This window comes from Pelodiscus sinensis, chromosome 6 (genome assembly GCF_052426305.1).
Source record: "Pelodiscus sinensis isolate ZL-2025 chromosome 6, ASM5242630v1, whole genome shotgun sequence".
NCBI classification, from domain to species: Eukaryota; Metazoa; Chordata; order Testudines; family Trionychidae; genus Pelodiscus; species Pelodiscus sinensis.
Genome location: NC_143057.1, coordinates 86,459,715 through 86,531,625, shown reverse-complemented (window position 1 = coordinate 86,531,625; position 71,911 = coordinate 86,459,715). Strand labels below are relative to the sequence as shown.

General features: G+C 42.7%; 2 protein-coding genes and 2 long non-coding RNA genes across 5 annotated transcripts; 2 read left to right on the top strand and 2 right to left on the bottom strand.

Annotated features, from left to right (window-relative positions):
- Nucleotides 1–6,566: 6,566 nt before the first annotated feature.
- Nucleotides 6,567–14,288, bottom strand: S100Z (S100 calcium binding protein Z). Of its 2 annotated transcripts, XM_006119125.5 has the most exons (4): nucleotides 14,207–14,288; nucleotides 13,363–13,443; nucleotides 9,812–9,971; nucleotides 6,567–7,817 (listed from the first exon to the last, which is right to left on the bottom strand). In XM_006119125.5, exons 3-4 carry the CDS (start codon nucleotides 9,950–9,952, stop codon nucleotides 7,650–7,652), a joined length of 309 nt encoding a protein of 102 aa, XP_006119187.1. In that variant the 5' UTR covers nucleotides 9,953–9,971; nucleotides 13,363–13,443; nucleotides 14,207–14,288; the 3' UTR covers nucleotides 6,567–7,649. The 2 variants fall into 2 exon arrangements, with proteins under 2 accessions (XP_006119187.1, XP_089635488.1); XM_089779362.1 differs by lacking the exons at nucleotides 13,363–13,443; nucleotides 14,207–14,288 and having other exon boundaries at nucleotides 9,812–9,994.
- Nucleotides 14,289–35,460: 21,172 nt separating this feature from the next.
- Nucleotides 35,461–41,645, bottom strand: F2RL1 (F2R like trypsin receptor 1). The gene is made up of 2 exons (XM_075932310.2): nucleotides 41,517–41,645; nucleotides 35,461–37,354 (listed from the first exon to the last, which is right to left on the bottom strand). Exons 1-2 carry the CDS (start codon nucleotides 41,575–41,577, stop codon nucleotides 36,255–36,257), a joined length of 1,161 nt encoding a protein of 386 aa, XP_075788425.1. The 5' UTR covers nucleotides 41,578–41,645; the 3' UTR covers nucleotides 35,461–36,254.
- LOC149524180 (uncharacterized) lies at nucleotides 41,567–71,654 on the top strand. The gene is made up of 3 exons (XR_016349925.1): nucleotides 41,567–41,729; nucleotides 70,388–70,548; nucleotides 71,248–71,654. It is a non-coding gene; the product is annotated as an uncharacterized LOC149524180 (long non-coding RNA).
- On the top strand, nucleotides 41,763–62,183 carry LOC142829929 (uncharacterized). Its single transcript, XR_012904856.2, has 2 exons — nucleotides 41,763–41,998; nucleotides 62,000–62,183. It is a non-coding gene; the product is annotated as an uncharacterized LOC142829929 (long non-coding RNA).
- Nucleotides 71,655–71,911: the final 257 nt, after the last annotated feature.

Below are 71,911 nucleotides of genomic sequence, written 5' to 3'. Positions count from 1 at the left end.
TATATGGATGGAAACCAGTGAAATCTGGCAAACCTGTGCTGGGCAACTGTAAACAAAATGTCTCATGGGCCACACGCAGAATGCCAATGGCCCGTGTGTGGCCCCCAAGGCGCAGGTTGCCCATCACTGCTGTAGATCCATTGCAAGGGCAGTCCACATCCTTCACCTCCCCTCTTCCCGCCCACACACATATGCCTTGCAATGCAGAACTACATGCACTGTGCTGTGCATGGGCCAGTTGGCACCTGCAAAGACAAAGCTTAGCAAGCAGGCTGCTCTGAATGAGAACTGGTCCCTTTGCCTTTGAAATAAATGCTTGGCTTTGAAACAAGAAAGCAGTGGACATTTTAAAATAGTGATCACAGCATGCACAATCCAAAGTGTGTAGTGTAAACATACCCTGAGTTTAACCTTTTAGTCACCAGTGACTACTATCCGTCCTTCTATCCATCACAACTACAAGTACTGAAGGGCTAGAGTCTGTTGCTATCACACTGTGTGGTACTCCCTGAACATTCTCATTGAAAGGCATGGTATCACTTGTGGAGTAAGATGCCCCTCAATATAGAATCATAGAATCATAGAATAATAGGACTGGAAGGGACCTCAAGAGGTCATCGAGTCCAGCCCCCCGCCCTCAAGGCAGGACCAAACTCCGTCTACACCATCCCTGACAGATGTCTATCTAACCTGTTCTTAAATATCTCCAGAGAGGGAGATTCCACCACCTCCCTTGGCAATTTATTCCAATATTTGACCACTCTGACAGTTAGGAATTTTTTCCTAATGTCCAATCTAAACCTCCCCTGCTGCACTTTAAGCCCATTACTCCTTGTCCTGTCCTCAGTAACCAAGAGGAACAAATTTTCTCCTTCCTCCTTGTGACACCCTTTTAGATATTTGAAAACCGCTATCATGTCCCCCCTTAATCTTCTTTTTTCCAAACTAAACAAGCCCAGTTCATGAAGCCTGGCTTCATAGGTCATGTTCTCTAAACCTTTAATCATTCTCGTTGCTCTTCTCTGTACCCTTTCCAATTTCTCCACATCTTTCTTGAAATGTGGCACCCAGAACTGGACACAGTACTCCAGCTGAGGCCTAACTAGTGCAGAGTAGAGCGGCAGAATGACTTCACGAGTTTTGCTTACAACACACCTGTTGATACAACCTAGAATCATATTTGCTTTTTTTGCAACAGCATCACACTGTTGACTCATATTCAACTTGTGGTCCACTATGACCCCTAGATCCCTTTCCGCCATGCTCCTTCCTAGACAGTCGCTTCCCATCTTGTATGTATGGAACTGATTGTTCCTTCCTAAGTGGAACACTTTGCATTTCTCTTTATTAAACCTCATCCTGTTTACCTCTGACCATTTCTCTAACTTGCTACGGTCATTTTGAATTATGTCCCTATCCTCCAAAGAAGTTGCAACCCCACCCAGTTTGGTATCATCTGCAAACTTAATAAGCGTACTCTCTATCCCAATATCTACATCATTGATGAAGATATTGAGCAGTACGGTTCCCAAAACAGACCCTTGCGGAACTCCACTTGTTATCCCTTTCCAGCAGGATTTAGCACCGTTAACAACAACTCTCTGACTACGGTTATCCAGCCAATTATGCACCCACCTTATCGTGGCCCTATCTAAGTTATATTTGCCTAGTTTATCAATAAGAATATCATGCAAGACCGTATCAAATGCCTTACTAAAGTCTAGGTATATGACATCCACCGCTTCTCCCTTATCCACAAGGCTCGTTATCCTATCAAAGAAAGCTATCAGATTAGTTTGGCATGACTTGTTCTTCACAAACCCATGCTGGCTATTCCCTATCACTTTATTACCTTCCAAGTGTTTGCATATGATTTCCTTAATTACCTGCTCCATTATCTTCCCTGGGACAGACGTTAAACTGACCGGTCTGTAGTTTCCTGAGTTGTTCTTATTCCCCTTTTTATAGATGGGCACAATATTTGCCCTTTTCCAGTCTTCTGGAATCTCCCCTGTCTGCCATGATTTTTCAAAAATCATAGCTAAAGGCTCAGATACCTCCTCTATCAGCTCCTTGAGTATCCTGGGATGCATTTCATCAGGACCTGGTGACTTGCTGACATCTAACTTTCCTAAGTGATTTTTAACTTGTTCTTTGTGTATCCTATCTTCTAAACTTACCCTCTCTCTGCTTGTATTCACTACGTTAGGCACACCTCCAGACTTCTCGGTGAAGACCGAAACAAAGAAGTCATTGAGCATCTCTGCCATTTCCAAGTTTCCTGTTACTGCTTCTCCCTCCTCACTAAGCAGTGGGCCTACCCTGTCCTTGGTCTTCCTCTTGCTTTTAATGTATTTATAAAAGGTCTTCTTGTTTCCCTTTATGCCTGTAGCTAGTTTGATCTCATTTTGTGCCTTTGCCTTTCTAATCTTGCCCCTGCATATGAAGAAAGGTATCAGAGGCTGGCCTGAAATAAAGTGCAGTAACATTTTTAAAGGCCTGATGGCATCTCTGTCACATTTCTTGATCATGAAAAAATTGATCAAATGAATCCTTAACACACTCTGTAATCAATACTCGCTATAGCATGTATTCCACTTGCATAATAAATTAATTTCACAGCATGGTATCTCTTATGTTGGGCATAAGCTGTCCCTGGAAAATGAATTCTGCAGAAGATGCATCTCTGCAATAGCAAAGCAATCCTGTGTATTATTTTCAACTATTTCTTTAATTACTTGCTGAAATGCAATTATTAAAAATTCTATCTATTGGAAATTGTAAATAGGAAAAATCTCCTGTTTTAAGGAGATTTTTAAAAGCTCATTACTTCTTTAAAAGCTCATCTCTTTAAAAGCTCATTACTTCTTCCTGCAATAACTCCAGGCTTTGTGCCTATACCTTTCAAACCCTGAGCTGCTCTTATTTATGGCTGAAAGCTGTAGAATGATGGTTATTCCAGATGACCTTGAACACTAATACATCCTGAGCCATTTGATACTTCCAAGCTGCAACAGAATAAAGGAGGTGATGGATTTAGTGGGTAAATCACTGCCTGAAGGGACTGCTCCATTTCAAAGTAGTCATCCTTACACTGATGTCATCAAGCATCTTAGCAAGACCTCTGGCTGAATATAGTATTTGAGGATGTTAAAAGATTATTTACACAGATTTGTAGCACATCAGGGTGCATTAATCCCAGTTATTTCCCTAAATGGTACTTAAGATGTCATTGGAACTGAAATAAAGGCAATTGCCACTGACTGGAGAGGTTTCTTGACAATGCAATTTGTCTTCTAAGCATCTGTTTTGTATCTGTCATACAAAAAGAACCTCATCATAGCTCGAAAGGAGCTTGTTTGACATTGCTGTATTTTTATTGGCCTCAAATTTAACTATAACAATATTAGACCAATTGATTTTCTGATACACTCAGAAAAAAGTTTAGTTTATGTTAGAGTGAAGTTTAGTTTATGTTAGAGTGAAGAGAGTTCAGAAAAACACATGTAGCACGTTCACTGTTCAATTAAAAAATAAAAGATCTATTGGTTCTTGAACTTAGGACAAATTTAATTAACTTCAATAGATAAATCTTCAATTTTACACATGCTCTCTCTCACTGGGCTTACTAATAGAAGACATAGTGCTCTCACATCCAAAGCAAAGAAGTAATGATTTTAACCTTCCATTTTAAGAGAAACAGTGAACATGTGCAGCTGTCAACCCAAATTCTCCCCTGGATATAGGTTGCTATGTCAAACGTCACAGCACAGAGTGACCCTAAGACTGATGCAGCTGGTTACAGAAGGATCCCTCTGGTGTAGGGGACTCATCCAGTATAATAGCCGGCAAAATGACTACCATGCCATTTCTCATCATGCAGCTTGCATGGGAGTTGTGGCCAAAGACAGGGAGCATGGCTGAAGCTTTCCTGCTTTCTGGTACTCCCCAGCTGCTCTAATGGGCCTTTGGTGGGGATTAATAGCTGATAACAATGTACACCTGAGGACTGGGCCAGAACTCAGCTGGCCCAAAGTATGGGGTGGAAAAGGTAACTTAAAACCCTCCTGAGGTGTGTTATGCCATTTTGTTTTCTGGTGTTGAACATGCTTTGGGCTCTTTTTTATCTTGTTTGGGCTTAAAACTAAACTCAGAAAAGGGCTCCTGTAAAAGTTGATAGAACTTGACAGTTGTCTTTGTAGTAATGATCCTGTAGTGATTTACAGAGTTTGTACAATGTTTGTTGTCTCTAATCTAGAATAAATATGATTCGAGTCTTTCTCTGATTCACTTGCTGTTCTTGTACAAGACGGTCCCATTCACAAGAAGTTCATGCTACACTGATCCCCTTGTAAATTCTAATTATTAGATTATTTCATCGAACAGTTCCAGCATGACTGCCATCTTCCATTAGCGGTAGGTTCACATTGTGGCTAAATGTGACGTGGCATAATTCTCATCAGAGCCCAGTTTGCTTAATTTTCAATATCTAATTAGAGAATGGCAGTGAGTTTAGAACTTGCCCAGGTTTGAGGATTTCTTTCAAAGACCTCCTAGTTAAAACTAGTCCCTAATTGGGACCATCCCACCCCTAGTTTATGGCTACTATTACTTGACCCAGGAAATAATGAAGATCAGTGTGACCTGATCTAAAGATTCACTGAACGAAGTGTGGGAGGAACCAGTAATGTTCTGGAGAATCCAGAGATGACCATAGCAGAGAAACCTTATATGAGCCTAAAAGCCCCTCTGTAACAACTGGCAAGGAGGTTACAAGAATATTCTAGGACTGTCAAGTGATTAATTGCATGTGACTCCCCTTTGAAATGCCATGGTGGAGTTTCAACGGGGCAGCCCTGCATGGAGCCCAGGATCAGCTGACCCCGGGCTCCGGGCTCCATGCAACGCTGAGCCTTGGAAGCGCTGCAGTGGCGTTTCCAAGGGGCAGCGCATTAGGAGCCTGGGATCAGCTGAGGACTTCAGCTGATCCCCAGTTCCGCTCTTGCAAAATCCCTTTGAAGCGCCATAACAGCACTTCAAAGGGGCTTTGCAATGTGAAGCCTCTTTGAAGTGCCATTTTGGTGCTTTAAAGGGGCAGCGCATAAGGAGCCTGGGATCAGCTGGAGTCCTCAGCTAATCACCGGCTCCGTGTTGCAAAGCCCTTTCAAAGTGCCGCTTTGGCGCTTCAAAGGGGCTTTGCAACAGCAGAGTCGGGGATCGGTTGGGGACTCCAGCTGATCCCAGGCTCCTAATTCACTGCCTCTTTAAAGCGCTGGAGCGGCACTTCAAAGGGACAGCAGAGCATTAACGCCTGCGATTAACGCATTAAAAAAATTAAAGCGTTAATCCTGTCCTGCATTAATCGCAGGTGATAATGCAGGTCAAATGACAGCCCTAGAATATACTGTTCCTAGTACATATGTTTCAGTTCATCCTAGAACACTGTATGAGATTTTAAATGAAAGCCAGGATCACACTGATCATTAATAGCATAGTGACATAGGACTCCTCTAGTTTAGAGAGATTAGCCTACTTAACTCTTCAGAGTGTGTTATGATATTGTTTTATACATAACCTCTTGTTTCCATAACCCTTACTCACTATCCCTTGAATCTTTGATAATCGTTGTTCATTATTCACTATCTATCTATCTATCTATCTATCTATCTATCTATCTATCTATCTATCTATCTATCTATCTATCTATCTATCTATCTATCTATCAGTGCTGTGATATGATACTAGGAGCTGAACCTGAGTTAAATCATACAAACTGGCATGTACATTCTTTCTGTAAGAGAACCAGGCCTACTATTTCTGTGAGTGAATTTCAGCAGATAAAAGGCTGGACACTACAGGAGTATGCTTTAACAGGGTTCAGGGCCTTGGGTGTGCCTGTTATTACCCTCCAAGGCAAAGAAAGGGCTGACATAGCCCAGAGGAGAGTGCTTGAGTTGAGGATATGCAAGTCTCCTATTTGCTGGAGGCAAGGGAGTAACAAGCTGAGCCTCAGTATCCGAAGCACTGCCACACCTTGATTTTCCAAATAATGCTTCCCTGCTGTCATTTTGGTCTCTTAGAAAGTGAAATTGATGTGTAAATCGAGGTGCATGAGATAATGTGAGACATAACATTTTAAACATTGTTAGATACTTTTTTTTCCATTCACCCACAGCTAATCCTCTGCGAATGGTACATAAATGTCAGTCATAGCATCACTAAACACACAGCAAAGAGGAACAGCACATTTGGCATCTGCTACCACTGGATAGCTCTGGCACTGCATGACACAACATCTGTCAGTGACAGATTTCTTCTTCAGCTGCCCCAGACATGGCTGATGATGCTCTCCTAAATTACAGAATGCTTCTTTGATGAGAGCTTGGGTAACTGTAATGCTATATTGTGTAACAAAAATAATATTAATATTATATTCACTATATTCACTATTGAATGATGTTTGAGGTATGGGGAGGTAGAGATAAGTCAGTCACTCCATTATTAGGTCATTCCCTGCCAGACAGTATCCCCCCCCAAATTCAAAGAGCAAATCGTGCAGTTCCAAGCTAAATGCCTTTTATTGTAGACTGACAAACAATGAACAAGCACACGTAAAGTTTCTGTGAGAGGAAAAACAGAGTCTCTGCCACCTGGCAAGATCCTCTTGCCACAACTCCTTCAATAGGCTTGCAAAGACTCCTCCCATCTAATGAGGCAACACAAAGAAAAGAGAATCCTATCACGGTGTCACATCTACCCTGAAGGTCTACTTCTTCCACACATCCTATAAGCAATCAGCTGACAAAGTGCTCTACTCATTTATTCAAATCATGTATCCTCTGAATGGATTCTTTTATGCTGAGGGAAGGCGTTGACTACAGTGGCATGAATTCAATAGAAATTAAGCTGGGAGAGGTTGAGAAGCTAATGGAAGCCATGCATTCTGTGCACATAGATGGGAGAAAGGCAAGATTGCAGCCTATCAGTGCAAGTGAAGGGAGGGCTTGAGAAATGAAAACAGAAAAAAAGTGGCCAAAACTGAGCAGAACTGGTCAAAAAATCACCCTATTTTGCCTGTCAAAAATTGGATTTTTCAACAAACACTTCAAAATTATATTAAAAACTCAGTTCAAAACTAAATGAAGTTTTCATTGCATTTCATTTCAAATGTTCCCATTCAAAAATTATGTCAAATGAAATTCCCACACCCTCTAAAAAATATCATTTTTAAAAAATAATCCATATTTCATCAGGAACATTTTTGTTTGAAAAATGTTAATGGCTCTAAAAGTCAGAAAAGCAGCACTCTAGAGGTAGGAGAGGGGAGAAGGCAAATGAAAAAAAGGTGAGTGAGGGTGAAAACTTTGAAACTCTGCCACTTGAACTGTCAGCTGGAACTCTTGCATCAGGGAGATAAGTGCATGATGGGAAAGCAAAAAATAAATATTGGAAGATACTTAGGGCTAGATTCTCAAATGATGAAAATCAATATGGGCCCACTGAAGTCAGCTACATCCTACTGCTCTACACCAGCTAAAGCCCTAGTCTTTAGGATTTAACCACATTAACACAGCATAAATTGTAGTCACAAAATGCTGATGAGTGCTAATTAAGCATGGTTCAATTACATTTGTGTCTGAATGATTCATTTACTTATTTCCAATTTCCTTTTGCTTTAGTTGTTCCTCAAAGAAGTCATTACATGCTACAGTCAAAGCCGCAACCAGAACAACAAATTCATTAAAATCCACTTCATTGTCTTTATTGGTATCCAGATCTTTCATGATTTTATCAACTAGCTGGGGATCCTTTTGGCACTAGAGAGAAAAAAAGAAAATTAATTAAAAAAAGCCATATAGGTTGACCTGCAGTTTGATGTTTCTTAATGTAGTTAGGCTTGGCAAAATTCCTTTATTTTTTGTTTGACTAATTTCCGTTTATTTTAAAGCATTTTGAATTTGTATCTATTTACAGTTTCACAATTGTGCAGAATTAAGGTTTTTAACCATTTTGTTCTTTGTTTATCAATACAAATTTTTACAGGTGTGGGAAACTATGGAGAGGGTCAGATAAAAATTATTGAATGATAGCAAATGCTGAAAGCTTTATAACAGTTAAAACACAAATTATCAACATCACATGTCAAAATATATCAGGGAAATATCCTGAAATCAAACTCTTGTAAGTTCTCAAACAGCATTTTTCTTACTTAGCTTATTATCAATGGAAAAATAATTTTTCTTTGTTTTGTTGTGGTGAAACTGATGATTGTTAACATTTATTGGTGAAAATATAATCCTTTCAAGTCTCAATATAGTCTGCCTGAACATTATTTTCTCACAAGTTCAAAATGTTTTTCGTTTTTTTGAAGAGACATATGTTGCTGCTTTAGATCCACAAGCCTTACAAGAATTTCTTTTTCATATGTACTGTATCTTTAACTAGTCCAAATGTCTCAGGTTTGTACTTAGTTTAACAAGAAATGACTTAACAATGATGGACATCTTCAATGTATTGTTCTGTTATATCATAGTACAATCCAGTAATGTGCTAAAAGTTTAAGTAATATCAGTTATTTCAATCTGTTGTAAAAATGAAAAATAAAAGAGCTGTGTGAAATTTGCAATTAAGTGACAATATATCAATATTGACAGTGTTAAAAGCATAAGACCAGATTTTCAAAAAGGCTTGGCAACAAATATGCATTTAAATGAAGCAACCAGACTTGGGGAGCTATGAGTAAAAATCTGGTCCATGATGTCTATATTAAAATATCAACTACTATATATCAATGTTGGTTGGGGATTTTTGTTCTTTTGTAAAAAAAATGCTATTTATAATTTCAAGCAGTTATTTATATAGGGCCAGACACTGTCTTCTTTTGTCATAGTTGGTAGAACCTCACTTAACAGGTATGTATCCTACTCAGCATGAGTAAGGGCAGCATAATCTTCCCATAATAATAAATCAATAGGCAGGATTAAAAAAGAAAACCCATTCCAAGACATTTTACAAATTGATTCAAAATAATTCTGCTATTGATATTAAAGACCACAAAATTGTTAGGGTACCTAAAACACAGGAAATCAATTATGCATCAGATTCCATAAGAATTTCAGTTTGAATAATTTCAGAAAATAATATATGTGCATAAATACATTCAAATCAGCGTTGACTCTGAGAACTCTTCTCAGCCATATTTCTGTTCAGTACAGATAGGGAGCTATCTATAGCTAGAACACATGGATTGCTAATAAACCTATGCACAAATGTGTACCTCATAACTGTAAGCCTCAAGAAGCCCTCAAACAGCATGAAACATTCTCAGTGCTGATCACAATCAATCTGTATATGTTTGAGACTGCATGCTCATTTCCATTCACTACACTTAAAACTTTCTCTTCCTGAGCTCTTTATACCTGTATTGTATCCCACTTTTGCTGAGGGTCGGTCTACACTCAGTTTCAACTAAATTGAGTTAACTAAATCATTTTTCTCTATTTCTAGACTGCATTTTATCACTGATGTTCAAACACTCTGCCAAATAAATCAGTGAAATACATGGTTTTCATCATTTGTGACTGGTGGTTCAAAGCAAAGGTACATGTTTTAACATACTTGACAAAGAAGACATTTGATATTAGCACTTTCTCTTTGGCTCCACAAACACAGTTTCATTTGATTGTATAATTCAGATGCGGTCACAGCATGGACTTCATTGTATGAGGAAACGCTATTCCAGAATCGTTCAACAGCTATTTATTTTACCCACTAAATCTTAAAATAAAACAATGCAGAAACTGTCTCTTACTGAAAGGAAGTCAGTGAGTTCACTGGTAAGGAGCAGTTTCAGTTCTCCTTTATTCAGTTTGTATTTGTCCCCTTCTTTGCCTGAGTAATGGTGAAAAATCTTGATCAAGATGTCCATAGCATTCTCCAGCTGTGTAGGCATATTGTGGTGTGAAACAGCTCTAGGACAGAGAACAAAGATCATTGGTACTGCACATGAATTATATAGAACCCAAGCACATGAGGAGATAGAAAGCTGTCTGGAGCAGCTGTAAAACAGAACCTGTCATAAATACTGAAAAAGTGTATTCATTTACTCCATGCAGTCAAATGGTGGTTTACATCACTAGACTATGGTACAATTAAAGTAAAACATTGTACTGCAGATTAGCTCTGGAAAATAAATGTGAAGGGTTACATGAAAGCTTTACTGGTCAAGACCAACAGGAAACCATTTGTACAGCAAGTTGAAGCCACAGGTATAAAGAAAGCATATTATACCAGTACATAATTTCCTACCTGTTCAGCCAAAACAGTATTGTCAACTAGTAGTACTAGATAAGTCATACACACATTTATACTGAAGGCTTGTTCCCTAGCACACCAATTTCCCTGAGGCTCAGAGAGAAATCATTAACTATAGCAGATTCAAATGCTGAAGCATTAGCTTTCACTTGATTGGGTCCTATTGTTTTAGGGATTTTTTTAAGTCACCTGGAATGAAGTCATCTCAAGGGGCCTTCACAGAGCATTCAGTAGGGAGAAGAGCAATCCCTTCATTAAAAACAGGAAAGTGTGGAAATACAATTAGTTGCTAGGAAGCTGAGGACTGGGAAAATGACTAAAAATAGAGTTTAGTGAAATGGAAACATTACTTTGCATAAACCAAGGGTGAACTATTACAAAGTGGTAATAAGATAAACATGTCAGGAAAATCACTAGCAATATCATACAATAAAAAGTGAGAATTAACAATTTTACAAACTAGGTGAAATGTTACCAAGAAAATATACACTTGACACACTCTAGCCAATGGTCACCTAATTTCTAAAACACATAGACTCATAGACTCATAGACTTTAAGGTCAGAAGGGACCATTATGATCATCTAGTCTGACCCCCTGCACAGTGCAGGCCACAAAATCTCACTCACCCCTCCTAGAATAATCCTCTCACCTATTTCTCAGATATTGAAGCCTTCAAATACTTTGAAGACCCCAAGATGCAGAGAATCCTCTAGCTGTGATCTGTACCCCATGCTACAGAGGAAGGCGAAAAACCTCCAGGGCCTCTGCCAATCTACCCTGGAGGAAAATTCCTTCCCGACCCCAAATATGGCGATCAGCTAAACCCTGAGCATGTGGGCAAGACTCATCAGCCAGACACCCAGAAAGTTCTCTATAGTAACTCCTATCATCCCTCCATTGACCTATTACCCACTGATAATGAATGGTCAATTAGTTACCAAGATCATGTTATCTCATCAAACCATCCCCTTCATAAACCTATCTAGTTTAATCTTGAAACCAGATAGATCTTTTGCCCCCACTACTTCCCTTGGAAGGCCGTTCCAAAACTTCACTCCTCTAATGGTTAGAAACCTTTGTCTAATCTCAAGTCTAAACTTCCTACTAGCCAGCTTATATCCATTTGTTCTTGTGTCCACATTGGTATTAAACTTAAATAATTCCTCTCCCTCCCTGGTATTTATCCCTCTAATATATTTAAAAAGTGCAATCATGTCTCCCCTCAGCCTTCTTTTGGTTAAAGTAAACAAGCCAAGCTCCTTGAGTCTCCTTTCATAGGACAGGTTTTCCATTCCTCGGATCATCCTAGTGGCCCTTCTTTGTACCTGTTCCAGTTTGAATTCATCCTTCTTAAACATGGGAGACCAGAACTGCACACAGTATTCCAAATGGGGTCTCACCAATGCCTTGTATAATGGCACTAATACCTCCTTATCCCTACTGGAAATACCTCGCCTAATACATCCCAAGATCATATTAGCCTTTTTCACGGCCATGTCACAATGGCGGCTCATAGTCATTCTATAATCAACCAGGACTCCGAGGTCCTTCTCCTCCTCCGTTACTTCCAACTGATGTGTCTCTAGCTTATAACTAAAATTCTTGTTATTAATCCCTAAATGCATAACCTTACACTTCTCACTATTAAATTTCATCCTATTGCTATCACTCCAATTTACAAGATCATCCAGATCTTCCTGTATGATATCCCGATCCTTTTCTGGACACACATCTGTCTACTAAACGGATTGAATGCTTTATCAATATCTAGACACAGAGATATAAGCATGCTTTTCTGAAATGATCATAAAGAAAAAGATGTATCTCTGATTTCCATCGCTATTTATTTTACTCTGTTTAATACTTTTTTCACTATGAGCTTATCACACTCAAAAAAATCACTGAAAACAACAGAAGAGTTGTAAATGGTGCATGCAAAATATATATTCTCTTATTGTTTGACCTTTTGAAAATGGGCCCACGTGCAGGCCTGGAGATTAGAAAACAGTCATCTCAAAATAATTCCTTTCAAACCAAACCAAACCAAACCAAACTATAATCTAATCTAATCTGTGTGCATTTCTAAAACAGCAAACCTTAATGTTTAGGCACTTGGGGCAGATTTGTAAAGCTATTTAGGCACAGCAAGGTGCAAATACGTACCTAGTAAGATTTCTAAAATTGCCTAGGACCCATATACTCAAATGTATTTAGGTGCCTCACTCTTACTGAAATCCCTCTAGACACACAGCTGAATCTTTAGGAATCTAAATCTTTGTGAATCAGGCCTTTGCTTAAAAAAGTCCTCGTCATGAGCTCAGCAGAAAACCAGATAGATGTGTCCTGCATCTGCTCTGCAGGTCCCTAAAAAGAAAAGTAAAATTAAGAGTCAAGGGCCCTCCAGGGAGAATCTCTTGCTATCAGCCCTTAGAGTTTGAGAACATGTTTTATCTCCCAATATTCACCTTCACCCTAATACCCAGTGAATATTCTCTCCCTGTGCTAATCCTTTTCCTTTCTTGCTCACCATACCTATCAATGAAGCCAAACACACTGATGAGCTCCAAATGGTACCAATGCATCAGTTTATTTACTTGGGAACTTGCCATGAATGCATCATCACTGAGCTCCTCTCTCTGGTCTGGCTACCTGAAGACTTCAGAGCCTCTGTCTTTCACAGGACTAGCACTGGCTGCCTGAGAATTGCCTTATCCTCTGTGATCAGGACATCCCATGACAGCTACTTTCTACTGGATCCATGACATTGCGATTCTAGGAGGCACTTAGTGTGTTGGGCTCTCACCCCGTACTATACCCACCCATGGAATGCAACAAGCGCTCCCCTTCTTGGCATCATCCATTTGCTCTCCCTTTGGCGGTGGATAACACCCAGAAGGTTCTACTGAGAGGCAGTCTAATACTCTAGTGACATAGCCTTTAGTCCTGCCTTGAGGGCAGGGGACAGGATTCGATGATCTCTCGAGGTCTCTCCCAGTTCTAGTATTCTATGATTCTATGATACATCTGGAGCATTCCATTTACTTACCACTGTTGAGATGGTGCATAACAAGTATCATCACAAGCAGCTGGGCCATTCAGGGTTGTATCTTCTTGTGATCACTAATACCTACATAATTGCTCAGAAATTTTTATTAATCAGATTAATTAAAACATCTGAATAAGATGATTAAATAAACAGCAGCAAAGACCCTCTAGCCTGCATCCTCAAATCAACAGTACTGAAAACTGTGGAATATCCACAATCATATATACAATTCAGCATACATCTCTCTAAACCACATCTAGCTACCAAGTAGTGTAAATACAATTAGCTATGCAGAGAAAGCAATGGGTATAACTTTCAGATGAGAGATATAAACTTTCAGTGCCCTCTTCCTCAGGACACAAGAAAGTTGTATCTTTATTGCATAAGCACAATAATTTATACAATGATATAATCTGCATAGCCCCTTCCAGTACTCTGACTACTTCACTTTAGCTAATTGTCTAAGAAATGCTATTCTGTGGGGCTGGCTAATATTTGTGTCACAAGAAATTGTCATGATTTCACTTGGCTCTTCTGTTAGAGGAACCCAGGAACACTCTCTTTCTACATGACTTCAAAGAACATGGAGAATGCTCGGCAGATTAGTATCAGGCCCTACTACAGCAGCCACTCTCGACCTTTTCAGGCTACTGTTCCCTGCTCAGGAGCGTGATTTGTCTTCTGCACACCCAAGTTTCACCTCACTTAAAAATTACCTGCTTACAAAATCAGACATCAAAATACAGAAATGTCACGGCACACTATTACTGAAACATTGCTGACTTTCTCATGTTTATCATATAATTATAAAATATATCAATGGGAATATAAATATTGTACTTACATTTCAGTGGATTGTATACAGAGCAGAATAAACAAGTCATTGAAATTGTACTTTGTACTGACTTTGCTAGTGCTTTTTATGCAGCCTGTTGTAAAAGTAGGCAAGAAGCTAGGAATGAGTTGATATAACCCCTGGATGACCTCTGTGTACTTGCAGGGGTATGTGTACCCCTGATTGAAAACCAGTACCATACAAAAATAGGTGGTTACCCCAAATTAATAGAAATCATTGGATTACTTTTACCTTCCTTTCAAGCTGTGTTACCTGCTCTGTTTTAATATAGGCTGTACTGCAGTGGTCCCCAACCTTTCGTGGCTGCCGGGCGCCGGGGGTGGAGCCACTCACACGGGGATAGGGGCCGCCCACATGCCCTGAGCCCAGGGCTGGCACTGCGCATGTGCCGTGCGCTGGGGGCAGGGGCTGCCCACGCGCTCCGAGCCTGGGGCCGGCGCCACACGTGCCGCACGCCGGGGGTGGGGCCAGACCAGATGTTTCGGCAGGCACACATAAATGCCCCGGCGGGCACCGCCTTGGGGACCACTGCTGTACTGTATCTTGCTAATTCATGACAGCCCACTGAAATCATTGGAAAGGTTCCCAGTGGGAGCAGGCCTTACAAAAATTCCCTTCATAGTTGATGACCAGATTTTATTTAAAATAAAATAAAACTGGCCTATAAATCAGAAACAGAACTAAACATGGCCTGATCTCCTGGCTTAGCTATATACTCCAGCATTTAAGCTGTTTCCCCTTTATGTTCTGGGTGCTTTCCCATAATGTGCTGGCTAGCACAGTGGAGCTGTGGTAGTGGGAGGAGCATTGTGCCCCAAATATAGGCCAGAAGTGGCTTATGGTACTTCCCCCTAGATGAGGGGTTGTTAGAGCCACTGAGAGCCTCTTTCACTTGCTTTCCAAAAACCTCAGTTTGCCTCTGAAATATATGTCTGTACTGACACCTGCATTCCTGACTACACATTGCAATAGACACTTCATCACTGGCTTGGTTACTTTCCAGGAACCAGACCCTGTAAGCGTACACCCTGCTTTGTTCATGTATAACCTGAGCTCGACATTCCAGGTTTGTTGTGTCCATTGTCCTTAGCACCTGCCTATCTTAGCTAGACTGACTCCAGCCTATTCCTTTTTATGCCCTTATTTGCAATTTATTTTCCCATTCACCATGCCAGCTAAGACGTGGGAGCTGACTTGGGTCAAGTTACTCATGTCAAATTAGGCCTACAGGGAGACGTGGGGAGTTGTGATGCTCAAATCACAGTTTCTTGCCAGGCCTGCTCCTGGGGCAGCACACTCACGTGCTGCCATTTCCCAGAGGAGATGGTAAACTAGCAGCCTAAGCCACAGTTAAATATTACTTCATGTGAGTCAAAGAGGTAGAACTGGCCCTTTATTAGCATCTGGTTTGCAGCATTTGCTCTAAACCACATTGGCAATGTCTCCTGGCAAATAGTTGAAAAGGACAAGGCATTCCAGCCCTACCTCCCTCACTCGGCTCCTACCTCCACCCTTATTTGCTTTTTCTGTTTTCAGTGACCAGCCTCATCAAGCTCCAAGTTGCATGCATGGCTGATCAGTTCTGGAGCCCACCTGCTGCAAGGGTGCAATTTGCATAGCTTATTTCAAGGTAATTTTGAAATAGCTTGTTTCATATTTTGGCGCTGTCTACACAGCACCAAATTTCTAAATAAAGAGCTATTCCGAAACGTCCCTTAACCCTCATGGAATGAGGTTTACTGGGACATCAGAATAGCGAGCCAGTTATATTTCGAAATAACTGGCGGGCTCAAAAATAGCTATTTTTGGATACTTCTGGCCGCAGTGTACGTATAATCTGAGGTTCTGAGGCTGGGATGCAGTATAAAATAAAGAGGGTTTTATTTTGAATAAATGTTTACTGGGTGAGGTCTAATCAGCATTTTAACATCACTAGTACTAGGGAAAAAGGAGTTTACGCCAGAACCATGACATATATCTAATCCTTTTCAGGTTTTAACATCCAGATAAAAATCCCATCCTGTGTCACTGTGGGGGTACAGATCCCATGTTAAGTGAAAAGCTATTGTTTCTTGCACAGAACAATCTTATATTTTCAGTCAAAGAGCAGTTATCTAGATTGTGCTTTGTAGTTCTGTGGTACTTGCCTTTTCTATCCATCTCCCTCTGGGGAGAGCTTTTTAGTCACATCTCTCATGTCTGGTTTCTTCTTCTTCTCACCCAGGATCGTCCCAAGTCTATGTGCCCTTCTCACCTCTCTTTCCCATTTTTTCCTGTCCTCCTTCATTTTGATGTGTTCTCTCCATTTCAGTATCCAGTTTTCAGTTCTCTCACTGTATTTATTCTCCCTTCTCTGTTTGTTCTGTTTTCAGGTTTCAGTCCCATTTTTACAGTAGTGCATCACAGGGGACAGAATTGAAATTATGGGGCCTATAGCTCCTAAATCAAAGAGTTCTGACTCTAAATAGCCCCTTTAAATGGGTTGGCTTTTTGAGCCTCACCCAAACTGAAGGTATTGTTGTGCTAATACTCTCATCTTATGCTGTTTAGATTTCCTTTTGGACAATACAGTGTAATCTCTGCTCCTGCTCTCCCAGCATACAAATAGATTGCATGGATCCAGTCCTAGCTAAGAACTTTCAGGTCACATAGCTCTCCCTCTTCCCAGAATTCTCTTTGCCACTGCTCCTAGTGCCATCCTCTGTGCCAGAGATCTTCTATCTGAGCCACTCCTTGCTTTGCTTCCCCGGAAGTCAGAGTTCAGTTTCTCTCTCCAAGACCCAATCAATAACTGCCACAGTTACCACTTCACAGCAGTGAGATCAAGTTGCCATAAGCAACAAACTATTTTCCTGGTGATTTTAAAGAAAGATGGAGATTTTTTTTTAAAGAAAAGCTTGACAAATATTACAGAAAGCATCATTAAGCTGGCCTTAAGTTTTAAGTGCCAAAGAGGTACTTGCAGCCAAACCTCCTTTTGCTCACTCAGGCATGTAAGTAGCCACATTCGTCCAACTCACTTTTTTACACCAACACAGCATGTCTGCACTAGGGATCTGCACCAGCTAATGCAAAAGACCTAGGGTAGGGAAGGCCTTGGCATGTAGCTGGCTGTTTCTACATGACAGTAGGAATCCAGTTACATAGCTCCAGGGTATCTCTTTTTCCTCTGTAATTGGAGACCCTCCAGTGGATGCTACTAGGCTTTGGCTATTCAAGTTGCAATTAGCACTTGGCATTACATAACCTTCCAAACCAGGCCAAGAGGGTAATTTCCTTTGCGGGAAAGCCACTCATTAGTAAGACAAACCCATCCTTTCAGCATACTAATTCAGATGGACTTATTCATCCTACCTCAAACTCACATGAATTTTAAAAAAGGGTGCGGGGGGGGGGGGGGAGGGAGGAAGGGCAGAAACATGTCTCCTAATCTACATGAATGCTCCATCTCTTCATCTCATCCAAGGCTTTCATATATAGGGTCAGAATATGCCATTAAGACACAACTCAGCTTTGAGGGTGTTTGTGAACTGTAGAAGGCATCACACACTCCAGGCCTCCCCTCTCTCTACTATATAGATAGAGCGCATGCTCATCATTCCACCCCTGAGGATGGTGATGTATGAAGTTCATGCCATGGCTGGCCACTTTTACTAGCAGGTGCATGGGAGTGAATGAGGGGCTTTTCTGCGCTCCAAATGCTTTGTGAGTACAACTATACTGCTATAATTATACTAGCAAGGCCCCCTAATGGAAATGCAGCATAAACTGAGGTGGATTTCTACCTGTTCCATCAGACCACATCCCCAAATGACACAGAAGCACTCTTCAGACACCTTGGCATGGCACAGTCTGGCCCAGAGCCATTAATCCTTAATAAATAAATGACATGCTCTATGGTCCAATGTTGCAAAGTGCAGAGTGTCTCCCAAACCCCACTGATTCCACCAGGAGCCACAGGACACTCATTGTCTCACAGATGGCACTCAGTCCCTTGCAGGCTTAGGCCCCTTCAGTGGTGCCATGTACACAAAGCAAGACTTTTTGCATGATTCTGACTAAGATTTTGGCCAAGACATAGGTTTAGGCAGCTGACTAAACTCAAAAGAACTGGGTTCAAACCCTGGATCTTCCACAGAATTCTACTGTGACCATGGCCAAGTCAGTTAATCTATCTGTGCCTCAGTTCTCCATGTGTAAAATGGTGATAATTCTTCTTTTCTCCCACCCTGTCCTTGTCTTATCTATTTAGACTGTAAGCTCTCTGGGGCAGGAACTAGTTATGTGTTTGAACAGGGGTCAGGTGTCAGGTTTCCTGTTGGGGCCTCTAGGAACCACCATAATATAAATAAATTAAATTAAATTAAATTAAATTAAATTAAATTAAATTAATGGTTTGTGGGAAAGATAAGCTCCACGGGATCAGACCGTGTTCAGAGACAGCCCCTTACCATTAAATGGGGAGCCAGTGTAAATCATAAAGCACCATTAGCATATGGTAATGGTTAGCTGAGGCAAGGTGGCCATTTTGAATTAGGTGTATTTTGGGAGCACTTGCCTTTAGTCTCTGGTTCTGTGAGTTGAAAAGATCCAGGCTAGAGGTGACAGACAAATGGACCCAACAACTACCTGTGAGAAGGAATAAATATTGCCCAACAGGTGCATGGGAGTGATGGTGTTGAGATTGGCTTCAATCCATATTTCCACATAATGCCAACATTATATTGCTATATAAAAATAATGTGAAACTCTGCTTGTACTTAATTAGTGCATGTACAATTGTGGGGACTCATTTCTTTTGATACATGGCTGCCCCTTAGTGTCCTGCTGAAGAACTGCTATTGTTCATCTCTGGACAGATCTCAAGTTACAGCTTCCAGAATTAGCCCTGCTCAGGGGGAGCTGAAAGGCTTTAAAGCTTCTGTCAGATTTGCTCAAGGTAACACAGATGTCCCTTGTTTTGTCCTGTCCATGGGCTTCCCTAGTCTAAAAGCTTTGTAGTGGTCAGCAAGCAAAACAACAAATACTATGGATAAAAATGAGTGAGAGAGGCAATATGTATTGCCCACAAATTACTAAGGCTTGATTCAGCATAGCATTTTATGCACATGCTTAATGATACATACTTTAAATCAGTAGGTTTAAACACTTGCTTTGCTGAATCCAGGCCGATAGTGAAACTCACATACATAGCCCTAGGCTATGAAAACATAACGTTCTGAAGAACTTACCCCAAACTTACTGACTGAGGGTGGGGAAAACAGAGAGCAAACTCATTTTACAGCGGCACCACAGCATCTAGGGAACCAATGCAGGGAGAAAAGGCAAAGGACAGCACTAAGAAGAAATTATTTTAATTATATTATATCATTATCTTTTAATTGTGGAATCACCTTCAGTGCCAGTGTGCTTCTTTTAAATTCTGTTGCTCAGAGCTGATCTAGACAGCTTATCCCTTATTTCAAGCGGGATAAGGGATCTTTCGGAAAAGGCTTTATTTTCTGAAAGATCAGCGTCTAGACTGGCGCTTTTCTCCGGCAAAGCTCTGTGCTGAAAAAAAAGTGGCAGCCATTTTTATGCTAATGAAGCACGGGAGATTTAAATCCCCGCTTCATTAGCAATTGCGATGCGTCTAATTTACATCCCTTTTCCGAAAAAGGGATGTAGTCTAGACGTAGCCTATGATTGTTAAAATGCCAGTACTTTCCTCCTGAGGGGATTCTGTGCCTCTGTATGTGCAAAGAATTCATTTGCCCTGCAGAGTTCTTTGTTTTCCTGGAGAAAAATGACTTTTGAAGGGAAAGCAAAGGGAAGCCTCAAGAGTATTCATGTGCCCCTCCTCAGCAGCACAGAAATGTCAATTTGGGTGTCCAGACCAGCTGGGAGACAGGAAAACCACTACAGGGCTGGCAACACTATGGCTAACTTGTACCTGGTTCCACTCCTCTTCCATGAAAGGAACAGCTGGGACCAGGTCATACCCGTCCCTAGAAAACTCCCCCAGCTTCAGGAAGCTCCATACCACACCCACCCTCCACCCTACTTCCTACTTCAATCACTCCTAAGTGGCCATGGTAGTGTCAATCTACCCAAAAACCCAAAAAGTGGTCTGGTAACTTAACTCTTTCACTCCAGGCAATGTCAGGAATAAATCAATGGGAACACAGAGCTTCTGGCTGCTGACAGATTGATACAAATAAATGTGCTCCTATCTAACATGAGTATTTATTAGATTTAAGCACCCTGAGACGTAAGCAATAGGTTTAGAATATCACAAATAATGACCTAAAATCAGAGATAGTATAGAGTAATTTGCAGCAGGTCAAGATCATCTCATCTGAGGAAGTTGGTTTTGCCCACAAAAACTCATGTTTTATGCATTTTTTGTTAGTCTCTAAGGTGCCACAGAACTACTCATTTTTTAAAAGTTGTTTTAAAAGTTACAGACTAATACAGCTACCCCTCTGAGACTTCTTAGCAGCAGCTCAGGGATGGCTGGTTTCTTCCTTACCAAGAGTAGAGTGCCAGAGGAAAAGTCTCAGGATAGCTTTAGAGAAATTCTCCAAAGCACACTAGTGTTTTAAAAAGTAATTAAAAAAATGTATGGGGCATCACTTCTCCTAACTTCAATAAACTACTTATCAACAAAACATTCCTAGCAATCTTAGTGATAATACACTTGTTTAAAAGGACATGCAATACCAGCTATTAACAGAAGATGGAGTTCATAGAGCATCTAATCTCACTATCAGCCCTTTTAAATTGTTTTCCAAAACATCAAATACAATATGATTTCACAGTTTACATTCTATCCACAAAAGTTATCACTGGAAAATATTGACTTCATGATAATATAAAATACTGGTAATAGCATTGATCCATTTGCCATGCCATGTAACTGATATCATTGGAATCAGAAGCCTGGAACTGTAAGCTGGAGAAGATGTCAGGAGTTGGGCGAGGTCTGAGCGGCATTGCTCATCTCTAGGTAACAAGCCCTGAGGGCTGCCAAGAAGGTCAGGATGTAGTGGCACTGAAGGCTGAAAGCAGAAGGCATGCTGGCATTTATTCTCTGGCCCCTCCCTCTCACACTGACTGAGGGCTTGTCTCCATGTACAGTATTGGGCAATCCACATAGTGGAGATTGATCTCACGAGATTTGATTTAGTGGGTCGATTTAGTAAGGACCTGCTAAATCAATCACTGATGGTGCCCACATTAACTCTGGTACTCTATTGGATGGCAAGGAGTAAAGAAAATTGAAGGAAGAGTTTTTCCCATAGACCTCTCTGCAGTGGGGACACCACAGAAATTCAACCAAAGGCACATTGACTCCAGGTATGCTATTTATGTAGATGGAGTTGTATATCTTAGGTCAACTTTCTCCCCTTTCTCTACTTGTCTGTGCTGAGAGGCAGCAACAGCCTGTGGACTTCCTTTGACAGACCCTTTTTATAGAGCAATTGTTCTTGTATTGATAGGAATTCAGTTGCCATGACTATTTCTGATTGTAAAGGCTGAGGTGCTAGCATGGCTTGGTCTCATCTACATATCAAAACTTAACATTGCTATGGCAAGGGATTACTGTGTTATAAACAAACAGGTTTATCTACAAGACAGCTTCTACCATTCTAGGGGCTTTAATTTCAAATTGCAGCTCTGGTCAGGAGTTTAATGCAGAAGAAAATCACAGCTCCTCCATATGCAAAGCGCAGAGATGGAAAAGCAGAGAAGATCCTCCCATCACCACTCGCACACAAAGCAGAGATAAACATAAAAAAGAGGAAATGCCATCAAAAAAGCATACAAAAGGGGGGGGGGATGAAAACTGGGAGGAAAAGAGAAGGAAGAAAGAAAAAAGAGGTATCTAAAAAGGAAGAGAAGCGTAAAAAGAACACAAAACATGGCTTACATCTGACCAAAAAAAAGTCCTCAGTTTTTCAGCTCTTATCTCTAAGAAGATTTGGTCTGTAGGTTTGAGGGAAAGACTGTATATCATATGCTTCATTCAGTGGGAAAGTTGTTAGGTGAGTGTTTCAATAACCTGGGATCTGTCTACTGCAGGTTTTTACACTATATCCATCACTGTATTTTCTGAACACTTAAAAAAAACCCCACAAACTCAAAACAGCTCAGGTGCTAACTACCAGGAATCTCCCTACTGCACTGTGGGCAATTGCAGTTATGCACCACTGAGTCAGTCTATATGTAGTATATGTCTTTAGCAGATCTCTCCCTAAGCAGCATCTTCTTCTTCTTCTGCTGCTGCTGCTATTAAAATTAATAGAAATACTGGCAGGATTTTTCTTCTTGACTCCACTATCACCACGTTCATAAATTGGAAGGCCTAAAAGTGAAAGGTGCCAAGACTAGATTAAAAAACCTCTTCTCTCCTTTGCATGCATTGCAATGCTTGAACGTGGGGATCTGAGGTCTCTGGGTTCCAATCCCAGTACCTTTTCTTAACAAATGATGATGGAACACCAAATATTTGAGTGATTATGGGGACAGAAAGAATATGGGTACTCAGGATTTATATGCTTCTGGTTTCCTGAACAAGAGAACTTTATTTGAGTCACTTTCAATCACTTAACTTCTGTGAATAAAATTTATTTCAGCTAACTATGATAAAGTGAGACTAACTATCTTTGAAATGTTTGAAGTTGAAACAATAAGTAATTTGTGATGTAGCAATGGTTTTGAAAAGTATAATATGTGGGGGGAATATATATGTCATGATACAATACTTTAAAAAAATCCAAAAACAAAATTTACCAGGTTGAGAGAAATGAAGCATGAGAAATTTCAGTCTCCAAGGAAGTTTTGAGGAAATTACAAAGGAATGAAAATAATCGCTTTTTCAACGTGTATTTACAGGTGTCACAAGAATGAGCAATGAGTATATTGATGCAATCAGCTGCATTGGCTCTAATAAAATGCAGATGCCAGCTGTTTTTTCCTGGTAACTTTAGGGAGAGGACAAAACTGATAAGGTGCAGGATTTAATTACCTGAAAAAAACAAACACACCAAAGATTTACTATCCAAGTAAGACAGGTATTATCACTGGGTGCATTACATACAATGATGTGTAAAGTACATGCAAGTTCAGTGCAACCTTTGGAACCCTGGCAAGATGCCAATGCAGCTCTTTATGTCACATAGTTAGACACTGCTCCTGTTCTCTTTGCATTGTTTGCACTGTCCTTGTAGCCATGTTGGCCTCCGGATATTAGAGAGACAAAGTGGGTGAGGTCATATCTTTTGTTGGACCAACTTCGGATGATCAACCCTTTGAGCTTAAAAGTTAGTGTATTTCACCAACATAAGTGGTTCCAATAAAACAGTGGTTCAGGGCCAAAGAGTTTCATGGCTAAAGCCTGGCGTCCTGAGCACCAGCATCCCCTGCAACATCATCCCCATGGTGGAGCTGAAAGTGGAGCTTCAGGAACAAAGCCCAGGACCAAAGCCCCCAAACCTCAATGCCCCTGAACAGCTGAAGTTCAAGCCCTGGCTCCAGAGGAGCCAACAACCATGCTGGGCCCCTGAGCAATATGGGTGTGCGGGAGGGGTAGGGCCATTGGCACTAGGGGTGGGACTGGGGCAGCCAGCCCCAGCACCACCCAGAGTATGCCACGCTGCCCTTCCAGCCCTTAGAGCCGCCCAGAGCACACCGCAAGGCTTTCTGGTGGCGATTTAAAGGGCTCTGGGTGCTGTCATTGCCACAATAGTGGCAGCAGTGGCTGGAGCCCAGGGCGCTTTAGAATTGCTGGGCCTTGGAGCAGTTCCCTCCTTGTTCCTCCTCCCTCCCCCCCATTGGCAGGCCTGCTCAGTGTCCCCCTCAGATCTAAAGCCCTGAGCTCTGGAACCCACTGAAGGCTAGAGCCACAAGTCTGAAGTCTGAAGTCCAGGTGTCCCCAAAAGAGCAGAAGCCCTGAGACACCCTCCTCCACCTAGAGTAGCATGCCCCAAGGGGCAGAAACCATGCATCCCACTCCCCCGCAACATCTAGCATGCAGGGATAAAGTCCTAAGCATCCCCATGTGCTGCTTTCCAGTGGCTGAAGCCAGGAGTCTTGGGTCCACTCCACCTCCCCCAGACCTCTGGGGATTTTATAGCATGTTGGAGGGAAGAAGGAAGGCTCAGAGATAAAAAGGTTGAGATCCCTGCAGCTATAGTTTACCTCACCCATCTTCTCTCTCTCTCTCTCTCTCCAAGTGAGTTATAAGATCAAGAACACATATTCCTGCGCATCCAGAAATATAATCTATGCTATCATGTGCCGAAAGTGTCCGTCTGCTATGTACATTGGACAAACATCTCAGACACTTCGCCAAAGGATTAATGCCCACAAAACAGATATCAGACAAGATCACAAAGAGAAAACAGTTTCTTGCCACTTTAACCAGAAAGGACACTCTCTCAATGACTTAGCCACCTGCATTCTGCTACAAAGACCTTTTACATCTGCACTTGAAAGGGAATCCTCTGAACTGTCATTCATGTTAAAATTCGACACTTGCCAACAAGGACTTAACAAGACTTTGAACTTTCTCACCCATTACCAAGACAGTTTCCCCAATTATCACCTGTAATACCATTAACTCACAAACATCCCACTCTCCCTACCTTTAATATCAGCAATTCACAGACACTTACCTTCCTTCCTCCCCCTTCCCACCCCCCCGCATCCCCCTTCTGTTCTGCAATGTGATTTGTCCTTTTCATATTTGTTCATTTTTTTAAATTGTATCCTTTGGTATATATGGTTGTGACTACTTTCTTCCACTATTTGATCTGAGGAAGTGGGTCTGGCCCACGAAAGCTCATCATCTAATAAACCATCTTGTTAGTCTTTAAAGTGCTACATTGTCCTGCATTTTGCTTCTCTCTCTCCTGTGTGTTGCTCATTAGAGGAAAGAAGAAATGAGCAGCTGAGTGTTTCAGGGAAATATTGTATGTCTTACATTTTGCTAACCACACATCAAACTATATTCTCTTTCCCTATTTTTGAAAAATTCATAATTAAAAAACAAACCAACCTGTAGTTCCTCTATATGCCACTGTTTACAAACAGCTAATGGCCAGTAAAACTACAGTGATGCAAGTACAACAGACTTCAAGTGCTTACATTCCTTACCATCTAAGGCTGCAAGTTTCCCCCTCTCCCAACTGAGTACTGCCTGCCCATCATTTGGGGAATGAAAGCTATTGCTCCTGTACTGTAAAATCTGCTTGCCTCTCTCTCTCTCTCTCTCTCTCTCTCTCTCTCTCTCTCTCACACACACGCACAAACACACACACACACAAAGAGAGAGAGATAAACAGAAAGGAAAAAACCTCCATAATATTTCAGCAATATTAAGAATCTAGTAATTCTCCCCCCAACTTTCCTATAAAAGAGACTTAAAGGGTTCCTTAAACCAAACTCTCAGGCAGTTTTTATTACTAGTTCATGATGTATAAAGGACCAAAAAGAAAAAAAAATAGTTGCTTTGTCCTTCCAAAGCCTAAAGATGTTTAAAAGATTATGTATCAGCTATCCATGAATTCCTGTACTCAGGCTTTGTCTTCACTACACAATTTTGCAAGCAGAACTCTATCAGCTAAGAGCGTGAAAAAAAATCACCTTGCCTCACCAGCATAGCAAAACCCCACTGTGGGAAAAAGAGGTTCTGTCATCAGAGCTAACTTCATTGGGGGAAGTGATATAGTTATGCTGCTGAACTGGTTGGTTTATGCACCATCTCCACTAGGAAGTGCTGCAAATATAGCTATATTGGTACAGCTCTGCTGGAAAAAACATTTTAGTGTCAAGTAACAGTAATATATACGCCTCACATTAAAATCATTTTCAGGCATGAAGATGTTTACACAACATACTACTAAATTTGCTAAACTGCCAGTTTCCTCTCAAGCAGTCTCACACAGCTTTAGCTTTTCCAACTTTATTTTCTTAGTCTTCACATTCCCCCAATAAAGCTACTCAGACAACCTTTCTGATAATTTGCAGCTACAACTGTTCGGCAATTATGATTATTAAAGAACAAGAGTAACAGCAATGGTAGAGAAGAATTTAAAAATTAAAAAAGGGAAGAAGGACAATCCAGGGACCTACAGACCAGTCAGTCTTACCTCAGTCCCTGGAAAAAATCATGGAGGGGATCCTCAAGGAATCTATCAGGAATTGTCAACATGGATTCACCCATGGGCAAGTCATGCCTGACCAATCTGATTAGTTTCTGTGATGAGGTAACTGGCTCTGCGGATATGGGAAAGTCGGTGGATGTGATATACCTTGACTTTGATACGGTGTTCCACAATATTCTTGCCAGCAAGTTAAGGAAGTATCAATTGGATAAATGGACTGTAAGATGGATAGAAAGCTAGCTAGAATGTCGGGCCGAACGGGTAATGATTAACAGCTCGATGTCAGGCTGCTGGTCAGTTTCTAGTGGTGTACCCCAAGGATCGGTTCTAGGGCTGATTTTGTTCAACTTCTTTATTAATGACCATGATGAGGAGATGGATTGCACTCTCAGCAAGTTTGTGATGCCAGGACACTAAGCTAGGCGGAGAGGTATATACGTTGGAGGGCAGGGATAGGGTCCAGAGTGACCTAGACAGATTAGAGGCTTGGGCCAAAAGAAATCTGATGAGGTTCAACAAGGACAAGTGTAGAGTCCTGCACTTGGGACTGAAGAATCCCAAGCATTGTTACAGGCTGGAGACTGAATGGATAAGCAGAAAAGGACCTGGGGATTACAATGGATGAGAAGCTGGATATGGGTCAACAGTGTGCCCTTGTAGCCAAGAAGACGAATGGAATATTAGGAGGAGCAGTACCAGCAGATCTAGAGAAGTGATTATTCCCCTTTATTCAGCTCTGGGGAGGCCACATCTGGAGTGTTGCATCCAGTTCTGGGGTCCCCACTATAGAAAGGATGTGGACACATTGGAGAGGGTCCAGCAGAGGACAACCAAAATAATTGGAGGCTGGAGCACATGCCCTATGAGGAGAGGCTGAGGGATTTGGGCTTATTTAGTCTGCAGAAGAGAAGAGGGATTTGACAGCAGCCTTCGACTTCCTGAAGGGAGGTTCCAAAGAGAATGGAGAGAGGCTGTTCTCATTAGTGACGGATGGCAGAACAAGAAGCAATGGTCTCAAGTTACAGTGGGGGAGGTCTAGGTTGGATATTAGGAAAAACTATACCACTAGGAGGGTGGTGAAGTACTGGTATGGGTTACCTAGGGAGGTGGTGGAATCTCCATCCCTAGAGGTTTTTAAGTCTCGGCTTGACAAAGCCCTGGCTGGGTTGATTTAGTTGGGATTGGTCCTGCTTGACTTGATGACCTCCTGAGGTCTCTTTCAGCCCTGTGATTCTATTATTCTATTTTTCTAATTGGTGAGCATTATGATCGTGAAGTAAATTTGTACAACAATCTACAGCTATACCAATCAAATAGATACACTAGAAGAGACTAGCTCTTCCCTGCCCCCATGTATCCTGTTAATTTCCACATTCAAGCCAACTCCCAAAGGTGAGATTCCACCAACAAATTTTCTGCTGATGGAAGCTGGCATAAATACAGGGTTAAAACTACGGCAAAGTTATAAATTGACTGCTTGTAAGGGAGAGAAAGCAACTTCACACATGTCATTTGATAGGATTTATTCTGGCTCATCTCTTCTTAATTCCTGGTTTGACTCCCATTTCCTTTCTTGCTCTCCCCTCACTTGGCCACAACTATAAGGCTTTCTGACACAGAAGGATTTTGCATGAGGAAAATTTTAATTACAATTGAAAAGAGATTAATTAAATGGGCACCAGCCTACAGAGCAGGTGATTATTTCAAGTCATTCATGGATTTGTGCTAGTCAGGAATTTAACAAAACTTTTCTTGGAAAATGTGGATTTGTCAAAGCAGAAGCTTTTCACATAAATGTGTCTAGTTTCAATTAAACATTTTATCAAAAAGGCATTTATGGGTACGTCTACATGGGGCCTAAAAACCCTCAGCACTAAGTTTCAGAACTCAGATCAACTGACTCAAGCTGAGGGAGTAAAAATTGCAGTCTGGACATTGGGGGTAGGCTGGAGCCCAAGTTCTGGAGCCCATCCCCATCACAGAATCTCAGCACTCACACTCCTGCCCATGCATCAATGTTTATACTACAAATTTATAATGCTGCAGCTTCAGCCTTGCAAACCTGAGCCAGCTGCTGCCATGCCATGAGTCTTCTCTCACAACATAAGAATGTCCATACTTGGTGAGACCAAAATTCCATCTATCCCAGAATACTGCCTTCCAACCATGGCCAATGCCAGGTGCCCCAGAAGGTACAAACAGGTAATCATCAATTGATCCATCCTGTCCTCCATTCCCAGTTTCTGGTAAACTGAGGCTAGGAACAACACCCATGTCCATCCTAGTTAATAGCCATTAATGGACCTATCTTCCATTAATTAATCTAGATCTAGTTTGAAACCTGTTGTAGTCTTGGCCTTCACAACATCCTCCTGCAAAGAGTTCCGCATGTTGTCTGTGCATAGTGTGAAGAAATATTTTCTTTTGTTTGTTTTAAACCTGCTGTGCATACATTCATTTGGGGACTTGTGTTACAAGGAGTAAATAGCACTTTATTTACTTTCTCCACACCAGTCACGATTTTATAGACATCTATCATATCTCCTCTTAGTTGTCTCTTTTTCAAGTTCAGAAGTTCTCATTTTATTAATCTTGCCTCATACAAAGTTGCTCCATTCCTTAATTATTTTTGTTGACCATTTCTAAATCTTTTCTAATTCTAATACAGCTTTTCTGATTTGGGGCAACCTATAATTTGCCTCTCTATAATATTTGCCTCTCCCTGGTATACCCACAAGTGTAAGTAGTATTAAAGATGTGGGAGTATCGTGAATTTAAAGAGAGGAAAAGGATATTTTCTGTCTTATCTATCACTTTCTTAATGATTCCTAACATTCTGATTGCTTTTTGACTGCTGCTGCACAGTGTGTGGATATTTTCAGCGAATTATCCATTGTGATGCCAAGATATCTTTCTTGAGTGGTACAGCTAACTAAACCTCAAAATTTATATGTATAATTGGGATTATGTTTTCTAATGTGCAACACTTTGCATTATCAATACTGAATTTCGTCTGTTGTTTTGTTGCCGAATCACCCAGTTTTGTGAGACTCCTTTGACGCTTTTTCCCGTTTGCTTTGGGCTTAACTATCCTGCATAGTTCAGTATCATCTGCAGATTTTGCCATCTCACTGTTTACTCTTTTTCTAGATCATTTATTAATATGTTGAATAATACCAATCCCAGTACACACATGTGGGTGTCACTGTTTACCTCTCCATTTTGAAAACTATTTATTCCAGCCCTTTGTTTTCCATCTTTTGGAGGAACTTCCTGCTTTTCCCATGACTGCTTACTTTGCTTAAGAGCCTTTGATGAAGGACTTTGTCAAAGACTTTCTGAAAAATCTAAGTACACTGTGTCCATTGGGTCCCCCTGGTCCACATGCTTGTTTGACAGACACCCTCAAAATAATTCTAGTGGATTGATGAGGCTTGTTTTTGGTGACAAAATGTGCTAGTGTGGACAAGCCCTTAAACTCAGCATTGCCCTCAAATCTCCCTTCTATCCACACAGAAAAACCTCTACACCCAGGGCTTTAGATCAGAGCCTTGATCTGAAGGTGCAGCTAAGAGTGTAGGCTTGAACTCAGGTTATGTTTTAGCCAGGACTGGCAAGATCCCTACTTCAGCTTGCATGCTTACTGTAAGCAAAGCCTCAGTTGCAATTATGGGCCATGGTTATCTTAGGCTGGAGGAGGCTGTGACTCCCCAGATAGCCAGGTCTGGCCCCTTCTCTGCTCTGCCCCCAGGCCCTCTCCTACAGTTCCTAACAGTGACACTCTACCTTGGCCCAGGTGGCTGATGTTGGGTTTGTGTTGCCTACCTAGCACTCAGACTATGCTGCCTGGTGCTCTGGGACTGAGGGTGCAGCTGTGGTGCTGCCCAGAGCCAGGCTGGGGCTAGGGGTTGCGATGGGGGTGCTCTTAGCTTCTGTGGAAGAGGACAGTGGAAGAGGGAGGGATGGAGCCTATGGCACCAGGGGAGGAACCAGGGGGCTAGCCTCCCCCAGTGGCAGAGTCACTGGCCACCTATGGTTGCTTTGACTCTAGCTGGGCTGCAGCTTTTTATTTACCCTCTCCCTTCTTCCACACTGTACAGATTTGTCTACACTTAAATGCTACAGCTCTGCTTTGTAGCACTTCAGTGTAGCCACTGTCCACAGTGAAGGAAGGGATTCTCCCAACTGCATAGTAATCCACCTCACCAAAAGGCAATAATAAGGTCAAGGGTAGAATTCTTCCATCAACCTAATGCTTGTACTGGGGGTTATATTGGCTTAACTTTATTGGTCAGGGCTGTGTTTTTTCCCCATACCTGAGCGACATAGGTGAATGAGCTTAACTTTTTAGCATAGACCAGTCCAAAGTCACCTCCACTGGCTCAGCATTGTTCCCCCACATTTGCCTGCTACAATTTTTCTGTGCTTCAACAGCACTTTACTGAAGATGCAGTCCAAGAGTTTCCCCTGACCTGCTGCCAATTGGTCAGAAGCTGACATTAGTCTTCTGGTAAAGCTATGATATCAACAATACCCATAATGCGGGGAAACATACCCAAAACATTTTTGTGTTTAGTGGACAGGATGAGTTATTGTTTTACAGACTGAGTTCCTTAGAGAACATTCTCATGAAAAGTATTTCTTACACATGCTGTTGTTTTCTTCTTTAGCTCAGTCTGCATTAGAAATGAGTAATTGCACTTGGAAGTTATTTACAGTAAATATCGGTCTCATGACCTTTCCAGACAGCAGCTTTATACTACATGAAAGAGCATTGTGACTGAGGGACCACTTACTGCCATTTGTAGAGGGCAGACACTGCACAGATTCCTCAATAAACTACACAATAATTCACTAAGGGCAGCATGAGGGATCTCTGCTGAGACTCACTAGCCCACTGGTCATCCTAATTATTGTGAAATAGATATTAAGGAGCTATACTGAAATAATGCTCTTAGAGTCTTGGAGTTAAGGCAGGTGACATCCCTCAGAAGTGTTCTTGTTAGGCAGGAAGTAAATGAATTCCACCTCACTGTCTGGCCATTTGTGTATTGTATGCCTGAATTTGCCTACTGAGCAAATTGAGAGCTTTTAACATCTACAACAGGAAGCAACAAACAGCAGGGGGAGGAGAAGAATGTCTATTTCTAATAAACACAAAGGATTGGTCTGGCATATCTTCGGATGTGAAGAGCCACATTGGATCATTCATTTTAAGAGGCAAACTTACAGCATGTATGTCTCATGAAAGAAGGGTCACCGCCTTTCTGGCTGTACAGTACTGCATTGATTTTGGATGAGCTATACTGGGCAATGCATGAAAGTACTTAGTAATTAAGTCTAGCATGTTTGTTAAGATTTGATCTGTAACCATTTGCTCCCAATACTTCTATCTGGATGCATTTGATTAAATCAGGGGTAAGTAACCTCCAGCACAGGGGTTGCATTCGGCCCCCAACTTGCCTGGATCCAGCCCCTTAAGATTCAGAGACCGATCCCTCCCCCAGCACTGGGTGTCCCACACTGGCACTCAAGTCTCTCCACAGGATTGGAGTGCACAAAATCTACTAAACTGTCCCCCTCCCAGGGCTCTGGTATATGAGGGAACTATGAGGAGTGTCTTTCTCACTCAGGGGCCATGTCAATGAGGGTGGTGGTTTTTTTGCTTCTCACTTGTGTGCAGCCTCTAACTCCGTGGTCACCAACCAGTAGATTGTGATCTACCGGTAGATCTCGAAGGCTCTAAGAGTAGCTATTGAGCCCTCTCTGAACTGCACGCCTGCGCAGTACATTTACATTAGATTTCCTCATTTGAGGAGCAGCTACTCACCGAGCAACAGGACAGGTGAGTAGCTGCGAGAAATGGTGGGAATTTTTTTTTAAAGTAGCAGTATAAGGATTGGGGATAGCAAGTGATGGAGAGGAGAATAGAGAGGGCGGGGCTTCAAGGAAGGGGCAGGGCGGTAGATCTTGGCTTGGTCTGTCATTTAAAAAATGATCTTGGGTGTAAAAAGGTTGGAGACCACTGCCTAACTCATTTTCCCATACCTCTCATTTTTTGAGGAGTACAGGATCTTTTGAAACAGGGCATTTCTCTCGAAAATGCCCCGCCTAAACTGCCTTTTTTTCAAAAAGCCCCGTTTTCGGGGCCATTATGAAAATGAAGTGCAAGATATTTAAATCCCAGCTTCATTTGCACTTTTGATAAACTAATTTACATCCCACTGCTGACAGAGGGGTGTAGTTTAGATGAAGCCAGAGAGTTAAATAGAGAAGTGACCTGAGGTAAAACTGATTGCTAAGGCAGCATTTCTCAAAGACGTCTGTTGTGAGTCCATGAGGTCACCAGGGGGCTTGTCTTGTGGCAACAGCCTCCTGGACTGTCATTGTAGGAGATGGCAAAGCAGCAGTCCTTCCCCCTCTGTGCTCCTGGATGCACCACCTTGTTGGTTGCTGGGGCTACCAGGAGGATTTGGAAATATAGGACACAGCACTTTAGGTATACACAGCCAGTGAGCTCCCCACCTTCCTAGGGTCAGGCTTTGGCCCATGTCTGTCTCTGGCCATCCCTCCAACCATCATTTCCCCCGGGTCTGCTGCCACTCTCACTCCACGGTCAGGGCTTATGTGCCTATCACTCACCTATGAAGAAACCACAGAGACTCTGAGGCCTAGAGGGAAGCGCTTGTGTTGCCCATGGCCAGTGGTGCTGGGGAGGTGATCTTCAAAAGGGGCAGACAATACTTCCTCACTGTAAAAGCAGTGGTAGGGAGGTATCTCAACCCCAGCTATCCCCCTCCCCAAGAAGCATCATAAGTCCACTACAGAATTCATCAGCATGACCCAATTTAATAAACCAAATGGAACAATGGGATATTCTACACAAAATCTATCCCACCACACAGCACCATTGGGGATTCTGTTAAGGGATCTGGCACAAAGTAGATTCACACAGGACATGCTCTACACCTATGCTACATTAGTTTAGGCTAGCTCTGCAGGAAAGACACACTCAGAAGGATAATAATGCAGAGAGCAAGATAAACCAGAGCTCTAAAATGGGGGAGGAGGGTGGTTTGAGTTAGGTACCTCAAAAATCGAGGTTGATAGAATCTTGCAAAAAAGTGGTTTTTTCCCTACAAATGGCCCTGTCTACATCGGGCTTTTTAGCAGCAAAACTTCTGCAAAAATAATCAGAAGATATGCAAACAAGAGCAAGATTTGTATCCTCTTCTGCAAAAAAAAACAAACAAACAAACAAACAAAAAAAAAAACCAGGGCAGTGTAGCCATAGCCTCAGACTAGTTGACTTTTCAAAAATGAAGTTTGCACATATTGTAAAACAGAGGTACTCAAATGGTGGAGCATGTCCCTGTAGCAGGAGACCAAGAAAACTGGGGGCAACATGGCAGGTGCAGCCCCCACAGAGGGCAGGGCAGGAACAATCACCCAGCCTCAGCTCCCTGCACTTAACTACAGCCCAGCTACTGCTCCATACCAGCACCTAGCCCCAGTATCCATCACCACCTATCCCTTCTAGAGATACAGCCCCACTCTATCCCTGGGGGGCAGGGGAACATAGACAGGAGTAAATGGGAGGGACTGAGCTTGAAATGTTTGAGACAACTGTTGCAGCCAGTCACTGACCCATATGGCTACGAGTTAGTTTGCTAAGACCTCATCCTATCATGAGAAACAAAGGTGTTTCTATGGTTCTCCTTTTATCTGTATCCAGTAGTTATCTAGTATAAACCGTCAGGCATCTTATAATAATATGGAGATACAGAGTCCAGTCCCCTGCCCTCACAGCAGGACCAAGTACCATTCCTGACAGATTTGCCCCAGATCCTTAAGTGGCCCCCCTCAAGGATTGAACTCACACCCTTGGTTTAGCAGGCCAAATCTCAAACCACTGAGCTATCCCTCCCTCTGATTAGCCAGAACCTAGCAGAATGGAATTCTGGTCCACTGGTATATTGCAGAAACATTTAAGAACCCTTAAAAGGCAGTAGTACATAGATCTTTTCAGGCACTTCAGGACAAAGGTTTAAATTTAAAATAATCCAAACTCCAGGCACAATGCACAGACTAGTCACTAGACACACTAACCAGCTTTCAGAGTGAATTTGATGCTATGTAAGATCCATAATGGATGAGTCTAACCAAAACCCTCAACCATGTTAGCTCACTAACCGTATTTATATAAAAGGTGAGATTAGGTATGCTTGTGTACACCAAGTTGTTTGCCTGCTGTTTTGAGTTATTACTTTAACTGGAAGATTTACCCAGCATATTGTGGGTCCTTCATTCAATTTTGGTTTTTTGGAAAATATAATAAAATTTACATGCTTCATTTAAATCCTTGTTCTAGGGTGGGGTTGGGGATGAGGGATTCAGTATACTGTCTGCCCTGGGGAAAGAGGACTTCCCTAGTCCTCTGTCATTGCAGCAACTTGGGGTTAGGTAAGAAGCATGTCTCCATGGCTGCTGCAGCTCCAGTGGGCACAGCCTGGGGAAGAGGTGCATGTCACCCAGCTGTGGCAAGTTCAGTTATATCTGGCTCCTGGGCCTTTCTAGCAAGAGTGAGGAATGCAGCAAACTGTGCACTTTCCCCTCACTCCCTGACAAAAAAGGGGAACAGCCAGCAATGTTCCTGTATGAATCATGTGTCTGCCCCTCCTTCTCTCCTTAAAGGGTGTCTGGCATAGGCATAAAGGAGCATCCCAAGCCAGTCCTTTTCACCTGCATGGTGATTCTGTCTCTCTTCTGTATAGTTTTATGAGAAGCAATCCCACTCCAGACATCCCATTTTTCTGGTACAACCAAACCCTTACCTTGCTTTAAGTTACACGCGGAAGCTGTTTGCCAAATTTGGTGTTCTTAGCTATTACTGTTTAAGAGGAGTTCCTGAACAGACAGAAACTCTCTTATATAGTAATAAATGGAAGGTATGTGTTTAGGTGAGAGGAACAGCCCTATCAATAAATGTTTGCAGTAATGAATTATGGCATTGGCTAAATTCACTGCATTTTTACATCCTACTGCAGTACTCTATGTTTGTACTTAGGAATAAAAGCCTTTAACTTAAAATCTGGTAATGCAAATCAGATCACTGACATATGAAAGTATTTAATAAGAACACAAGTGACTTCCAAACCGTATGTTATAAAAAAAGACTTAATTTACATTATATATATATTAATACAAATGAAGTAGTGTGTAAAAGTGAAACAGCTATAGGACATAATTCTACAAATACAGTATACTATTTCTACCAAAGAACAGGCTAATTTATTTCAGTGCGAGCTGATAACAGTCAGTTTCCTATCTCATCAGTATAATCTTTGCAGGTTTCCCAGTTTCATTATTGTAACAGGAAAGTCTGACAGACAAGATGAATCTACTCCACATAAGAAACTGACCTCTTGAGGCTTCTTTGCCCTCGTTAACTTCATAAATATTAAAGTATTTACTAAGGGCAAGACCCTAAAGAAACAAGATAAACTGTTTATAGTATATAAAAATAGTACATAATAAAATCCAAGGAATAAAAATAAAGCATCCTTCATTAACTTAGAGTTAAACACAGGGGTGATTAAGTTGAAGGCACAATTACATTACTGTAATGCTTTACAGTAGTTTTCAGCCATTTAGAGATCTTAAAAAAAGTGTATCTGAAACTCAGGATGCATCTGGTTTTTCCATGCCATTCAATATTCCCAAGTGGAATTCATAGAGTTCAATTGCCAGTTTTGAAATTAAAGTTCCAGTGTGAATCCAACAGACAGTTCCTTCATATGGGCTTATTTTTACAAGAGATTCATGCTGTGCACAGTAGGCTCACTGCTATATTAAGAAATGTTCATTTTTCTGGTACAAGTGAAAATTTAGTAAGTTGTGTTAGTTGTGTTTGAACTGGAAAAATAAGAGTTAGATTTCTTAGGGTGTCTACTTGATGAATGAGAGACTTGCATCCTCTTCACAGTTCGTACACTTCGGCAAAGGAGAGCATTTTTAAGGTTGTTTCTAAAATCTTTTGAAACAAAGTAATAGATGAAAGGATCAATGCCACTGTTCAGAGTGCAAAGACACAACGCTATTATATACAAGGCATATACATTACTTTGGCCATAGCTCCTGATCAGTGCATAGTGCACTACAAGTAGAATATTACTAGGTGTAAAACAGATAAGATATATGGATAGTACTGTAATAATGAGCTTGTTTGCTCTTTTCCGTTTCTTTCCCACATTTACTTCTAAATTGGAAGCATTCAGAGTCTTAAACATTAGTACATAGGCAACAACAGTGAGAACAGCTGGAAATAAGAAGACTCCAATTGCTAGAGAAAGGAAATAATTAAACATGTCATGAGCCAATACATTCTGGGGCAACACATCATGACAAGTAGTGATATTAAGATTTGAAATATATGCTGTTTGATCAACAAGATACAATGGAATGGTACTCAGCAAAATCAGAATCCATATTGCAACTGAAACTGCTATTGCTATTTCAGATTTCTTTCTTGTATGTACTATGGGGTTCACTATGACCCAGTACCTTTGCACACTGAGACAAGTAATAAAAAGTATGGAGCAGTACATATTTCCATAAAAAAATCCAACAAGTACTTTACAAAGTCCTTCACCATAGATCCAGTTGTTGCCATTTATATGATATGAAATCTTGAGAGGGAACCAGATGACAAACAGAAGATCTGCTAGTGCCAGGTTAGCCATATAAATCACAGCTGGATGTTTCTTTTTTGTTCTGAAGAAAAAGACCCATAAAGCCATGGCATTGCTTGGTAAACCAATCAGAAACACTGCGATATAGACTATAGGAAGGAAAACTGTAGTCAGTTTTCCAGTAAGGATTTGTGCGGCAAAGTCGTTCACATCATAGGACTTTCCAGAAGCATTGTTATTTTCAGCCTTTTGGCCAATAAAACTTCTTCCTTTTGTACGGTTGGGTCTACTTTCCACTAAAGAAGAAAGAGAGATTAGTACAATTAAACAGTGAGTTCAATCCATTCTACACTGTGAAGAAGGACATTAACAGAAAATAAAGTTAGCAACAATGCTTGAATCCAGTCATCTTGTCCTTAACCTCCCTTTCATTTTAGCTTATTAACCTACAACAATGTAATTCCTTTAAGGAGGATAGGTGCTTCAATTGCCATTAGCCAGTATGGGCAGCAATGGCTGCCCTTGTTTGTCAGAAGCTTGGAATGGATCGCTTGATTATCTGTTCTGTTCATTCCCACTGGGGCACCTGGCATTGGCCACTATCTTTGGTCCAACCCAGAATGGCCATTCTTATGTTTATCATTATTAGGGCTGTCAATTGATGTGCATTAACACCTGCAATTAACGCAGGAAAGGATTAACACATTAATTTTTGTGCTTCAAGGGAGCAGCGCATTAGGAGCCTGAGATCCACTGGAGTCCCCAACTGATCCCTGGCGCCGCATTATGCTGCCCCTTTGAAGCGCTGCTGCGATGCTTCAAAGGGGCAGCGCTGCACTGAGCCTGGGGTCAGCTGAGGACTCCAGCTGATCCCGAGCTTCCGCAGCACTGCCCTTTTGAAATGCCACCACAGCATTTCAAAGGGGCAGTGCACGTGATTCCATTTTTTAATCACGCAATTAATTTTTTTAATTGCTATTATAGCCCTATTATACATAAACATGATGGAAGTAAGCATTAAAATTGTTTAATTTTTTTGGTGAAGGGAAATTGATTTACTAATACCTAACCCTGTCAAGTCTACTTGAATAAGCATCAAAATCAGAGTAAACAAAGCTTGAGCAAATTGGATGTAAACTGAGGCTTGTCTACACAGGGAAAATTGTTGATATAGTTGTTTTTAGTTTTCCTCATGTATACAAACCTGGCCCCTAATAGCACTCAGTCTTCCAACAAGAAAGGAAAGAAAACATGAATATTATTTGTAATATTGCTGGAAGCTAATCAAGCAATAATAGCCTGAGAAAGGGGAAATCTAAGGTCAAGTTCCTACTCCACCACAAACTTCTTGTGAGGGTGCAGGCAATACTACTTCTCTCTATGCCTCAATACCCTATCTGTAAATACTTCCCAAGAGTGTTGTGAGAAACTACAATGAAGGGGACCATAAAAATACTTAAGTTAGAACAAACACAACTGTGAATACACCACTGCAAGTCTAAATTTACACAAGTGCAGCTTAATCCTGCAGTCTGGGAATCTGATATGGATGGTCCAGTATTTAGGGAGACTACATATGAAAGTAAACCTGCAAGCCCTGCAGCATGTCTCCCTGGTAACTCCACCACTATATTTCCTTCAATTATACAAAGGTTCAGTATTCCCTGTAAGATGAGCACTTGAGTGAACACCCAAGTAACATGTGAATCTCTCCTATCTGAGTAGTAGAGCATCCACAGCCAGTAAGCAGCATGTGTTTCTACAAGTGGTACACACCCATACATCTCAATACTAGTATAGCATAACTGAATCCATACTAAGGCATTTGCTAGTATAACTATGTCAGTTAGCATATGTCTACACTGAACGACTACCCTGCATCTACACAAGCTGTCCGTTATTTCAAAATAATGGGCGCACTATTTCTGAATCCCAGTAAACATCATTGCACGAGGGATAAAGAATGGCTTGAAATAGCACATTATTTCAAAATTTTTATACAGTTATCTGAATAAAACTGCTTGTAGCAGTGTATTCACAGAAACCAGGTTGTTTTGATTAGTATTGCTTTAACTATTGCTACTGTTTACTTTTAACTGTTACACAAGTAACAAATTACTTGACAGTGTACATTTAAGAGTCAGTTAATAGTACCATATTTCAGCAATTTTCAATAAACAGTGCATTGTTGTTAAGTCTATCAGGAACCAGCTGTATGCACTATAAAATTCCAATTATTATTGTACATTTCCAGAGCTTTAAAAATTGCTGCCATAACAGAAGTGAGAACAAAAGTTCGTGTTTCTCATATCAGTTTCTACATTAAACAATCCCATACCATGTTTTCCAAACCAGCCTATGAATATCTATTTTAGAAGTGTGCACTCAATGCTAGTACATATCAGTACTAAGATGCAATTGCTATCCATGAATGTGGTAAACATTCACCAGAAAGTGAATGAGAACAGCATTTTTATACATCTTTTAAAATGTGCTTTTAGTAATTTACATTTTTATGCATGCAAGTTAATCAAACCTTCCTGGTTTTTTTTACATTCTACAGTCATTTTATGCGGACACACAGAACCCAAACATTAACTATCCAACTCAGGCTGGCTTAGTTGTATATCCTTCAGATACCATTCAGCATCCAGAGAGAAACTTGATAGACTTGCTGAACAAATCAGTAGTTACACTGGGATAGCATATTGATTGCATTTTTTGAATATTGCACTACACCTTTGGTATCTTAACTTTCCATAAAAGAATGAGAATATCCCTCCTACGAAAGACACACCAGACATTCTTACAAATCAGCCATTTAGTCAGGAAACCTCCCTACAAGAAAACTTACTCCGAGTACTGAGTGACATACATACTTTTCTCCTTCCAAAACTCAGGACCCTATTAACATAATTCCATTAATATTAAAAAGTAACTGTTATAACTAGCTTCAGAGGGGTAGCCAAATTAGTCTGTAATTAGAAAAAGTTAAACAAGGAATAGTCTAGTAGCACCTTAAAGAATAACAAAACACGTCGATGATAACATGAGCTTTCGTGGGCATAACCCACTCCTCCAGTCATCTGAAGTGGGTTATGCCCAAAAAAGCTCATGATACCATGTACATGTTTTGTTAGTCTTTAATGTGCTACTAGGCTATTCCTTGTTTTTAAAAGTTTTTTTTTTGTTATAACTAGGGCAGACAATTCCAGGGTTCCAATTTCTTGAACAGATAAGATCCTCACTATGCAAGAGCTTTTGCATTTTTATAGAGTATAGTGCCTTTTGTAAGGTAACCTGTGTTGATAAAGAATGAATGCAGCAGGAAGTGCCAGCTGTGCTAAAGGAATGCCTCATCACCCATCAATGAGGCTGATAAGGGCTAACACAAATGTTTTGGTTTTCACTGTGTAACATACTGAAATATGTAAATATCAGTAAAAGTGTTTAATTCTGGTCATAATTAATATAAAATGTGGCAAAAGTCAGGATTATTCTTCGGGTAAGAAGGGTTTGTTTTAGCTGTCTAATGTCAGTTATGTCAGAGATTCAACTTTAAGGATTTTTTTTTCTGTTCTAGTGACTCCAGTTGAGATAAAAGGTCCAATATATTAAAATAAACGATGTAACCTTTCAAAGGCATAAGTGAGTCTGTACTAAGTTTACATCGGCTAAAGCTCATTTCAGAAATGATGAGTGAATGGAGAGGAAATGTAGAGAAGATTGCTGTTATCAACTATTATTATTCATGCCTGCGGGAATTTGCCCACCCCCTTTCTAGTGCTGTTGATGATTCATAGCTACTCTAGATTCCCAACTGCGCAGGTATCAATGACCAAAAGCTTTTAGCTTTCGATCACACCCTCACCTCCAAAAAGGCAAGTCTGTGAGGGAAAGCATTGCTGCAACACGTTCAATTGCTAGAGGGGCCCAAATTACTGTTACCTGCAGATGACATTCCTGCAATGCACTGGGATGGGGCTTTCCACCCCCCAGACTCGCTTGCACAGCATTGAACCCGAGTTTTAAAAACCGCGCTGGCTTTCTTTTTGCTGCGAAGTGGGATTTGAGGCGTTAACATTGATTTCCAACAGTCTGGCTCTTGGTTTTCGGCGCTGATCAACCTGGGGCAAAGGACGTCCCTCATCCGTCCGGAAAGCGCTGAACATAGGACCGGCCACTTTCCCCGCCTGGGCGCCGCAGCCCTGCTCACGCCATGCGTGGCTGGGGGCGGGTGGGCGCCGCGCCAGGCAGAGCCAGCGCTGACCTGTGGCCAGGGGCGGGGCGGGCGCGCAACGCAGGCGGGTGGTGCTAGGGCCCGGGGTCGGCTATGGGGGAGCCTGGGAGCGGCTCTACCCCCCCCCGCGCCCGCGACCCTCAGTCACCCCACCCTGCTGGGCTCGGGGAAGCGCGGCGCCAGCCCCACGGCCGGGGCATTTCCGCTCCCACTTTTACCTGAGGCGGAGGCGGCCCCAAGCGCCGCGCACAGAAGCAGCAGGAGGCAGCGGCGCCCCATCTCCGGCCGGGACTGGCTGCGTGCGGCGGGGCTCGGGCTGCGGTGCGGAGGGTCCCAAAGCAGCAGCAGCTACTGTTCGCTCGTAACCACCGGCGCTGCGGTTTCGCTGATACCTAAGAGCGAGGGGGCGGGGCCGAGCTGTCCTCAGCCAGGTACCTGCGCTCCGCCCCCGCGAGGGCGGGCGTTGGGGCTCGAACGCTGCGGGGGGGCACGTGACGCGAGAGGCAGCGGCAGCTGCTCTGCCGCGCGCTCTTCCTCCTGCTTCCCCAGGCAGGCTCCTGGCTTGAGGCTCTAGTGCGCCTCGGCGCTGCAGCTGCGTGCTGAGTCCCAACCGCCGCCACGCGGAGCGGCACCGGCCTCGCGTCTACACTAGGGCCTCGCCCCGGAAGAGCAGCGTAGTGTAGAGTGGTGCTGCGACTGAGTGAGTCACTGGGCTAGTGAGTGAGTGGGCGGCAGCCCAAGGGAAATACCCTTGTCCCAGGACAGAAGCCTGGGGGAGGTGCGGTGAAAGCTGCTTTTCCCGTGTGTCTCAAGGGTCCCTTGGTGCCAGCTGGCGTGGAGCACCCCAGGACATCAGGTTTACAGTGGTACCCTGGGCCTGGCGTCTATTGGTCCACCAAAGAATGTTAGTAAGGTCGCTAATGAAAGCTTATGTCTGACTGATAAATCCTTGCCCATAAAGAAATACCTGAGGAGTTTGTGCTTTAAGTCTCAGAAAGGTAACCTGCATTGCATAAGAATGGCCATAGGGGATCAAACCAAAGGTCCAGCTAGCCCACTATCTTGTCTCTCAACAGTGGCCAAAGCCAGATGACCCAGATGGAATGAACAGTACAGTTAATCATCAAGTGATCCCTCTCCTATCACCCATTTCCAGTTTCTGACAGAGGCTAGGGAGACCAATCCTATCCATCCTGGTTAGCAAATATTGATGGACCTAACCTTCATGAATTTATCTAGTTCTTTTTTTAACCCTGTTACAGTACTGGTTTTCACAATCTCCTGTGGCAAGGAGTTCCACAGGTTACCTGTGTTGCATGAAGAAATACTTCCTTTTGTTTGTTTTAAATCTGCTACTTCTTAATTTCATTTGGTGACCCCTAATTCTTATGGGAACAAGTAAATAACTTTTTATTGTTCATTTTCTCCATACCAATTATCAGAGCTTACCAAACCGCGGTGAGCCCTGCTTGCCAGCCACGCTGTCCGGCAATCTGCGCATGCACAGATCGCCGGAACCCGGCTCTTCTGGGTTGTAATCTACTCACTACAGGCGAGTAGATTGTATTATTTGTCGAGCTCTGCCAATTATGATTTTATAGACCATTATTATAGCCCTCTTTAGTCTCTACTTTCCTAAAATGAAAAATTCCAATCTGTATGGAGTAATCTAGATGTGGGTGTAGCATGCATTTGCACAGGCAGTAAAATATTCTGTTCCTTTTTTTAATGATTCCTAACATTCTGTTTGTTTCTTTGATTGCTGCTGCACATTGAAGGGATGTTTTCAGAGAACTATCCACAATGACTATGTTTTCAGAGAACTATCCAACATCTCTCTCGTGAGGGGTAATAGCTAAATTAGTCCCCATCATTTTGTATGTGTAGCTGGGATTATTTTTTCCATGTACTTTACTTTGCATTTATCAACATTAAAATTCATTTGCCATTGTTTTGCCCAATCACTTAGTTTGGTGAGTTCTTTTTGAAGCTCTTCACAGTCTACTTTGGTCTTAACTATCTTGAGCAGTTTGGTATCATCTGCAGATTTTGCCACCTCATTGTTTACCCCTTTCTCCAGGTCATTTATAAATATGTTGAATAGGATTGTTCCCAATATGGACCCTTGGGGGAGTTACCTCTCTCCATTCTGAAAACTGACCATTTATTCCTACCCTGTGTTTACTGTCTTTTAACCAGTTATCAGTCCATGAGAGGACCTTCCCTCTTATCCCATGACAACTTTACTTTACTTTAGTTTAGAGCTTTTGGTAAGGGACCTTGCCAAAGGCTTTGTGGAAATCTAAGTACACTATATTCATGGGATCCCCTTTGTCCACATGTTTGTTGGCCCCCTCAAAGAACTCCAGTAGATTAGTAAGGCATGATTTCCCTTTACAGAATCCATGCTGACTTTTCTCCAACAAATTATGTTCATCTGTGTGTCTGCCAATTCTATTCTTTGCTACAGTTTCAACTAATGTGCCCAGTATTGACATTACACTTACTGGTCTGTAATTGCCAGGAGCACCTCAAGAGCCTTTTTAAAATATTAGTGTTACATTAGTTATCTTCCAGTCATTAGGTACAGAAGCTGATTTAAAGCATAGGTTACAAACCACAGTTAATAGTTCCATAATTTCATATTTGAGTTCTTTCAGAACTCTTGGATGAATGCCATCTGGTCCTGGTGACTTGTCACTGTTAAATTTATCAGTTTGTTCCCAAACCTCCGCTAATGACACTTCAATCTGGGACGATTTCTCAAATTTGTCACCTAAAAAGAATGGAGGAATGGCTCACGTTTGGGAATCTCCCTAACATCCTCAGTCATGAAGACCGAAGTAAAGAGTTTATTTAGTTTCTCTTCATGGTCTTATTGTCTTTAAGTGCTCCTTTAGCATCTCAGTTGTCCAATGGTGACCCCACTGGTTGTTTAGCAGGCTTCCTGCTTCTGATGTACCTAAAAGCATTTTGTTATCACTGTTTGAGGTTTTGACTAGCTGTTCTTCAGTAGTGAAAATACACATATCTCTCAGTGGGTAGATGCGCAAACTAAGTATTAGGGTTCACAATGAAAAATCACAGTCTGAGCTAAATTCAATTAATTGACTAATCAAATAGTCGATGCAATTTGCATCAATTATTTGATTAGTCGATAAGGGCGCATTCGCCTTTCAAGTATACCAACAGCCCCAGGGCTGTAGCTACACTTCAAAGAAGAAAACATTGTGGGCTTGGGGCCAGCGAGGTACCCAAGCAGTCCCCCTCTGGCTTCGTGCAACTGCAGCGTTTCAAAGTGGCAGCACCACATTGAGCCCCAGGTCAGCTGTAACTCAGTGTACACACATATATCTTAAACAGTGATGCAAAACTGATCACTTAAATATGTGAGGATTTTACAACATCTAAGAGGGTATACTGTGTAATACATTTTTTGTTAGTCTTTATGGTGCTGCAAAACTATTATTTTTTCAGTTTTTTCAGTTACAAACTAACATAGCTATCCCTCTGGAATGTCTAAACTGATGGGCTGTGTCTAGACTGGCCAGTTTTTCTGGAAAATCAGCCACTTTCCGGAAAAACTTGCCAGCTGTCTACACTGGCTGCTTGAATTTCCGCAAAAGCACTGACGATCTCATGTAAGATTGTCAGTGTTCTTGCGGAAATACTATGCTGCTCCCGTTCGGGCAAAAGTCCTTTTGCGCAAAACTGATATTTTTTCTCTCCTAATATTGTTGCAAAACCAGGTAATGAGAAATTTCTTACTCTTTTCTGCAGCTGTTTTGCATATTTGCATTCTTTAAGTCAATAAAAGTCCTATTTAAAATTTGTTTTCCATGTGGCTATGGGCTTGAAATGTTATGTTTTGCCATGCCAGGCAAAGTGTTCCAATTGCTTTCGCTGTACAGCTAGAGTTCTGATTTTGGAAAAGGTAGCCAAATTAGGACAACTACACTGGATACCTGCTCTTCTAGTCTGAACCAATTATCCAATGAACAATATTTCACAGTAGTTTCTTACTTGAAAAATGGGGATAAACATCTAAGTCTTATGAACGGTATATATAAGCTTTAATATACACCTGTTATCATAAATGTCCAAGTGTGATGCACCTGCTCACCACATATCTGGCTCAAACGCATATAGATCTTTATCTGTTTTCCTGTAAACATAATATTTAAAAGGAATAATATTCTGTATTAATTGTTTCAAGGATGGTATAGATACAGACAAAGCAGGGCTGGTAGCAGGAGCCCTGCAGGCTGGGACCCAGGATCCCACTTATTCAGTTAACCGGTTAAACGTTACCCTAATGTTTAACCAGATAACTGATTAATCAAGATTTTACATCCCTAGCGGGGAGCTGGGAACACTGTAGTCAGGGCAGTGCTGAGAGGATGGCTGCCCCTTTTGGGAGTGCAGGGCTCAGTAAGGCTGTCAGGTCCTCTGGTGCTGTGTAATAAAGAAAAGTATGAATCCTCAGTTAATCTAACACAATAGAATGTATACTTTCTCCTTAGGGACAATGACCTTAATCAATGAACTCCAGTTCCCACGTTCCCCAAAAACATCTCTCTGTAGTGATCAGGCCCTTTCATTTGGGCACACATAGATTATTGTTACCTATAAGCCATCATTAAAACTAGCACAGCTTAAAGAGCTGGCTGGTGAAGTGGATAGACCGGTATGGCAGGGATCTGAGGCACAGTCTAATCTCCAGCAAAACTCTCTGGTTTAGGCAGAAGGGTAACACAGTGACTTATGGTTCTGGGCTGCTCTAAGGAGCATGTCACAGTCCCATTCTTGGATGGCTCCTGGGCCATCCAAGTGATTACTACTACTAATAATGTGTGTAAACCACCCCCTTTCAATAGTGTGGTCACATTATATAATTGAATATTTGAAAATAGTCACTTCTTTTTGTTTGCAGTAAGCCCACTTTTACACAGTATCATCAGCACCTTTGGGATGGTCTCACAGTGCTCTTCATCACTAGCTCCCATGACTAATATACTGTCCAACAACACTGAGCATTAGGGAACTCTGTAATACCTGTGCCATGGCTCACTGCCAAATAGCAGGTGCAGATGCTTTCCCAAGCATTAGCCTATTATACCAATGTAAGTCCTTCCGTGCATTAATTTGGATTTACCTTTGTAACTGTCTTCAGTCTCCATTTATAGGTAAATTTCAGGGAGGTTGATCTCGGGAAAATGCTTTCCACTTTCTAATAAGACCAATATATTCTCTGTTCTAGGTAATGGCTAGTGAGTTGCATGCAGTGCTAGGTAACCCTGAAATCAGCACTACTATGGATACCCCATTCTTTTTTATTACTGGCAGTCTAGTGCTGTGTCTACACTGGGTCACTTATTCCGGAAAATCAGCCGCTTTTCCGGAATAAGCTGCGAGCTGTCTACACTGGCCCTTGAATTTCTGGAAAAGCAATGATGCTCTACTGTACAAAATCAGCCGCTATTCCGGAAAAACTATTCTGTTCCCGCTCGGGCATAAGTCCTTATTCTGGAACACTGTTCCGGAAAAGGGCCAGTGTAGACAGCCCAGTAGTCTTTTCCGGAAAAAAGCCCCGATCGCGAAAATGGCGATCGGGGCTCTTTTCCGGAAAAGCGCGTCTACATGGGCCAGAGACACTTTTCTGGAAAAAGTGCTTTTCCGGAAAAGCAGCCTGCCAATGTAGACGCTCCTTTTCCGGAAAAACTGAAAATGGAATAATATTCCGTTTTGAGCAGTTCCGGAAATTCATGCCAGTGTAGACACAGCCTAGGGCTACGTCTACACTGGCTCCATAAAATGGAATAGTCATGCAAAGCAGGTAAGCCCTTTTCCGGAGGATCTCTTATTCCTACTTTCAAGAACTTTCAAGAACTTTCAAGAAAAGGGCTTTATTCCAGAGGATCGCGCCAGTCTAGACGCTTTTTTCCGGCTTTTCCCCAAGCCGGAAAAAAAGCGGCGGACATGTTTATTTAAATCCGTGGGGGATATTTAAATCCCCCGCGGATTTCCCTATTCTGACTTACCTGCTTTGCATGACTATTCCGTTTTATGGGGCCAGTGTAGACATAGCCTAGGTGTGTTCTATTTGCTCTGGATAATCTGTATAGAGTTTCAGAGCTCTGTAAATGCTAACTTTCTGCTTCTACAATTGGCTGTACCATAAAAAGCACTGCATGATCTTTGCGAAAATTAGGAATTGCTCTTATAACAGGTTTTTTAATCAGTGTTACTAGAGTTACAAGAGTACCTTGTTTCCCTATATAGGACCTGATCCTGTATTCCCTACACACCCAGTCTCACTGTAGTCAATGTGAGTTTTGGGTGTGTGTGGAATGCAGGTGTGAAGCCTAGATGGGCATGAGTCTTGTTACTTAATTCCCATTTAAGTAGGTGTTGCATAGCTACAATCCTGCCCTCAAAATAGTCTGAGAATAAACTTTGTCTTTAGAGCTTGTTAAATGGAACTTGTAAACATTTATTAAACCACACCTAAACCTGGCTCATGGTGCATGAAGCTATAAGAGGCAGGGAATGATGTTTATTCTACTCCTGGAGTTCTTGAAATTATTAAATAAAATTATTGATCTTAGGTTTCTAGTATTGTCCTTGATATGTTGTATCATATAGCAAAATACAGATAAGCATCTATGTTTTAATGGGGTTGCATCTCAAAGCACTCATAAAAGCAGAGGCTTAGTCAGATTACTGTGCAATTGCAGACTTTAAAATGACAACAGTACAGCTGATAACAATTACATAAAGCCTTTTCCTTTAATACTTAAGTCACTCAAAGCCTGACCCTGCTGTTCCATGGGCATGAAGCCATCCAAGGCTATGTCTAGACTGCAGGCTTCTTGTGCAAGAAACTTTTATTGGAAGAGATCTTTCGCAAAAACTTCTTGTACAAGAGTGCATCCACTCTGCAAAAGTGCATCGAAAAAGTGATGGGCTTTTGCGAAAGAGCATTCAGACTGCATGGACGTTCTCTCTCGAAAATAAGCTCTGATTGATATGCACAGAATGGCCACCAGGGCACATGTGCTTTTCCCTTTCCTCTTTTTGAGCCAAAAAACCCTCTTACCTGTCCACACACACCTTTTTGCAAAAGAGCTCTTTCTCAAAAAGGTGTTCTTCCTTGTAGAATGAGGAATACCTCTGTCGGAAAAAACCCTCTGATTTTTAAAAAATTTTTCCCGCAAAAACACACTTGAGGTGTGGATGCTGGGCGAATTTTTTCAGAAAGATGGCTGTTTTTTCCGAAAAAATTCTGTAGGGTAGACATAGCCTAAACCTCCAAGGCCCAGTTGGCCTATGCACACCTGGAGGAATAAAGAGAAAGGATGCACCCATGTCCAGCATCCAGTAAGCTGAACCACCCAACCTGGCCTCTTCCCCAAAACAGAGTATGGCCTTTAATGCTCCATTTCTACCAGAGCTATCCTTAGGATTTATGGTGCCCTACAAGCATTATTCAACCGGTGCCCCCCTGTTCCACTGAATGCAGGCCCCTAGCTGGTGCCACCAACCCCCAATGTGTCAGAACACTGCCCATTACTGACATATACCAAGCTAGAGCTTCATATGCAGCAGCTGTTGGGTCAAGGCAAGCTTCATGCTGCCACATGGGGACTGCGTCTTAGCAGATCCCAAGGCCCTCCTGTAGCCCTGACCCAATCCTGGCTCAGCACGGGCATTCTGACAGGCAGTAACAATAGTAAAACAAAGGTGGATAGGAGTGTGTAGGCAAGCCAGTGTGTTGGGGAGCATGAGACCATGAATGTAACTCATGAGAGGCAGAGTGTATGTGAGTGTGAGAGCCAGTCTGTGGGTGCGTCTAGACTGGCAAGATTTTGCGCAAAAGTGACTGCTTTTGTGCAAAAACTTGCCAGCTGTCTACACTGGCCGCTTAAATTTGCGCAAGAGCACTGACTTTGTAATGTACAAAATCAGTGCTTCTTGCGGAAATACTTTCACGCTCCCACTCAGGAAAAAGCCCTCTTGCACAAAGAATACTTGCGCAAGAGGGCCAGTGTAGACAGGGAAGAACTGTTTTGCGCAAAAAAGCCCCGATGGCTAAAATGGCGATCGGGGCTTTCTTGTGCAAAATCGCGTCTAGACTGGCCACGGATGCTTTTGCGCAAAAGCACTTTTTGCGCAAAAGCATCCATGCCAATCTAGACGTGCTTTTGCGGAAATACTTTTAAGGGAAAAACTTTTCCATTAGAAGTATTTCCGCAAAATCATATCAGTCTAGATGTAGCCTGTGTGTGTAAGTTAGGGCAGTGTGAAAGATACTTTAAGTCTCTGCCTCTGGATCCCTGCCCTGCTCACCGTGGCTTCCCCCCATCCACCACTGCTGACTCACAGGAAAGTTTCTGTCCTTCTACAAGGTAGGTTGCAAAGGAGGGACTCTGCTTCAACTGGCGTGGGGCTGTGCTGTGGCACTGCCAGTGACTATCTGACTGTGCTACTATGAGATCTCCAGGTCTGGGACAGCAGCACTGGAGGCTGGAACCTTCAGCCAGTCAGCTGAGGAAGGTGAGAGGGAGGGGACAAGGAGAGGCCCATCAGTCCAGCCTTGGGGAGAGGCTGGAGAAGAGAGGATCCCAGCTGTGGCTAGTGAGAGGAATAGGGGCCCACATTTTGGGGTGCCCTATGCAGTTGCATATAGTGTGTATGCCCTAAGGATAGCCTTGATTTCCATGAATGGCAATAGGAGTCACAGGGGAATGAATAGGGACAGAGCTAATGGAAACTCCTTAGTCTTCTAGACTTGAATAAGGTCACATTATATTCCTGGTTCTGTGTATAATTCATTGCAAAGCAATCAGGCTGCTGGGCCTGATGCTTCATTATTACTAGGAATGTTTAGGAATTAAGGATGTAAAATCCTGTTTAATAGGTTAACCGGTTATGTTTAACCAGTTCACTGATTAAAGGGGGAGGGCACTCCAACTCAATGGCCCATCACAGGCAGGGGCTGCTCCGGCTGGCCCCACAACGGGCGGGGTGCAGCCCCTACTGATTAACTGGTTAACCATTCACACTTTCAATCCCCTACCAGCTGACAACCTAGGGCTATTGGCTTTACACATAGAAGAACTGCTCTGTGGAGCAGGTTTTTGACCACAGTGATTAGTTCGGTATGCCAGCATTGCCAGCGATACAAGCAATACCTTTTCTGGAGATAGGGAAAGTAAATACTATGTACAGTCATGTATACAACAAGAATCAGACAAGTGTGTTGAGACTGTAGTGATTTCATTGCAGGCTCACAAGATGGGTCAGTTACATACTTTTGGCACCACACTAGACTGTAATGTTTATTATTATATCCTCCTTTCCATGGGGAAAAAATGCCGGGCCAAATCCTGCCTTTGGCTTATGAGGCAGTAAAGTGTCAGACAGCCAAAGAAGCCACCCCATAGCTGCTTATGCAAGAGCAAAATGGTGGTGGGGGGGGGGGGGTAGGAGCGCTCCACATCCATTCTGCTAGTGGTGGCTAATACTGAGAGCAACATGGGAAAGGTAATGGGAATGAGACTGTAAAGCAGTGCACTCTCTGTCTCTCTTGGGCAGGCTTATTCAGGAGACCCAAACTCTCCCACTTTCCTCCAGCCCCTGACTGGATCTGTAGTTCTATTATAATGGGGAGATGGGCCAAATTTGTGTGATGCTATAACTCTGTATGCCTGCTTTCCTCACCACCACGTTTGCAGTCCTTACAGTGCCCATGGGCACCAAGTACACCCAGACCATGGTGAGAAGCCGAGCAGGGAGCACTGTCAGCCCCCTATTTCCCAGGAGATAGAAAGATTGGATCTAGATTTTAGGTGATTCCCAGGGAAGTAGAGAAACAGAAAGATGAAGCAGTTTGGGGCTTTCAGAATAGCATGGCATTGGGGATGATGTGCTTCATCCTCACGCCACTCTGGGTAGCAGCAAGGGGCTGTGTGAGGGACATGGAAAACAGAGCTGGGTGTGGGGCAATGTTGGGGAAAAAGCATAGGGCTGGGTGTGGGCAGCTGAAAAGGGGTGCATTTAGAGCTGGGTGCAATGGAGAGCATGGTACACAGAGGCAATATGAGAGCGCTTAGAATGGGCTGGGGGAGTGACAGAGGGAACACCTAGGCTGGGGTTGTGCAGAGGGTGGCAGCAGGTGGGCCATGTGTGGTAATGGCAGTGGGAGAGAGCTTGGGGCAGGTGGGTAGTGTGTGGGGATGGCTGTGGCAGGGGGCAGGGCGGGGGGAGGGAGAGAGCTTTATAATATTAAAGAGGGAAACTGCTGGGTTATTTTCTCCCTAGTCTAAGCGCCATGGGTGGAGCAGGCTTCATCCTGTGGGGACTCAGCACAGAGGGCAGGGCTGTAGGTAGGGCTGGGAGAGGCACCAACTGCCCATTCAGTCAGTGGCAGATCAACACCCTGAGAGTTGGAGAGCTAGTAGGAGCTCATAAATGAGCTGCTCACATCCCTCAGTCTCCTATGCTGCATCAGCCCTCTCCTGGCAGCTGGACCAACACAGTCTGTGAGAGCAACTGCTTTCCTAGAGTCCAAATAACTGCCTAGTGCAGGCCATGCTGTGGAAATGATCCACTCCCAACCCCTTCCTGTGCTTGTCAGGGGAGCTTCCAGTCCCTGTACACCAGCCTCAGTGGGATTCATTCTGCTGATGGAAGTGCTTCTCATCCTTCACAGAAGAAAGGGGCTTGTTTTATGGCAGGGACAGTCCTCCCCCTCAACTCTATGGCTATGTCTAGACTGGCATGTTTTTCCGGAAATGCTTTTAACGGAAAAGTTTTCCGTTAAAAGCATTTTCGGAAAAGAGCGTCTAGATTGGCATGGACACTTTTCCACAAAAGCACTTTTTGCGGAAAAGCGTCCATGGCCAATCTAGATGTGCTTTTCCGCAAAAAAGCCCCGATTGCCATTTTCGCCATCGGGGCTTTTTTGCGGAAAACAGAACACAGCTGTCTACACTGGCCCTTTTGCGCAAAAGTTTTGCATAAAAGGGACTTTTGCCCAAACGGGAGCAGCATAGTATTTCCACAAAAAGCACTGATTTCTTACAGTAGGTAGTCAGTGCTTTTGCGGAAATTCAAGCAGCCAGTGTAGACAGCTGGCAAGTTTTTCTGGAAAAGCGGTGGAAAACTGGCCAGTCTAGACACAGCCTATATGTTTGAAGGCGCATGGGGCACTGACTTTTCCGTTATTGAGCTTGCTGCCTTTTTGGCTGAATTTTGATTTTGTTCCATTAGCCAAGCAGTAGGACTTTGCTCCATTAGCTTTGGTCAGCCAGGCAAGAATCTGCCCATGCTTGCCTTGTATAAGGACAGGACATATGTGGTAATCAGGCTGATCTCTGTGACTTACAAGCTTAGGTGCTCATTATCATGCTAGAACAAATTCAGAGCTGCATCTAAACTGGTGTCACTTCCACCTTTTTCCAGTCTTCAGCTAAAGCAACAGCAGCATATACATCCTTACACTGAAATTCTGCTGTGTAATTTATACCTCCTTACATATCACTTTGAATTCAGCCGTTTCTCTTGCCTTTAGCTTCTGACTCTGAAAAATTGTTCATAATATTCTCTATGAAAGACTAAACTGTGAAAAGTGGAATAAATTGTTCACATCTTAATAATGCATTAAGCATTGCTCTTACCTTCTATCTACTTTTAAAAGGCTGTATTATATAGCTGCTGTTTTGAAGTCAAAAGAAAGAGAAGTATTAAGAAAGTATAAATGTTCCAAACAAATATTTGATCAAAACAAACAGTCCCTGCAGCTGAAAAGTGGTATAAAACTGAGGCACAGTCGCACAGTACAGACCAAGTGCTACATGTGTCATTTCCTCATCTCTGGAATTACTCATGATTATGAATCATCTCATGTTTTAATCAGTAATTTCACACATAATCTGCCTCTAGTGGGTATTGGAAGCTATACTATGAAACTTAAAGAGAGTACATAAAGAGAGTTTTCTTTCTGTTTACGATTGTTTCTATTTTGGCAGAGCAGCTGGTATGTCTCTAGAATACAGTCATCATTGTTATCTTTTCTGACATAGTGAAGGATCGCTACATGCTTTTTATAATGATTAATTCATGCCAGAAGTTTTTCCTAAAAAAAACCCCACATACTGAATTGTGATCTAATCTATCATATGAGTTTTATATATGTTCTCTCTCTCTTTGTAATTATTTTTTATTAAATAGTAGGTAGCTCACAGCAGAAAACAATGCTCCATATTTGTCATCTGAAGTGGGTTGTACCAACAAAAGCTCATGATACTATTTATATATTTTTATTAGTCTCTAAGATGGTATAGGACCATTGTTTTTTAAAAATTTTTGTTTTGTTTTATTTTTAACTGAAGATAGTGTTTTGGCAGGAAATGAATTATGTGGTTGGGGTAAAGACAGGTTTCACCCTGTTAACAATGCTTGGTATCTGGTTTCCAATTCCTTATAAGGAAAGGAGACTTACTCCAAGTCATGTATTAGGCGGATGGAGCTTCCGCTTGAGAGGGAGCACATAAGGAGTGGCTCTGAACAGGCTGTGACACAGAAAGCTTCAAAGTTCGGAGAATGGATTGAGAACCTAGCCTAGAGGCTATAGTCTAATCTCCATGCAGGAAACAAAGAAGTTTCACGGACTTTAGTGGGAGTTACCAGTATACCCTGGAGAAAGAAAAGGGTCTCTGATACCAGGTCTCTGATAAACAATATTAGCAAGCAGAAACTATATTTATTAACAGGTAAGGCTGTGGTAGATTACACTTCATGTACTGAAAATCTTACAAGCACAGAAAGGCAAGTTTAAGGGGAAAGACTTATGCATCTCCTTCCACATTCACATTGCCTACCACCATCCATACTCTGAAATGACCTTACTGTCTTTGAGTGCTCTGTTAGCATCTCGATCATCCAGTGACCCTACTCGTTGTTTAGCAGGCTTCCTGCTTCTGATGTACTTTACAAAACATTTTGCTATTACTTTTTTTGAGTTTTTGGATAGCTATTCTTCAGACTCATTGTTTTACACCTAATTTGACTTAATGTATACCCCTTTCTATTTTCCTCCCTAGGATTTAACTTCCACTTTTTACATGATACCTTTTCATCTCTCCCTGTTTCTTTTATTTGGCTGTTAAGCCACAGTGGCACTTTTTAGTTTTCTTACTGTGGTTTTTAATTTGGGGCATACATTTAAGTTGGGACTTTACTATGGTGTCTTTGAAAAGTTTCCATGCAGCTTGCAGGGATTTTACTTTTGGCACTGTACCTTTTAATTTCTGTTTAACTAACCATCTCATTTTTGTGTCGTTCCCCTTTCTGAAATTAAATGCCACAGTGTTGGGCTGCTGTGGTGTTTTTCCCACCACAGGAATGTTACATTTTATTACATTATGGTCACTATTTCCAAGAGGTCCATCTATGCTTACCTTTTGGACCAGATCCCGTGCTCTACTTACGACTAAATCAAGAATTGTCTCTGATGATAGGAAGAAGTGGTTTTTAGCCACGAAAGTGCATAATATTATATATTTGTGCTAGTTTCTAAGGTGCCACAGGACTACTTGTTGGTTTTTTTTAAGTTGTGCGAGATAGTTAAGACTAAAGCAGACTGTGAAGCGCTTCAAAGGAATCTCACAAAACTAGGTGATTGGGCAACAAAATGCCAAATGAATTTAATGTTAATAAATACATAATAATGCACATTGGAAAAAATAATCCCAACTATACATACAAAATGAGTGAGAGAGAGATCTTGGAGTTATTGTGGTTAGTTCTCTGAAAACATCCACTTAATATGCAACAGCAGTCAATAAAGCAAACAATGTCAGGAATCATTAAAAAATGGATAGAGAATAAGAGAGAGAATATTGTACTGCCTGTATAAATCCATGGTACACCCACATAATGAATAGGCATGTAAACGAATAGTCGACTAACCAATAAACCTAGGCTTATCGGTTAGTCAAAACTAGTCATAGTCCCCCCCCCCCACCCCACTCTGCTGCTCTGTGTCAGAGGCAGCAAGAGGGGGAAGCAGGAGCCAGTGCTAGGGGTAGCCGGGATGCTGTGTCAGTGGCAGAAGTCCGGCGGGGGGGCCAGGGGAGGCTGCCTCAGGGGGAAGCAGGAGCTAGTGCTGGGGGTAGCCGGGGTGTCAGGCAGAAGTACGGCAGGGGGTCAGGGGAGGCTGCCTCCATCTGTGCTGGGCCCAGGCTTACTATGGACAGAGGCTGCTCCACATCCCATGCTCCAGCCAAGGAGGCTGTCCAGCTCAGCCCCAGCTCGCATTAGGTCCAGAAACTACCCCTGCTGCAGCTCTGCAGGTTAAATGAACTAAGATCCAGACTGGCAGGCAGCTGAGCTCTTTGTACATTTAAGCTGCAGAGCTGCAGTGGGAGTAGGTCCCAGACCCGGCGAAAGCTGGGACTGAGTCGGGCTGCCTTCCCTTATCAACTAATCGAGGAGTCAGAAATTCTATCGACTACTTGATTAGCCAATTAACCGCACCTTAACATCCCTATTCATGGATACTGTGTACAGATGTGGTCGCTTCACCTCAAAAAAAGATATCTTGGTATTGGAAAAGGTTCAGAAAAGGGCAACAAAAATTATTAGGGGTTTGGAACAGGTGCCATATGAAAGGAGACTGGCACTTTTCAGATTAGAAAAGAGGAGACTAAGTGGGGGATATGATAGAGGTCTATAAAATCATGTCAGGCATGTAGAAAGTGAACAAAGAAAAGTTATTTACTTGCTCCCATAACATAAGAACTAGGTGTCACTAAATGAAATTAAGAGGTAGCAGGTTTAAAACAAACAAAAGGAAGTAGTTTTTCATGCAACACAGTCAACTTGTGGAACTCTTTGCCAGAGGGTGTTGTGAAGACCAGGACTTTAACAGGGTTCAAAAGAGAACTAGATAAATTCATGGAGGATAGGTCAATCAATATTAGCCAGAATGGGTAAGAATGGTATTCCTAGCATCTGTTTGTCAGAGGCTGGAAATGGGTCACAGGAGAGAGATTACTTGAGTCATGTCTACACTAGGAGATTATTTTAAATTTACTAAATTTGGCTTCTGAGCACTTGCTTACATAAATTCAAAAGTTCTGTGTCCTCACTATGTGGAAGAATTGAATGTAGTCCAAGGCAGGCTTTGTGAATGTGGATGCTCTGCCTTGGACTCAGAGCCCCAGGAAGCACTCTTGAATGGTGTTTGTAGCCCCTGTCTGCAATGGAACCCAACTAGATAGGAGGCACTTGCATTTCTCTGTGCAGCAGTGTTTGGGGGTCAGAGAGGGACAGCAGGATGTTCTTTGTCTTTCTTCCTCACAAAGGAAAGCTAAAATAGTAAAGTTGTAATGCTGCTCTGCAGCATGTGGTGATTATTATTTTTTCCTTCCCATTTCCATGGACTCTTCCTGCACCAAACTCCAGTTATGCCAGACAGTCCATTCTACATGTTCATGGGGGCATTTGCAAACATTAACTACTTCATTAATTTAAAACCAAATGTTTTCACAGATAACACTAGTTCATCATCATCATCATCAACCATAGGCTCAACGCCCATTGGTGTTCGATGCCTCCCTCACTATTTCCTTTCATCTTTCCCTGTCCAATGTGGAGTTGCTTAGTTTCTGTAGACTAGTTCCATACCAATCTATTATATCATCTACCCCATTGTCTGTGAGGTCTGCCTTTCTTATTCAGACCATCCAGTACGCCCAATACCAGGGTCTTCACTTTTTTCTCATTGTTCATTCTGCAGATATGCCCGAATAGCTGTACCTTCTGTTGTATAACCTTCTGCAGTATGTTCTCTTTCTGCTGTATCTTCCTATATAATTCCTCATTGGTGACCTTCTGCATCCATCCTATTCTCAGGATCTTTCTATAACAGCTCCTCTCGAACACCAATATTCTTCTCTTCGAATCTTTCGTTATCACCCATGTCTCATATCCTTATAGCATGCTGCTAAATACACACGTTTTCAAGACACTCAGCTTCATTCCTAAGTTAATTGCTTTACTTATTCATCAGATTTCATTCGTATTGTTGTTTAACAATTGACACATTGACACTCATCTGACCAACCCTTCTCCTTTATCCAGGCTTGGGACTGGCATATAACTCCGCCATGAAGCCTCTAGGGGTTACAACACTAGTTGTCCTAGGATATATTTTCACTACAATTAAAATCTGTGGCTGGCCCTGAGAGGGGTTGGGGGAGGGGTCCCAAAACTCTTAACTGCAGCTGGAGCATGAATGTCTACAGTGCAATTAAACAGCCCATGGCCAAGTCAGCTCAGCAGTCACATGCCAGATTCAGGTTTTTAACTCAGGGTAGACATATCCCCAGAGGACCATTTACATGCTAAGTACAGATATTAAGTGAAACTACTTTGATTTATTAAAGCTATTATGAAGATACCAAATAGGCATTTTGTTTTGTAAACTTAACTAATAGAAGGCTTTTGTCTGAAACTTTCCAAAAAGAAAAGAAATCCAGACATGGAGATTTATCTCCCCAAAGACAACTTTTTCTCTCAACTAGTTATGAGTGCATGAAAGAACTTTATAGTGAACTATTATTTTGTAATCTTAACATCAGCATTCCCTTATGTACTGGTGCTCAAGCTACAGCCCATAGTAGAACACAGAACAACTCAAGGAGCTGAGAGAGAAGGCATCTGAGCCTTTGAAAAATCATGGGAGACAGGAGAGATTCCAGAGGACTGGAAAAGGGCAAATATAGTGCCCATCTATAAAAAGAGAAATAAGAACAACCCAGGAAACTACAGACCAATTAGTTTAACTTCTGTGCCAGGGAAGATAACGGAGCAAATAATTAAGGAAATCATCTGTAAACACTTGGAAAGTGGCAAGGTGATAGGGAACAGCCAGCATGGATTTGTAAAGAACAAATCATGTCAAACCAATCTGATAGCTTTCTTTAATAAGATAACGAGTCTTGTGGATAAGGGAGAAGCGGTGGATGTGGTATACCTAGACTTTAGTAAGGCGTTTGATACGGTCTCGCATGATATTCTTATCAATAAACTAGGTAAATACAACTTAGATGGGGCTACTATAAAGTGGGTGCATAACTGGCTGGATAACCATACTCAGAGAGTAGTTATTAATGGTTCACAATCCTACTGGAAAGGCATAACAAGTAGGGTTCCGCGGGGGTCTGTTTTGGGACTGGCTCTGTTCAATATCTTCATCAACGATTTAGATATTGGTATAGAAAGTACACTTATTAAGTTTGCAGATGAAGCCAAGCTGGGCGGGGTTGCGACTAATCTGGAGGATAGGGTCATAATTCAAAATGACCTGGACAAATTGGAGAAATGGTCTGAGGCAAACAGGATGAAGTTTAATAAAGACAAATGCAAAGTGCTCCACTTAGGAAGGAACAATCAATTTCATACATACAGAATGGGAAGCGACTGTCTGGGAAGGAGCATGGCAGAAAGGGATCTAGGGGTTATAATGGACCACGAGTTGAATATGAGTCAGCAGTGTGATGCTATTGCAAAGAAAGCAAACATGATTCTGGGATGCATTAACAGGTGTGTTGTGAGCAAGTCACGAGAAGTCATTCTTCCGCTCTACTCTGCACTGGTTAGGCTGCAATTGGAGTATTGGGTTCAGTTCTGGACACCGTATTTCAAGAAAGATGTGGAGAAATTGGAGAGGGTCCAGAGAAGAGCAACGGGAATGATTAAAGGTCTAGAGAACATGACCTATGAGGAAAGGCTGAAGGAATTGGGTTTGTTTAGTTTAGAAAAGAGAAGATTGAGGGGAGACATGATAGCAGTTTTCAGATATCTAAAAGGGTGTCATAAGGAGGAGGGAGAAAACTTGTTCATCTTGGCCTCTGGGGATAGAACAAGAAGCAATGGGCTTAAACTGCAGCAAGGGAGGTTTAGGTTGGACATTAAGAAAAAGTTCCTAACTGTCAGAGTAGTCAAACACTGGAATAAATTGTCCAGGGAGGTTGTGGAATCTCCATCTGTGGAGAAGTAGGTCCGCTAATTACTAAGGATGGAGTGGAGGTTAAGGATAATCTAGTAATGGCCCAATATTTGAACAAATACTTTGCTTTAGTCTTTAATGAGGCTAATGAAGAGCTTAGGGATAATGGTAAGTTAACAAATGGGACTAAGGATAAGGAGGTAGATATTACCATATCCGAGGTAAAAGCCAAACTTGAACAGCTTAATGGGAGTAAATCGGGGGGCCCAGATAATCTTCATCCAAGAATATTAAAGGAACTGGCACATGAACTTGCAAGTCCATTAGCAAAATTTTTTAATAAATCTCTAAACTCAGGGGTTGTACCATTTGACTGGAGAATTGCTAATATAGTTCCGATTTTTAAGAAAGGGAAAAAAAGTGACCCGGGTAACTATAGGCCTGTTAGTTTGACATCTGTAGTATGTAAGATCCTGGAAAAAATTTTGAAGGAGAAAGTAGTTAGAGACATTGAGGCTAATGGCAATTGGGACAAATTACAACATGGTTTTACAAAAGGTAGATCGTGCCAAACCAACCTGATCTCCTTTTTTGAGAAAGTAACAGATTTTTTTAGATAAAGGAAATGCAGTGGATCTAATCTACCTCGACTTTAGTAAGGCATTTGATACAGTACCACATGGGGAATTATTGGTTCAATTGGAAAAGATAGGGATTAATAGGAAAGTTGAGAAGTGGATAAGCAACCGGTTAAAGGGGAGACTACAGCGGGTCATATTGAAAGGTGAACTGTCAGGTTGGAGGAAGGTTACTAGCGGAGTTCCTCAGGGATCAGTTTTGGGGCCAATTTTATTTAATCTTTTTATTGCTGATCTTGGCACCAAAAGTGGAAGTGTTCTAATAAAATTTGAGGATGATACAAAGTTGGGAGCTATTGCCAATTCAGAAAAGGATTGGGATATCATACAGGAAGATCTGGATGATCTTGTAAATTGAAGTGATAGCAATAGGATGAAATTTAATAGTTAGAAGTGTAAGGTTATGCATTTAGGGATTAATAACAAGAATTTTAGTTATAAGCTGGGGACACATCAGTTGGAAGTAACAGAGGAGGAGAAGGACCTCGGAGTCCTGGTTGATTATAGAATGACTATGAGACGCCATTGTGACATGGCCGTGAAAAAGGCTAATACGATCTTGGGATGTATTAGGTGAGGTATTTCCAGTAGGGATAAGGAGGTGTTAGTGCCATTATACAAGGCATTGGTGAGACCCCATTTGGAATACTGTGTGCAGTTCTGGTCTCCCATGTTTAAGAAGGATGAATTCAAACTGGAACAGGTACAAAGAAGGGCCACTAGGATGTTCCGAGGAATGGAAAACCTGTCTTATGAAAGGAGACTCAAGGAGCTTGGCTTGTTTACTTTAACCAAAAGAAGGCTGAGGGGAGACATAATTGCACTTTTTAAATATATTAGAGGGATAAATACCAGGGAGGGAGAGGAATTATTTAAGTTTAATACCAATGTGGACACAAGAACAACTGGATATAAGCTGGCTAGTAGTAAGTTTAGACTTGAGATTAGACGAAGGTTTCTAACCATAAGAGGAATGAGGTTCTGGAACGGCCTTCCAAAGGAAGTAGTGGGGGCAAAAGATCTATCTGGTTTCAAGATTAAACTAGATGGGTTTATGAAGGGGATTGTTTGATGAGATAACATGATCTTGGTAACTAATTGACCATTCATTATCAGTGGGAAATAAGTCAGTGGAGGAATGATAGGAGTTACTATAGAGAACTTTCTGGGTGTCTGGCTGATGAGTCTTGCCCACATGCTCAGGGTTTAGCTGATCGCCATATTTGGGGTTGGGAAGGAATTTTCCTCCAGGGTAGATTGGCAGAGGCCCTGGAGGTTTTTCGCCTTCCTCTGTAGCATGGGGTACAGATCACAACTGGAGGATTCTCTGCATCTTGGGGTCTTCAAAGTATTTGAAGGCTTCAATATCTGAGATATAGGTGAGAGGATTATTCTAGGAGGGGTGGGTGAGATTTTGTGGCCTGCACTGTGCAGGGGGTCAGACTAGATGATCATAATGGTCCCTTCTGACCTTAAAGTCTATGGCTACGTCTACACTGGCCCCTTTTCCGGAAGGGGCATGTTAATTTCAGAGATCGTAATAGGGAAATCTGCGGGGGATTTAAATATCCCCCGCGGCATTTAGATAAAAATGTCCGCCGCTTTTTTCCGGCTTTTAGAAAAGCCGGAAAAGAGCGTCTACACTGGCCCCGATCCTCAAAGTAGGAATAAGATCCTCCGGAAAAGGGCGCTTTTTCCGGAGGATCGGGGCCAGTGTAGACGCTCTTTTCCGGCTTTTCTAAAAGCCGGAAAAAAGCGGCGGACATTTTTATCTAAATGCCGCGGGGGATATTTAAATCCCCCGCGGATTTCCCTATTACAATCTCTGAAATTAACATGCCCCTTCCGGAAAAGGGGCCAATGTAGACATAGCCTTTATGAGTCTATGAGATATTTAAGAGTAGGTTAGATAACTGTCTATCGGGGATGGTCTAGTATTTGGTACTGGCATGAGGGCAGGGGACTGGACTCAATGACCTCTTGAGGTCCCTTCCAGTCCTAGTATTCTATGATTCTATGATATCTGGGTTTTTTTTCCACACAGGCTTTCCAGATAGTTTGCAGCAGAGTAAAACATTGTGAAAACAGTGCAGGCCTGAGAAGCTGAAAGAAGAGGAAGTAGTCTCTGGAGAGAGTCCACAGAATGAAAGAACTAGTAAATCAATGGATGTTATGGTGGAACAAATTGAATGATTGGGCAGAATAAACTAAGAGTATCTGTAGCCTTATTGAGTCAGTGTTAGCTCATCTTCATTTCCCTTCTAAGTAAGGAGGGGATTTCCAAACCACTATTCTGTAAAGCATGCTGGCCAACTGACACATTTGCCCCTTTAAGCGCACTTCTTTAGTCACTGGGCTTTTCTGTATCTACCAGACCATAGTACTGCACAATACACACCTTATATGAAAGGACTCTTTATTCTGTGCTTTTTTTATTTAGAATTCCAAGCAAAAGAAGCTTCAGCCACACTAGTTTTACTAGGTAGAATGCACTTGCACCTCTCTGGAGTACTGGTGTGAAATTCCCAGTTTACAACAATCTGGGTTGCAGTAAAATAGTATTTATTAAGGCTAGAGACAGACAAATCATATTAAAACAAAATAATTTATGGAAGGCACAGCCAAATTAATTACCTCAGACACGTCATTCTAGTCTATATTATTAGCCTTTCAACACTGCTGGCTGATCAGATGTATTAGCTGGGTGGTGGGAGAAGTGGAATAATTTTGGTCCTCTGTACAGTAGTTATTACCCTCCATATCTATTATCATTCCATCTTCAGCTCTAGAGTTTTATATAATTTCCTCTTTCAAGAAGGCTTTGTTCATGCTAAACTTTTTCTTAAAATCTCTTATCAATATATTCACACTAGTTGCAAGAACAGTGGAGGCAGTGGCATTTTAACGCCTCTGGTTATGTCTTCTCTGCAGAGTTGAAATTATTTGTTTCAAATTAGCTTGTATTGAGCAAGAGAACAGCCACAGAATAACATGTGAGCTGCTGTGTGGTCCTCCTAGGGTATGTCTGCACTTCAAGCTGGACATGTTAGGACATATTGTACTCATGCTAGCTCTGGCCAAGGACAGAATGTAGCTGAAGCAGCACAAATGGCAAACTAATTCCCTGAGCATGTACCTAGTGTGTAGCAGGGGTTTTCAAACTTTGGGGCATTCCTTGTAAGAGTAAGCAGTTAGCTGGTCATGAGATGCTTTGTTTACCTGCACATCCACAAGCATGGCCACTTGCAGCTCCCAATGGCCATAGTATACCGTTCCTAGCCATAAGGAGTTGCAGGAAGCGGCGCAGCCTGAGCCATCATTTCCCGTGGCTCCCATTGGCCAGGAATGGTGAGCCACAGCCACTGGGAGCTACCAGCGGCCATACCTGTAGATGCTCAGGTAAATAAAGTGTCTTGCGGCCAGCTAGTAGCTTACTCTTATAAAGTATGACCCCACGTTTGAAAAATTCTAGTATATTGAATGGGTATTTATTTAGGGCAACTAGCTCCAAACTTTTTGCATGCCAGCTCAATCAGAAAAAGCTTAAAAAACAACAAATAGTCTAGCAGCATCTTAGAGACTAACAAAATGTGTAGATGCTATCATGAGCTTTCGTGGGCACCACCTACTTCTTCAGATGAATGGAGTTATTCAAGGACCAGTTTCTTTAAAAAAAAAACAAAAACCCCTCAGAGTTAGTATGGTATGTCTCCCTCCATTTAATGTTACACCACCAGCGGAAAGTGAAGACATAGCCTTAGGCATATCCTATGGTACTTTGTAGGGATGTCAGCATGTAGCTGACTACACGATTAACTGATAAGCCTGGGCAGCAAGGGAGGAGGAGGTGGGAAGTGGGAATCAGTGCCTGTGAGAAGCCGGCTTTTAAGCTGGTTCCCCACAAGCACTGGCTCCCATAGCAGTCTCCCCTGACTCCATTCCCCACACTGCTGCTCTCCATGCATGTCAGCTCCGTGAGGCCATCTGCCCCCCACTTTCTGCTTCCCACAGAGGCAGCACGGAGGGAGGGGCCAAGCAAAAGTCAGTCCTCGGGGGGAGTCAGCTTAAAATCTGACTCTCTCCCCCTGCCCCCACTCCGCTGCCTCTAGAAGAGGCAGCAGCAGCACAGGAGGGAACAACGGAGTAGGGAATTTTTAAATTGCATTTAATCAACTAATTAAGTCGTAAAAGGAATTTCCATCAACTACTCAATTAGTTGAAAAGGACAGAAACTGCAGAGCCGCAGTGGAGGGACCGGGTGCAAGCTGGGTATCAGCTGTCCCAGCTGGTTCCCTGCTGTGCCTCTGCCTTCCCTGCTCCCCTGCCCCGCAGAGATGATGCTGGGGGGAACCTGCTTTTAAGCCTGCTCCCCCCAGCACCAGCTCCTGCTCTGCTTCCCCCATCTCTCTGATAAAGGCAGCAAGGAGGGGGGAAGCAACTAGTCAAGCAGTGACTCGACTAGTTGCCTACATCCTTACAAGGGAGGCTGCCGCGGAGCAGCCTCTGTCTGTGTCAGGCCCAAGATTGGACTTCCCTCATAGTAGGGATGTTAAATTTCGATTAATCAGCTAACTGAGTAATCAATAGAATTTCCATCAACTTCTCAATTAGTCGATAAGGAAGGCACTCACTACCCACTGCACCTCTCCCTTTGAAATGTACAAAATATTTCAAAGAGAGAGGCGCAGCAGTAGGGACGCCTTTGCCTCCTCTGCCCACGAGACGATGCTGGGGGGAACCAGGTTTTAAGCCAGCTCCCACCACCAAGAGGCAGCAAGAGGAGGGAGCAATTAGTCAAATGACTATTCAACTATCCAATAAGCTTATGCTTATTGGGTAGTTGACTTGTCGCTTATATCCCTACCTCATAGACTGGCTCCCGCCTGCTGCCCCGCTGCCTCTGGTAGCCGTGTGGGGTGACGGGGGCATTCTATTGTGTTAGATTAACTGAGGATACATACTTTTCCTTACTACACAGCACTAGGGAAGCTGACAGCCTTACTGAGCCCTGCATTCCCAAAAGGGGCAGCCATCCTCTCAGCACTGCCCAGACTACAGTGTTCCCAACTCCCCACTAGGGATGTAAAATCTTGATTAATAAGTTATCTGGTTAAACATTAGGGTAACGTTTAACCGGTTAACTGAATAAGTGGGATCCTGGGTCCCAGCCTGCAGGGCTCCTGCTACCAGCCCTGCTTTGTCTGAAATAATTAATACAGAATATTATTCCTTTTAAATACTATGTTTACAGGAAAACAGATAAAGATCTATATGCGTTTGAGTCAGATATGTAGTGAGCAGGTGCATTACACTTGGACATTTATGATAATAGGTGTATATTAAAGCTTATATATACTGTTCATAAGGTTTATCCCCATTTTTCAAGTAAGAAACTACTGTGAAATATTGTTCATTGGATAATTGGTTCAGACTAGAAGAGCAGGTATCCAGTGTAGTTGTCCTAATTTGGCTACCTTTTCCAAAATCAGAGCCCTAGCTGTACAGCACAAGCGATTGGAACACTTTGCCTGGCATGGCAAAATATAACATTTCAAGCCTGTAGCCGCATGGAAAACAATTTTAAATAGGACTTTTATTGACTTACAGAATACAAATACGCAAAACAGCTGCAGAAAAGAGTAACAGAGGGGTAGCCGTGTTAGTCTGAATCTGCAAAAGCGACGAGGAGTCCTGTGGCACCTTATAGACCAACTGAAGTGTAGGAGCATAAGCTTTCGTGGGCAAAGACCCACTTCGTCAGATGCATGTAGTGGAAATTTCCAGAGATAGATTTCCACTCCATACGGCTAAATGCAGTGCCTTGCATGGTGTCAAGTATCAGAGGGGTAGCCGTGTTAGTCTGAATCTGCAAAAGCGACGAGGAGTCTTGTGGCACCTTATAGACCAACTGAAGTGTAGGAGCATAAGCTTTCGTGGGCAAAGACCCACTTCGTCAGATGCATGTAGTGGAAATTTCCAGAAAAGAGTAAGAAATTTCTCATTACCTGGTTTTGCAACAATATTAGGAGAGAAAAGATATCAGTTGATACTCAACTAAAAGTCAGTACAAATATTAATTGCACAAAAGAAAATGGAAGAGAAATGGAACAATGACAACAATAATATAATATCTTGTAGGAAAAGATGCATTTAGCACACCACGGCAAGGTGTAATGTTTAACACCTAGGAATTTTTGTAGTTTGATCTGCAATAAGAAGAGGTATAATACCGGTTATTGTTAACCAGCTATATGATAAAGCAAATTAGTAAGGCATATCATTGGTGCACACCGTAAGGAATGCTGCATGGGATACACTATAGTCAAGAAACAATCAGTGCTTGTAATGGCCATCAGTAATATCAAAATAGTACACGTTGCAGCAGAAGACAGCAGTGACAAAATTACGCTTACAAACTCTCTAATTGTTTCCAGAAAATAGTATGCCATAGAATCATAGGGCAGCTAGACGGAACTTCAAGAGGTCATCTGTTTATACACTGAGATAGGATTAAGTAGCATCCCTGACGGGTTTATATAACATATTTTTAGACCTTTTTAATGGCAAATTTCACAGCACCTCAAGGTAACCCTTCCTAGTGCTTAAGTATCTTTATAGTTAAAAAGCTTCTCATACCTACGCTAAATCTTCCTTGCTGCAAACTAAATTGATTATTTCTTTTCCCACCCTTTGTGGACAATGAAACCAATTGATCACCATCTTCTTATAACAACCTTTTATATATCTGAAGTCATATGTCCGTCCTCGATCTTCTCTTCTCTAGACTAAACATGCCCAATTCTTTCAACCTTTCCTGATAGATCACACTTTCTAAACCTTTTATATTTGCTGTTCTCCCTTTGGACTCACTCAATTTTAAAATCTTTCTTGAACTGTGGTGCCCCAAACTGGAAACAGTACTCAAGCAGAGGCCTTGCCAGTGCTAAGTGTGATGGAACAATAACTTCCTGTGTCTGTGAAAAGAAATCACACTTTCACATAGTACATCTGCAAAAGCCTAGATACAAACATGTATTCTGCAGGAGGCTTTTCAAGTTTTATCAAGAACTCAAGTACTGTTGTAATGTTCAGAGGGAGGCTCAACATACCTCTGAAATGTAAACTGAAGGAACAACTCAGTCAGCTGTTGGCTAGTCAGTTACCTAGCAACATCTGCTGAGATGGTGTTTTATGTAGTTTGACTGAAGCATTCAGATCCAGTTCTCATTATTGTGATGTTTTCTCTTCATAAGGAAATCAAAATAAGAAGAAATTATCTGAAGATGTTACTGAAAAAAGAAACAATATAACAGGCCCATACGCAGGGGTGTGCATCCCCCCCACGGTTCCCAAGTCAGTGTGAGGAGACTTTGTGGCCACCTTCTTGGTGGTCTGCAGCCCTAGCTCAGCTCCCCTTCTTTCCCCTGCAGCAGGGAGCCAGCTCTGGCACTGCAGCTTCACTTTCCATCCCCCATGTGGTTGGAGAGCCAGCGCCTGCTTCCCACTGCAGGTATGGGGAGAAAAGAAAGCCCCGAGCCTTGCTGCACAATCCCACTCATGGGGCAGACGCACTCCTCCTCCCAGGCTGGGGGAACAGCTGTGCACAGGCGCACTGCCTGGAGGCTTTCCCTGCTGCTCCCGTTAGCTGGAATCTGGTCAATGGGAGCGGTGGGAAGCGATGCCTGGGACCAGTGCAAGGCGCAAAGCCAAGTAAGTGTTCCCCCCACCTCCAGCCTGCTCCTGCACCCTCCCTCCTGGCCACATACTGTACCTTCCCTTGCTCTTGCCCCCTCCCCTTAGCCAGACAGCCTACACTCAACCTGCTCCTGCAGCCTTCCTCCTATCCAGACCTCATACCCTCAGCCCCTCCTGTACCCCATCACCTGCCCAGATCCTGCACGCCATTCTCCCTGGCAGCCCTGGCCTGTGAACTGAACCACCCATTTTTGTCCCCAAACTCCCAACCCTCACTAATGTGGCCCCCAACAAAGATACTTCACTCCTCTGGAGCTCCACCAGGGGAGTGGAGGGACAGAATGGACAGAGGTTCAGGGCTTCCCATAGGCCATAGTTACTGTTCTGAGGTTCCAGGGATAGTGGATTTTGTGGACCCCCCCCCTCGCCACCCAAGTTCTGGGACTGGGACATCAGCACAACTCTGCTTTCCCTAGAGCTATTCTGATGTGCACACTACACTCAAAATCAGTATAGTACTATAAGCTACAAGGTTCATTTTTTGAGGAAAGGGGCTACTTGGAAATTTCCCAAATTTTGTTACACATATTAACTAGCATGTATGCTAGAGAATGTATTTATTTAATGATTTTGCTGAAGGGCAGTTCTGTTTCAGAGGGTTTTAAAAACACAAGACCAGGAAGATGTTCCACTTTCCTAAAGCCATAGTTTTTTCTTTATAAGACATAGTTTTCCATAATGTCACCCTCAGCATTACTGATCTATACACAACAGGCCACATTGTATCGTGAAGTGTGCGTAGCATTTCAATGCCCTCTAGTGGTAGATCTGATTGTGGTAATTTGTTTATTTAAAAGTATTTTTATTTACACCTATACAGCCTCTAGGGCCTCAATTTTGCAAGATACTGAGCACTCTGGTCCGCATCCAGCAAATCACTGAAGCACATGATTAATTGTCAGTGAGCAGTCCAACTGACTAGAGCATTGCTAGATTCAGGCTAGTACGCTCAGCACCTTGCAGGATCAAGCACTAAGGCTGCATCGAGACTGGCAAGTTTTTCCGCAAACCAGCTTCCCTACTGTCTGAAATCAGTGCTTCTTGCGGAAATGCTATGCTGCTCCCATTCGGGCAAAAGCTTTTGTGCAAAAGGGCCAGTGTAGACAGCTCAGATTTGTTTTGCGCAAATGACGATCGGGGCTTTTTTGCGCAAAAGTGCGTCTAGATTGGTACGGACGCTTTTCCGCAAAAAGTGCTTTTGCGGAAAAGCGTCTGTGCCAATCTAGACGCTCTTTTCCGCAAATGCTTTTAACAGAAAACTTTTCTGTTAAAAGCATTTGTGGAAAATCATGCCAGTCTAGATATAGCCTACGTGTACTGCCAAAGTTAAAAATAAAGACATTAAAAAGTGGATTTTCTACTTTTAGACATATCACACCCCTTCTGTCTCCTCCAATATCCCCTCCCACCTTCATCCTGACATTCCCAGGATGCCCCCCAAGAACTTGGTTGTTCTTTCAATAGCAATTTGTGATCCAACAACCACTTATAACTTGCTATCTATTACTGTGAGATGATTGGAAAGACATTCTATCATAAGAGGAAAAATGTGCAGAGGCACATCCAGATTTAAAATTACTGGTATTAAACGCTATTTATATACTTACAGTTTACTATCACATTAATGGATAAAGTACAGATTATACTGAGCATAGAAAACGGTGTTAGCAGACAGAGTCCCATCTTTTCTTCAGCTCCAGTTTCTTACCTTCTACTCTCAAGTTTCACATGGCAAGTTCATCAAGCCACATCTACCGAAGACTTAGCTGGTGTAGCTGTACTGATATAGCTAAAGCACGCAGTGTGGACACAATTTATACCTTCAAAACTTCACCTTTTTGCAGAAAAGCTCATTTCAGCCCTTCAAAGCTAAACAAGCTCTACCAGTAAAAGTACAGTTTTGCCAGTTTAGTTGCTTCCAGTGTTTTACAGGGTCTTGGCAACACAGCTATGCTGATCACTAAACAAATCTCATCCCACTCTGACTGAGGATATGTCTACACTGCAGAGATTTTTTTCAGAAAAATGGCCGTTTTTCTGAAAAAAAAAAACCCCTACACTGATGTCCACACTGCATTTGCGTTCTTTCGACAGAAGCGCTCTTTCAGAAAAAGGCATGTCTGGAGAGGGAAGAGGGGTTTTTTTTTTTTTTTTAAAGAAGAGGCCTCTAGGAAATAACACAGGTGCCCTGCTGGCCACTCCGTTCAAAGTAATCAGAACTCTGTAGTGCCTGTCTCCTGGAACTATAGTGGAAGGAATCTTGCCATGGAGTAGCACCTGACTACATGGCTCTCCCTGCCACAGGCATGGCCACCCATGGCCCAGCCACAAGCCCCCCGAGAGCTCCCCTGGCCCTCCCAGGGAGCAGGCCCAGGGCTCCCAAGACTCTGCTGGGGTAGTAAATAGCGTGCACCCTCCTGGTCCAGAGCGGAGATCCCATCCCTCCTAGAGTTGTGGGAGGAGGCGGAGACCCTATAGGATCTCTGGTCCCGGTGCCAAAATGCCAAAATCTATGGGTGCATGACCAAGTCCCTGGTGGAGTGGGGACACTCTCCTCTCTCCCCAGACCATAGAACAGTTCTGGAGTAAAGTCAAGGCGTTCCACCAGGGCTATGCCAGGGCCAGGGAGTACAGCTTGTGCTCTGGGACAGGACCCCACTCCTGCCCCTATTACCAGGAGCTGCATCAGACCGTGGTGGTCGACTCTGCCCTCAAGATGCCTGTCATCACCCACCCGGAGGTCGTGGAGGAGGACAAGGGACAGGACGAAGAAAAGAAAGCCAGCACGGTGATGCTGACCCTGGAGCCGGTATCTCTGGGCCTGGGAGGGATCATAAGGTGAGTGCCTCAATTTTACACACACACATAGCAGGGGAGGCTGGCACAAAGGGGATGGGGTGCGAGCGTCGCTTGGCCATCTCAGCCTGGACATCATGCCGCAATTGGTGCACATGGAAGCATGTGCAGTGCCAGTCTGCACCACGCAGCCTCAGACGGTAGCCCAGAGCACCCCTGGGATCCCGCTCACAGGCTCAAGGGAGGCCACACACTTCTGGCCTGGGGCGGGGAAGGGATGCCCTTCGACCACCAGCCACTGCTGGAAGCAGGCTTGGCACAAGGGCACATGCACGACCCCATACACACTGAGGAGTGCTGCACACAGCACATGGGCATGCCTGCCCATGCGCGGCAACACCCGATCCTGTGGACAGTGCTGCCAGGCACAGGTGTGTGTGCGGGCCCCATGGAGTGCCAGGCTGCTCCAGGCCCCTCTGCTGCCCATGGGATCCCACTGTGGCTGGACACTTCCCTTGCCTGCTTGTCTGGGTGTGGGGGAAGCGAATATCATGGTCCCCATGGCACCTCGGGGCCCCTATGAGGCAAGAACTGCTGTGCAGGCCACACATGGCCTTGCTTCTGGGACAGCCCCATCCTCTGGGCCGAGGACTGTTGCTCGCTGCTCACAGAGAAGGGCACGGCCTCAGGTACAGGGTCTGCATGGATGACTGACCGCTTCTTCCTCTTTATTCTCCACAGCCAGACCAGACGTTGCTGAAGGGCGATCCACGTCAGCCAAGGCAGCTTCCTGACCCTGGGGGACCCAAAAGTGCTTCAGGGTCCATGAGGGCCTGATGAGGCAGCATGTGGGTGTCCTGTGCAACATGCAGCAGACCCTGGCGCAGAAGGTCTGGGAGGACACAGAGCGGCAGACCTGCATGTGGGACCAGCTCGTGTGGCTGTTGTCCCTGCTCCTGCTTCCCACCCTCCTGCCCCACTGCCTCCCAAGAGATGCTAGGGTTGCCAGATACTTCCACAAAAAATACCATACATGTCAGGAAAAAAATTGGTTGAGCAAAAAATAAAATAAAAGCAGGGGGTGGGAGGGAGGATCGAAGTTGTTGAGCAAAAAATAACAACACCACCGTGCACACAAAAAAGAGTGCCCCGGCCCAGGACCCTAGAAGCAGCAGTATAAACTGCTGCTGGGTCGGGGGGGGGGGGGGGGTTTCAGCCTGAAACATGCTGACCCAGGTGTTTATGCATTTGTGTTATTCCCTGGGCTGCTTCCCTTCTCCCCCTCAGTGCATATCTGGATGTCCAGTAGGTCTCTCAGGGAATCATAGGGATCTAGGTCTAGTTGCCACTCCTCAATGGTGTGCTGGGTGTCTGGGAAGTCCAGGATTGTCAGCAGTACTTCTGG

Excerpts from the sequence above, each read along its gene's own strand:
- F2RL1 (XM_075932310.2), bottom strand. The coding sequence starts at position 41,577 with ATGGGGCGCCGCTGCCTCCTGCTGCTTCTGTGCGCGGCGCTTGGGGCC. Across the intron at positions 37,355-41,516 it reads TGGGGCCGCCTCCGCCTCAG|TGGAAAGTAGACCCAACCGT; the intron begins GTAAAAGTGGGA and ends TTTCTTCTTTAG.
- S100Z (XM_089779362.1), bottom strand. The coding sequence starts at position 9,994 with ATGATCTTTGTTCTCTGTCCTAGAGCTGTTTCACACCACAATATGCCT. Across the intron at positions 7,818-9,811 it reads AACTCACTGACTTCCTTTCA|TGCCAAAAGGATCCCCAGCT; the intron begins GTAAGAGACAGT and ends TTTTCTCTCTAG.